We start from the raw sequence: 60948 nt of genomic DNA, 5'->3' as shown, positions 1-60948 counted from the left end.
CTGCAGAAACTCTGCAAGAGTATTTGTCTTGTTTGATCACTCACAAACACTTTGGATAAGTTGCCCCAGAAGACACCACCTTTGCAGAAAGAAGTGGTGCAAGGCAGAGTAAGGTATAGAGTAAGGGGTAGATAATGTCCTGGTTCCAGACAGGACAGAGATATAATTTTTTGCAGTAGTTGTGAGGGGGCAGAGCCTGGGGCTGTGTGTGTGTCATTGCTGGGGAGGGGGGGTAAGGGACTCTCTGGCTTCCACACATCATGCCACTGATGCTATGTGGAGTAAGGGGGTCATGCTGATCACGCAGCGAGCTCAAATAGGAAATCCCAATCACCCCGGCATCTTGGAAGTCCTCACAAACTGTCCCGAAGGTGAAAATTTCAGACTACCATCAGGGGAGGAGGAGGACAAGGTGAGATGTGCTGAGGAGTCCCCATATAACCAGCTAGGTGAAAATGAAAAGTGATATGTTCTCTTCACTGACAGTTCCTGCCATATCATAAGGATACCTCGAAAGTGCCATATGGAGTCCTATGCAGTGAATTGCAGAAGCTATTGAAGGACAAGGTGGATCAAGTCAGGTTGCAGATCTGAAAGCTGTCCAGCTGGCTTTAGATATTGCTGAACGAGAGAAATGGCCAGCACTCTACGTCTACACTGACTCGTGGATGGCAGCAAATGCTCTGTGGGAATGGACCACAGAACGTGTGGGACCACAGAATAGACCAATGGAAAAAGATCGATTGGCAGACCCATCTGGGCTGCTGGATTGTGGCAAGACATTGCTGCCCGGGTAGAGAAGTTGGCTGTAAAAGTACATTATGTAGGTGCCCACATACCCAAGAGTCGGGCCACTGAAGAACACTGCCACAACGGACAGGTGGATTGAGCTGTCAAGATTAAACTGACTCAGGTGGATATGGACTGGCAGCATAAGGGTGAATTATTTCTGGTATAGTGGGCCCATGATGCCTTGGGTCATCAGGGAAGAGATGCAACACACAGATGGTCTTGTGATCGAGGAGTGGATGGACACCATCTCCCAGGTTGTCTGTGAAACATGCACTGCAGTCAAGCAGACCAAGTGGGTGAAGCCTCTGTGGTATGGTGGACAATGGTCAAATTATAAATATGGGGAGGCCTGGCATCACACTCTTGCAAACCCACCAAGGCAAGCACTGTGTGCTTATAATGGTGGAAACAACCACCAGATGGCTGGAGACATACCTTGGAGACATTCCACCGCTGCAACACCATCTTGGGCCTTGAAAAGCAAGTCCTGTGGCAACATGGCACCCCAGAAAGAATTGAGTCAAACAATAGGACTCATTTAAAAATTAGTCTCATAGACAACCTGGGCCAGACAGCACAGTATGGAGGAGGAATATCATATGCCCTGTCATGCACCAGCCTCTGGGACAATTGAATGGACTGTTAAAAACTGCATTGAAAGCAATGGGTGGTGGGACCTACCAATGGAGTTGGCCCCACCCAATCCAAACCTCCACATACCACAGAAGGGGATAAAGTCCCTGTGGTGCATATGAGAAAAGTGTTAGGGAAGACAGTTTGGATTAGTCCTGCCTCAAGCAAAGGCAAACCCATCTGTGGGACTGTTTTTGCTGAACGACCCAGGTGCATTTGGCCGGTAATGCAGAGATAGGGAAACACGATGTGTACCTTAAGGGGATTTGATTTTTTGAGTGACAAGAGTCTGCAAGGTTGAACTGTGTAATATTCATTACTGAATGACACTGCTTCTGTATGCCATAACTACCACAGGCAATGAGTATGGACTGAAATACACCAGTTGTGAGCTCTTGATGCAGCTTGCAACCAACCCAACAGCACACCAACCTTTCTGCCCTGGGAGATATCTAGGACATATAGAACCCACAGTCACAGACTAAATGAACTCAAGAGACAACTTGGAGGAATGACCATTGACCATGGAAATGATACCTGTGCATGTGTGTGTGTGTGTATATATTTAAAAAAAAATTAAAATATATATATTTATAGTTGGAAGATGTAGGATCTGGACATGATGTAGATGTTATAGAATAAGAGGTGGATAATAACCTGGATCCAGCCAAGACAGAGTTAATTTTTTGCAGTAGCTGTGAGGTGGTGGAGCCTGGAGCTGTGTGGGCATGGCTAGGAGTTTATTCTATACCACCTTACATCATGATCTTTTCCTTTTGTGCCTCCAATTCGCCTCTCCAATCCACTGCAACGGGGAGGGGAAAAGGTGGGGGGAGCAAGCAAGCAGGATGTGGTTTTGGAGTCTCAGTGGGGGCACTAAATTAGGGAGTACCATCCTAGGCACAAGAATGGTGCAAGATTATACTGTTGTGATCCAGTTCTACTCAAGTTGTCTTCAGAGACTGTGTGACATGAGAAGGACAAATTCTGGTGAGACCCCCACCTGGAGTGCTGCATCCAGCTCTGTGGTTCACAGTACAGGAGGAACATCAGAGTGAGTCCAGAGGAGGCCACCAAGATGATCAGAGGGATGGAGCACCTCTCATATAAGGAAGGGCTAAGAGAACTGGATTTGTTCAGCCTGGAAAAGAGAAGGCTTTGGGGTGACCCAATTGCAGCTTTGTACTACTTGAAGGGAGCCTTCAAGGAAGATGGAGAGAGGCTATTTACAATGGCATGGTGTGACAGTACAAGGGGGAATGGCTTCAAACTGAAAGAAAGTAGGTTTACGTTAGAAATTAGTAGAAAATTCTTTACTGTGAGGGTAGTCAGGCACTGGCACAGGTTGCCCTGAGAAGCTGTGGCTGCCCCATCCCTGGAAGTGTTCCAAGGCCAGGTTGGATGGAGCTCTGAGCAACTTGGTCTAGAGAAAGGTCTCCTTGTTCCTGACCGGGATTGGAACCAGAGGATCTTTAAGGTCCCTTCCAACCCAGGCCATTCTATGATTCTATGAATTTCTCAAATGTCCCCACTAAGGGGCAGCATTGAAGAGCAGGTCTCGGTAAACAGCTACTTCTAGTCATACTATGGAGTAGGTGTAAGGAAGGGACTAACAAATTAGTGTTTGTTCTCGGTTGTCTGGAAGAGAAAAATTAAAAAGGGAGAGAAAGAAAAAAAGAAAGATAGAAAGAAAGAAAGAGAGAGAAAGAAAGAAAGAAAGAAAGAAAGAAAGAAAGAAAGAAAGAAAGAATGAAAGAGAAAGAAATAAAGAGAAAGAAGGAAAGAAAAAGAAAGAAATGGAAGAATGAAAGAGAAAGAAAGAGAAAGAAAAAAAGAAAGAAAGAGAAATGCAGAGAAAGAAGGAAAGAAAAAGGGAAAGAAAGAAAGAAAAGAAAGAGAGAAAGAGAAAGAAAGAAAGAAAGAAAGAAAAGAAAGAAAGAGAAAGAAAGAAAGAAGGAAAGAAAGAGAAAGGATAGAAAGAAAGAATGAAAAGAAAGAAAGAGAAAGAAAGAAAGAAAGAAAGAAAGAAAGAAGGAGTGAAGGAGAGAAAGAAAGAGAAGGAAGGAAGGAAGGAAGGAAGGAAAAGAGATCACCAGCATCGATCCAGCTGATAAGTGGTGTGAGAGCAAGTGGTGATCCAGCTGCCTCAGTCTGGGCCATGAGATGTCCAGGGTACTAGAGGCGTCACCTAGGCTTGAGGCGTTTTTTTTAGGTTTCTTACTTTCTATGTAAATTAGTTATCATGAGCTATCTGTTCTTTCAGGCCTTTCTGGAGGTGGGTCAGAGGGCCTCGGGAGTCTTTGGTGGTCTTAATCCAACCTTGTAATCCATGCCTACTTCTTGCCGCTCATTCTTGCACTTGTGCTGTACTGTATGTGGTTCTTTCTCACAGAAAAGTGCTGCCCTATTTCCACCTGCCCCCCCTTCTCCAGCCAAAACTTGTTCTTTCTCATAGCACGTTAATACCAATGGTCCTTATTACCAACAATTCTTGTCTGTTACTGCTAACAGTCCTTGGGTGGCTCTACAGCCATCCGGTTATCATTGTTTGAGATGTACACATTAATCCCTTAACTTCTGGGAGTCGAGAGCACAATGGGTCTCACTTTGGACCACTGTTTATAGGGTCCTTAAAGAGTGGGATTCAGTATGCATTAGCCCCTTATAGTTGAGAGCTCAAAGGACCTACTTTGGATTGCTGTTTATAGGGCCTTTAGTCGTATTAATTTTTCATCCTGGCTGCAATTCAGGCCAGTAACTTTCCTTGAAAGTTCAGTAACAAAAATACTGTTCCACTTAGGTTACTATTCAGGCAAGAAAAATAAGTTTCCAAGGCTGTTTGTTAAAAAACAGGCGCTCACTAGACACCACGAGTTCCTGGGAACAGACAATGTTTCTGATAATCTCAAGAGGGACTTAGCCCAGGTGCAATTTGTCAAGTCCGAGGCCTAATGAGCGTTAGGTAGGGGGGATGCACCACCACAAACCATCCCATGACTAAAGTCAGCTTCTCAGGGCCTCTGTGGTAGGTGACTTAATATGGGAATATTTTGGAGTATTGATATCACTGGCTTAGTCCTCTACATTAGAACACAAGAGGAAGAGCATGGAACTAATAATGACATGTAGTGCTTAGTCTTTCACTTGCAGTCAGCTACAGTGTCATGGGTGATCATTTAGGGAGAACAAAGTTCAAGGGGTCTTTTCCTCCTCTTTGAAAAAGCAGCACTTTACTGCCCCTACCCTACTTTGTCTTGTAGGTGTCCTAGTAGAAAATTGGCAGTCTTTTTTTTCTGGGCAGGAGTTGTCCCTGGCTAAGATAGTCTTTGAAATTGTCTTGTCTAATTTATCTGCCAGAGCAAAGTATTTGCTTTTTTTTTTCCCCCTAGTGTGCTTTTATTAAAATATAATATCTTTAGGTTTATAAAAATATAATGCCTTTCATTGGAATAAGCAATTTTGGCTGAATTTGGGTTCATGGGGGAAATTGGTGTAAGCATGCATCATTACAGACCATTTCAGAGAGGTACAAGGGTTCCAAACTGACTGTAAAGGGGGAGGCAGGTCATAAGACTGACAATTTTTGACTTTGTTTTTTTGACTTTTGATTTCTTGTTTAATGTAGTTCATTCTACAGACCAAGATAAATTCACATACACACATCCTGTCATTGCATGATAGTCACATGCCTGATACATCCAGCACACCGCTCTTCTGTAATATCTGTAATATCATAAGTTTTCTTTTCAGAGAGGGAGGGAAGATCATGAAGACATAGAATGGTTGGGGTTGGAAGGGACCTTTAAGATAGCTAGTTCCAACACCCCTCCCATGGGCAGTGACACCTTCAGCTAGACCAGGTTGCTCCAAGCCCTGTTCAATCTGGACTTGGACACTTCCAGGAATGGGGCAGCCACAGCTTCCTGGGCAACCTGAAGCGGCACCTCACCACCCTCACAGGGAAGAATTTCTTCCTAATATCCAATCTAAACATACCTTTCTCACTGTGAAACCATTCCCCCTTGTCCAATCATTCCATGCTCTTGTCCAAAATCCCTCTCCATCTCTCTTGGAGCCTCTTGAGGCACTGGAAGGGGCTCTAAGCTCTCTGCGGAGCCTTCTCTTGTCCAAGCTGAACAACCAGAGCTCTCTCAGCCTGTCTCCATAGCAGAGGTGCTCCAGCTCTTGGAGCATTTTCATGGCCTCTCCTAGACTCACTCCAGCAGGTCCAGGTCCTTCTAATGTTGGGGTTCCCAGAGCTGGACACAGGCGGGGTTTTACAAGAGCAGAGCAGGTGGGGAGAACCACCTCCATCAACCTGCTGGTCACATCCCTTTTGATGTAGCCCAGCATACAGTTGACCCATACAGTGGGCTCCAAATGCAGATATGTATCTAGAGGAGGTGAGAGGACTGGACTATTATGAGATGCATTTACTAATGAATTTTTTTTGCTAATAAATATTCTAGCACTTATTGTTTCTAAACTTCTCCTCTATGTTTGTAGCTGTCAGTATTACCTAAGGCAGTTTCAGCGCTGAATCAGTAGTGAGGTTTCAAGTATTGCCAGAATACCAGCTGCTGCTTGGGATTTTGCCACATTCTTCTGATGCTGACTTCTTCCTTAGAGCAGAAAAGCCTCATGAAAGACTCTTTTGATTTGAAAGTCTTACACATGTACCCATGAAAGCATGATGACTCAACTGTCATCCAGTGGGAATGTCTTGTAGTATCTTCTTCAGGCAAGTTCTTAAGTAAGGAAAGCTTAAGGAATGGCAAGTCCAGCTGAAGCAGAGTGATTACTGCACTTTTACATGGATATGAGAGAACTATCTTTCTTTTCTAGGACAATTGAATGTGGTGGTTTAGTGGCACAATCGGTAAGCAAAATTGATGAATGTTTTATTAAGTGATGGTGTTTCCAGTTAGCCAGTGCTAGCCAAAGCTGGCTTTGAACATTTAGCTGCTGATCTCCCAGAGAATTACTGCACACTATCCGTGTTGTCCTTCACCATTTCCCATTGACATGACCCACCATCGTTCTTCCCATAATTAGTTTATAAAGGTTATTTCCATCTCTACACTGATGTGAATGAAGTGTGTAAGTTTGCACATGTTGATTTCTGGCAATAGTGAAGTTTTTCCAGTAATATTTCCCACTTCAGCTTTCATCTTGTTTTCCATGCAGAGTTACACAAGGATCTTTGGCAGGATAATATCTCAAAGACTTCAGGTTTCTTTTTCTCAGCAGATTTAGGATTTTACAATTTCTGGATGGAGTTTGCTGTGGAAGTGATGGAATTTTGCACCTGTCAGGTTTTCAGACAATTCAAGATGTAGTTATTTCCAGATGATCATAGGGCAGGTGTAAAAATTGTCAGGTCAGCTCCTGTAAATACACATTACTTTGACTGAGCCCATTCTTTAATTTCTCTGCAGCAATCTCCTTCATTAGGCCTATATGATCCTATATAAGTGAATTCATCTATTGGATATCAATTTACTGTTAGTTTTAAAGTTAGTTATGTGCTCTTTTGTAAGTCAGTGCTCAATGTGTCTTTCATGCTGGTGTTAATGATTTAGTTTAATCTGAGAGAGTTCAGCCATTTATGGGAGTAGAGCCTGGGGGAAAGTACGTTATTTTTCCTGTGTTAAAATACTACCTAGTCAAGGAGACTGGAGGTAATACCAAAGGACAGTAATGAAATGCTCTGCTGGTTGCTCCAGTTGTCAGGGATTTTGAATTGTGAGTGATTTTGTTCTATGTGCAGTTTCAGGCAATACTTTTTTTTTTTTAATTTCTTCTTGGAACATCTTCCATATGCTAGAATATTTAAAGTGTATTTTAAAATAGTGGCTGGCAATCTGCGAAACACCATTTTAGCATGAATGAGGTCATATGCTACTAAAATACTACTTATACTAGGAAGCTGAGATGAATTGAAAGTAGCTCAGCTAAAAAAGTGAAGGCAACAGGTGTTTTATTAGATTGCAGGTACTGGCTTTTTTTAACATCTGTAGAATAACTGATACTTCATCCTAAAACTTGCTGCAAATTTGTATGTTTCCACAACTGAATATCAGTAACTCCCAGTATTCCTAATTTAGGATATGTTCCCTTAAGGTGTTTTTGGCTAATAAAACATGATATCCTCTTCTAGCACATCACCAGTTTCATAATGTGATGCAGGATTAAAAGAATTTTGCTTGGAGACCAGGCAGCTGATGACTAAGAGTGTACTGAAAAGGAAACAGGGCAGGCTGTGCTCTTGCAAAAAAAAAAAAAAACACCAAAAAAAAAAAAAAAAAAAAAAAAAAAAAAAAAAAAAAAAAAAAAAAAAAAAAAAAAAAAAAAAAAAAAAAAACACCAAACCCTGGAGATATCAGCATTCTGTAATTTTCACAGAGATGACTATAAGGTGTATGTGCAGCCTGTCAGAAAGAAGTAATTTTTTGTTGCAAGAAATGGGAGGGTAGTTTGGTGTAGATATTTTAATCACCTATTTAGTAAGTAAGAGAAGTGGGATTTATCTCTACGCAAAATTGACAATGTCTTTGACTATTATTTGAGCAAGTCAAGGAAGTGAAACAGCCTAGACTTCAATTTCCCTGTTGTTTAAAATTGAGATCTTCCCTAGTGTATAAAGTAATTTAATCAACCTTTTAAAATGTGCTGTTTAAATCCATGCTGTTGGGAGTTTTAGCACAATGACCCCAATAATAAATAGATGCTGGAGCAATTGCAGTCAAATCATTCATCCTGATGCTTCAAATTTGATGTTCTGTATGCAGAATGCTATAATATTCTCACATTTTAAAAGTATTCCACCTCCCATAAAGTAGTAGTTTCAGGTGACTAATTGTTGCATAAACCATGGAACTGATATTTAAATGCAAATCAGGGGCCTTTTTTGGTGCAGTTTTGGATTTTAGCCCATGAGTCACAGTTTTCAGAAGCAGCAAACTCCATAGAAGAGTGTAACTGTGTCAGTTCTGGGCTCCTCAGTACAAGAAAGACAAGGAGATACTGGAGAGGGTCTAGCAGAGATCACAAAGATGATGAGGGGTCTGGAGATCTCTCTTATAAGGAGATACTGTTTAGTCTAGAGAAGACTGAGAGGGGATCTCATTAATGCGTATAAATATCTCAAAGGTGGGTGCCAAGAGAATGGTGCCAGACTCTTCAATGGTTCCCAGCAACAGGACAAGGAGCAATGACCATAAACACAATAAGTTCCACCTCAACATGAGAAAGAACTTTATGTTGAGGGTGGCAGAGCACTGGAACTGGCTCCTCCGGGACATCGTGGATCCTTCCTCTTCGGAGACATTCAAAACCCACCTGGAAACATTTCTGTGTCACCTGCTCCAGGTGACACTGCCTGGGCAGGGGGGTTGGACTGGATGATTTCCAGAGATGCCTTCCAACACCAACAATTCTGTGATTCCTTGATTCTGTGAAAAATGCAGATTTAACTAGAAACAGTGAGATTTAAAAATCGTGGATACAAAACATAAAACAACGTACACAATTAACAAATGCATATGCTATTTAAACTAAGTGCAACAGAAGTCTCAGTCTGGAAACTGGAGTGGCAGAACCATCTGGAAAAAACATCCCTGGGCTATTCAGGCATCGTTTCTGTTCAAGACCCTTGCTGTCATGGCTGTTGAAAATTTTGCCTGTTTTAAGATTTTATGTAGAGAGCCTTTCTTAGGCTTTACTGTAATGGCATGTAATGAAGACACTTATACCATTCAAATACCATCTCTCCCATACAAAACAGAAGAGTATCTCATGATTTGGGGGAAACGCTGGCTCTGGGGCAGAATATTTTTAATTCCTCCACTAGCCAGGATTTTCTGTGTCTTCAAACAAATACTTTCACAGTAGTTGGATGTGGAGCTGGAGATCGATACCAATTGCTGATTGTTATTTGCAATAATGGTTGTGGTCAGAGACAAATCTGTCTTCCACCCCTTCCAAGGCAGACATATAGGGAAGAACCCTCAATCTTTTCAAAAACACATCAAGAGAAGTGAAAATGGTCAGTGTTGTCAGAGGTGCAGTCCCATTTTCCAGCAGCTCTTTGGGCCAGAGCCTGTAGTCTGCTCTGAAATCACCCTGTGGATAAAGACAGCCTCAGGAGATACCTAACTAATGGTGTAGCTATCTGATACCCTCCCTGGTCGTTGCTGGGGGAAAGGTAGTGGGGGTAGGATACTTTTGCAGTTTAGTAATTTTGAAGTATAAAAAAGGTCTTTTGAGGCCACAACGGCAACTGCTGGCTTCAAGAGTTTTGAGGCCACAACGGCAACTGCTGGCTTCAAGAGTTTTGCCCTGATGAGATCAATCCTGGACTAGGGCCAGAAGGTGAGAGGGTGAGGAAGGACTTCAGACTGTCTTTATTTGTCCTGCAACCTCTCTATGTCTCAGCTGAGCCAAGAGAATCTAGGTATGTGTCTACAGAGATTTGGGTTAGATAAACTCTTTCCATTTGGAATTTCAATATATGAAATACATTTTGAACTATAAAAGAAGGAGAACCCTCTTTTCAAGCATAGAATAATAACGATATCTGTATAATCATTCTGTAATTGTTCTCCATTTTTCTCCATTTTGTTCTAATGACAGTGGTAGCAGTCAATTGAAGTCATGTAGGCAGTACAAGTACATGACACAGTACACGTGCAAGACAGGGATTAAACCATTATTTTCTGGCAATAGGAAATAAAAGTTTAAGCTGAAGAAATTAATCTATTGTGATATTTCAGGGTTTATCCATTAATTGCTTGCCAGTGGTTTCAAAATTGAAAAAAAGCTATCCAAAATCACACTAGGATATCCTCTGAGTTCAGTCAAATCTCTGATTGAGTCAGCTTCAGTTATCACCGCCATCACCAGCTGATCTATAAATACATCTTCTTTTACAGCCCACGCATTCTGAGATTTGCCCATTGCCTCCTCAGAAGAGCAGGGCTAGCGTCTACTATTAAACAAGCCTGGCTTGGCAAAAGCCAACAAGAACCTAGCCTAAGAGGCCAAGCCCATCCGTTGTTGTCAGCTTTGACAGTCGCTGCTATCATTTGAAAGTGCACTTGCAGCCAGTCCAAGTTGGTAGTGTCAGCCCAAGCTGATTGGAGCTGCAGACATTTTTGCTGACTGGAGTCATGCTATCTTTGCCAGTTTGCTGGAATAGACACAGACACTGATTGGGTCATGCTGAAAACATTCCTGTCCTATGAAGCAAGTCTGTTTGTATTTCAGGTTTGCCAGGACTAATGAATTAAAAATCTTGGGCTCACCACAGTTTGCTGCTTAATAATGCCTGTGACAGAAGGATTTTTTCCTCCCTGGAGCGTGACAGCATCATAATCCCTTGTCACTGGCAAGGAGAGGAAGGAGAAGCATAACTGTGGAGAAAAGCGGAAAAGGGTGATCTTTTGGGACAGCAAAGCCTATGGGAAGTGCAGGTAGCAGCATGTTGCCCTAACAGCTGTCTCAGCTTCTCAGACCTTGTCAGTTCGTTGCTATGCAGCAGGTGCAGCCTTTTCTTTTATTGAAGCTTTACTCCATAAAGGCAACGACAAGCCAAGGCAGTGGCTGGCCCTGGATTATACAAGTGCAGACACTCCGCTAAGTGAGGTAAGGCAACAGGTGTGAAAAAATTTGATAGAGCTCTAACAGCATTTAATCTGAGTTCTGCTGCACATATTTTACAGAGGAACAGCAGCCAGTTCTATAGGCAATTGTTGGGAAGAAAAGAGCTGCTCGTTAAATCTCATTAAATTCCAGGTTGCCCACTCACCCTCATCTCTGTCCACAGTGATATTGTTCATCATGCATGGAGAAAGCAGGTGGGGAACTGGGGGCAGCCAATCTGACTGTTTCATGATATCACCTTGTTTGCACACAGGCTTCTTCCATCCCTCTCTGTTCTCTGTGATAGCTTTTTGTGATGAAGAGCTTGAGGATTTGGCACAAAAAGGAGTGAAGGGATAAATTCAATATTATTTAAAAAATTGATTACAGGTAATTGCTGCGTATAAAGATGAGATTTCTTTTTCAGGATTGGAATAAAATGAAAACATTCGTGTTTTGATAGAATTCACCATTTCTTACTGAAAGGATGTTGATTTTTGCTCTCACATTAAAAAGATGGTTAAAAGAGGTAATTTAAAAGCATCACACACCAGAGAGTATGGGACTGGGATAACACAACAGACTTATAGCAATATTGTTATGGCAACTTTAAAACCCCTAGCAGAATGCATCATTTTAATTTCTTAGGTTATGATGAGAAATGTTAAGTATACTCTTATGTGGAAGACCACTTGAGATAGTCAGTGTCAGGGGAAAGTGTACCAACAACACAGAAGGATGGACAGCCTTGTTTTAAGGATGTGCTTATCACTTAAAAATCTCTTAATTTTGTGGAGTTTTTTCCTTTACCTTGTATTGGGAAGTATGGAAGGGAAATATGATAAAGAATTTTGCATTAGTAATTCTGTTGCTTTTTTTAAAACAATGAGATGTACCAGATATTTTTTATGAAGTGAGGGTGGGGAGCCGGGGAAGAGATCAATAATGCTCAGAAGGTAAAAGTAATTCAGTTTGATGCAAGGCACTTCAAAATAAAGTATTTCAGTTTACTCCAAGGGTCTTTTGCTGAGTCTAAAAACATACATGGTTGCAATTATTTGACTTTTCTATGTCTCTGCTCCGTAGATATCAGTTCAGTTTTTGTATGTCTTGAATATAAGTAAGGGAGAATTAAGAACAATTCCTGGTATCCTTTGTGTATTAGCAGAAAGAGACACTCTCAGCTTCAATCAGATTCATTTGAAGTAAGGATTTTAGGTTACTTGTTATTTTAAGAAAAGATTATGTACTTCAAATAACAAGTAACCATATCACTCTGCTAGGTAAATATCAAAACAGACAAAGCAAATAAACAAGAAATGCTGAAATTAACAGACACAAGGCAAATTTGATCCTATTCCACTGATTGCATGGCAGTGATGCCAGAGAAGTGTTTGATTCACTTGTGTACCACCAAGGAAGACTGAAATATTGTTCTGTTGTATTGACATTTTGAAACTGCCAAATAATTCAGTGTAAATTAGAATGAGTTGATAGGATTTTCCTGCAATACAATAGCCACTTTACTGAAAAACTGCAAGACTATTGGCTTAGAAAACTGGTTTTTGTTTTCACTTGCTAAATGCCTTGTTGTCTGCTGATAATGAATTAGTAAATTCGTTGTATTTTTCTGATGAGTTTGGTTTCTAATTGACTAAGAAGTTTTTATGGTAATTTAAAAGCTACTCTCATAATTGTCCACTTAGTTGGTATGAATACAATGTGCACTGAATAGCAGTCCACAGTCCTAAAATAATTTCTTTATGGGCAGATCTTTTGCATGCATGAAGTCCCACTGATTCCATGTTCTCCACACATGGAGCTAATCAGAAGTTTAATATCTTTGAATTTTAGAAGCTTTGTGCTAGATAATCAAGGAGATTCCTTGTATTCAGCTATCCAACAGTTTAACCAAAACTGTTCATCCAAAAGGTTACATATACATAGTAGAGCTCCAAGTACAACTCTCTAGTGTTCGGAAATGTTCTAATGATCTAATTCTAGATCAATAGTAGCTAATTCTTTTGTTGCTCTTTAGTGTCAGGTTTGAAATGAACTAGCTGTTTTCTTAATGGCAGGGTTTCATCTCAGTAAAACCACCTTTTGTAATTGATGGTCTCAGAAGAAAGACGGAGGACGGAATAAGGTCCCGATCCGGGAGCCAAACCCATGCAGACAGACCCCTAACCTGCACAGACTTCCACTGAGAAATCACCACCAAGGTTTGGAGACCCCATAACTTTCTGGCCATTAAGTGTGCAACTATCAGGCCCAGCTGGACTGGGGGAGTAATGGTTGGAAGGCAGGAGGATGGGTGCCTCCTCATTGACACCATGTGGAGTGGTGTGCACATTTCCAATCACAAGGCAGGCTTGGGGTCATGTTACTCTCAACTCCCCACCCCTTCTTCCTTCTTCACCTTCAGAGGCAGGCAGCATTGCCACAAGTCAAGGCTTGCTGAAGGGGCAATGGCAGGGAGGAAGCAGGTGAGGAGAGGGGTAGCTTCCTTTGCCATCATTCTTTCTAATCTATAAATATCAAAAATAAAGGCAGTCTCTGCACTGAATTTCATTTAATTCCTTTTTAAATGGAAAAGTGAAATGGCGCTCCCTTGACTTTGATTCTAAACATTGCTTGGCTAGAATGGGAAAGGTAGCTGTGAGTGCATGAAAAGCATTAAAACTCATTTATTGAATGATGTCACATGCTCTGTAATAAATATATTGTTTGTATTATTGCAGCTGGAACAAACAAGTAAAAGCATTGACTCAAGTGCCCACATGATCACTACCGCCAGGGTACCTGCTGATAAGCAAGTACGAATTGCCTTCAGCCTGAATGAATCCCCAGGTACAGTTTAATTTATGGAGTAAACCACAATGAAATAATTGGTTTTAAATTTTACATGTACTTACCAGTGTTTACAATATCAAACCTAGTCCAGTATAATGGGTGGATTTTTTTTCCTGAGTGGCAGCTGTGATCAGTTTTCCTGTCTGATAACTTTTAATGTTTCCATTAACAATTTCATTAAGAGTAAATCCACTAGATTGACAATTTAGATCTTAGCTTTCTTTCAGTGGTTTGTGGGGTTTACTTAGGACTGTAATTAACTAATCAATTTACCTGCACTTGCAGTATATCTGGTTTTATGGAACTTTAAACTGAGAAAAGTAAAAGGACAAATTTGGATGAGCCTAGAGCAGGAAGGGACTTTTTTTTTTATCAGGAAGGTTGAAAAGTGCCACACATGCCCAGCTTGGTGAAAGGTTTCAGGAAATGCATACCCCACATGGCATCTCTGAGAAAGCAGCAGAAATTTCATTGATGTTAATACTGTCAACTAGTGCTGATGGAGTGTTAATTTCCTCAAACATATCCTGTACAGACATGGACCTTTTGGCCTTTGGAATAGATGAATATTATTAGTTTGCACCTTCAATATTATTAAGGTCCAGAGAGCTGTTGCCAAACAATGAAAGTCAGAATGAAATAAAGCAAAAAGGAAGCTGAAAAGCATCCCAAAAACGTTGGCTGTTGCTTTTACTAAAAGTGGCTGGAGTCAGGGCTAAGATGTGTTTATGGATCTCTGATAAGGATAACTAAAACCCACTGCTGTTGCATGTTTTATGGGACTGTATGCATTGTGGGATAATGTGTGAGGTTGCTTCCGGAGCTTTTTGTGAACAGAATCTCAGCTTGAATGCACTTTTCTCATGTAAAAAGTATTTTAGAATATGCATTAACTTTCCTAGCTGATTTTTGTGTAATAGTAATCTTCAGCTACAATACTGAAATACAATCTCATTCCCTAAGCAAGGGAATTAAAAACCAAACATCTTCATATGTTATTGAACCCAACTTTCAGTTCATAAAGATGAGTGACACAGAAAGACTGGGACAAGGAATGTAAAGAAATACATGTGATTATATATGTACCCTTTTTATAAATTAAAATAATGCGGTAATTACATTTTTATTACAGAAGGCAGTAAAGAATCATTCTCATCTCTCAAGATACAGTCATGTGGTAAATCTCATACAGGAATTATGGCAAAGATGGGTCTTGAAGAGAGATGTAACTTATGGAAAAAGGATGCTTATGTGAGACACTGAAGTCAGGGAAGGCTGAAACCATGGGAAAATCAGACAGCAGACTGGTTTGTGACAAGAGATGACAACAGGAAATTACAAGGTTCTGAATAGCTTGGAAGAAGGAGATATGAAAGGCAGGAAGCCTAACTTCCTTAACATTGCTTCATGTTTTATTTTTTCCTTTTTTTATCCTGCTAATAACCCCAGCCTCTCTTGTAATGTTTGGGAAAACAAACCCAGTTAGAGAAAGGTAATCTTTTCCTGCTACATATTGTTAAACTGTTTCATAATTTTGAATCCTTTATTGTATGTATGCAAGTGTTCCTGCAGTATGCAATCCAGAATCTTCATGAGTGCTGATAAAAGAAAATAGCAACCCGTAGAGTGAATGCTGTGTTCCCCTCTACATCACATGCCTGTGAGGGCTACCAGGAGGACTAAATCAACATATTGTTTTACCATGTGACAAGTTTCAAGAGTTATTATGTTTGATATATTTAAAGAAGGCAAAGGAAATAAGCTTTTAACAGGTACGAAAATTTCTAGCAAAGTCTAGCTGAATCAAGAGAGTAAAAACAAGTATTTAAAACTTTTTTTTAAGAATGGACAGCAAAAGCCTTCAACAGATAGACCTTTAGGTATTCCATAGCAGGCAGAGACTTTTTTCTTACTTTTTTATATTTCTTTAATAATTTTTTTTCCTTGACAAGGACATTTGTTTTCAGTTTAAACAGGAGTTACCTGCTGAAAGTGTGGTAGTAAAGCATCAGCTGAGGCTCATGCACTGCTAGCCATGAACAGTAAGTTCTTCACCAGGGCTAAGTGGTCAGGAAATTGGTCTGACTTGAGCTTTCCCTTAAGTTCTACCTCACTTGAAAGGCACAATGACACATTTCACCAAAAAAGGGTGCATTCTCCTTCCGGGGCTGTACAATTGCTTACTAGGAGGAACTAGCAGCATAACTGGATATAAAAAGGGGAAATGGAATGTTTCTTCTGGGTGGCAATTATCTCACTGGCTAGGATTGTAACCAAGCACTGGGTGTGAGAAGCAGTGAAAGGAGAAACTGCTCTCAACTCATGAGAAGAAATTACTTTGTGTTAACTGACCTACAAGACTGGAGCTGGCTTATCCCGAGTGTACAAGAAATAATTTAATTGCATTATATTATTTGTCAGTCAACACCTGATGACTGAAATCCTGGCCAGCCTTGTGCTGTATTTTTAGTGTGAAAGTAGGGTAACCAGTTCCTTAAAAGTCTCAGGAGCAGCCCATTAGTGGGCTATATACGACTGTTTTATTGTGTATGTCTTATTCCTGTATATATAGATCTCTATGTTTGGCTCTTTCAGTCAAGTTCACTAACATAGATTTCCCACAATATTGCACCAGCTTTGACTTAAGGTACCATTTTAAATTAATTAATTGGAAACATATTATTCCAGCCCATCTTACATCACTTGGAAACTAATGCAATTTGAACTAAAAATGGTGTTCCAAGATTTAAAGAAATATTCCAAAGTTGAAAATATGTTGTGGTTTATCAATATCAACTTCATTTAACCAGTGAAGTTCAATATGTCCTAGTCTTTATCACTCTTACTTACAAATATATTAAGACACAATGATTATAAGAGGAACTTCATGGAATTTAGACAAGTGGCTTTGTTTTGTGCAATACTTCAAAGATAAGGTTTATAGGTAAATATCTCTTCACCTTGCCTCCTACAATAACAGATTGAGTCTAGCTGAAAAGTTCTGCTCGTGACACATGGTGATAAATGACTGGTTTTGAAATTGTTAGTGAGTTCTTTTATTTGAAATTAGTTTACCTCTGATAAACCATTCCAGAAAAATCATTGACAAAAAAGGTAAAACGTAAATTTTCTAATGAACCCAACAGATAGTGACATAGTGAAATATTTTTGCAAGTATAGCAAAATTACTTATTTTACTCCTCTTTATGCTCATTATCCCCATGACCACAAAGAACATTTCGTTTTTCTAATTAATCATGCAAGACTGTTTTGCAGTGGTTGCTTCTTCAAAAGCAACCTTTAAATCCCTACTCCATCCTTATTTTAGTTGTAATGGCAACAGAGGCTTTCCAGCACATTGATTGAAAACCAGTAAAGGTTGCTAAAACATATGGCTAAAATTCACAAAGCTAGTTTCCTAAAACTACACCCAACCTACAAGGAAGTGGCTTGGTCTTTGAGGAATTAGATAGGAACTCATGTGAGATACCTTCAAAAAGATATTTATCTGAGGATGCTTATGCTTCAGTGAAGGTATATGGAGTAGGAGGATTTTGCTGTTATCTCTTCTGTTATGTACTGTTTCTATTTTTGGGAGGCCCATAACTCTTATTATTGAGCAAGACTTCACATCCTATTCCTGGGTGAGGCAGTGACCATTCCCCACTATTTTATGAGTGAGGTAACTGCGAGGTTTTGTAAGGTCGTGTCAGGCAGGGCTGTGAATATAAGCCCTGGAGCTTCACACAGCAGTGCCAAGTTGCAGTCACTTAGCCATACAGCCTCCCAGAATGAATTTGATGAGTTGTCTGTCAGCATACAGGGCCAGAGCTGCTGGATTTCACTGTCCTCCCAGGGTCAAGAATGGACCCTGACACACAGTTTGCTGGTGTTGTCCCAGTGCAACTTGTGGTGCTTGCAGTTGGGTTTGAGTACTTTTCCTGTATTAGGGCTGATCCACTTACAGGATGACAACCTACTTATGTTACCAATTTAATTCTTTAATTTAGGAGCAAGAAATCTGAATACGTGTAGGAGAAAAAAAATAGTACCTGACTGTATAATTAAATACTGGATCATAACTCAGTTACTCAAGGAAACAGAGCTGTGATTGGCATTTCCTAAGTTTTGAGTGCTTGATTTAGCAGCCTTAATGTGCTTTCAACGCAGTTAAACTTTTCTATTCTATTTCTGTCTATCTTTATGAAGATCATAGAGAAACTAATTTGCAACTTTACAGTGCAAGTAAATCAGATGTTGTTCTTAAAGGATTTATTGCCTGTAGCCCACGGTTTAGCTAAATGGAGCAGCCATATAGGAAGAGACTTGGATATTATACTTCATTGTACCAGACATTGTGTCAGTTAGGCAGTGACATGTGAAGGATTTTTCATATTTGTCTACATGATGGAGGTCTGGGATATCAGAATCTCCAGGAGGCCAGAACATCATCAAATCAGTGAAGCTTTCCAGAAAGCAAGATTCATTTTCAAATGTGCAACATTAGCATATATCAGAGGAATTCCTCAGGACATAAGTAGATAAGTAGTAAGCCTTTTGTATAAAGACAATCTGTCCTAATAGAGTTCAGATGCTCTCTGTTATGATGGCAGTTTTCAGCAACAAGCAAAGCAAGCATGTGAACCATGAAACAAACAGGAAAATCGAACTCTTTTGTGCACATGAACCAAGTCTTTGATTCAAAGTGTTCACCGTGTAATCAGGGTACAGGTCTTTAGGGCACTTTCAAATATAGAACTTCAAAATTAGATTTGAGATTATGAGAAATCAGGAAGTGCTACTCATTTAGAAATCATGTCATAGATACATTAACTTAGGTGGCTGTAATGAAGTCCCTGATATGATTCTTTTACATCACCAATCAGTGCTGTTGAGTTTGCTGGGATGGCCATGGCATCCATATGCATGTTATTCTTACTTTCTTGTTTCCTTTTGACCAGGATCTTAACTCATTTTCAGGTGTAGCAAGTTCCTGTCTTTGATTTTTCTAATATTTTTATTTTTAAACAAAATAGGGTTTCAACATCCAGCTTGAATTATAAATCGATTTTCTTTGTGGGTTTTTTTATAGTGACCACAGGGGTGAGATGCTGTTTGTAGCTGTTGAAGAATCAGCCTAGATATTTTCAAGGGTTTTCGATACAGAAAAGCCACTAACTTTATTGTAAAGGGGGTCACTGATTATATCAGTGATTCCTAATCTAAGCACTCATTAAAAATTGATAATGAATTGAGAAAAGGAGAAAAAGAGGTATTTCTGAAATTTGTTGTCTAGTTAAGGAGATGTCGAGCAGAAAATAACAGATACAGACAGATAAGGAGATAGTTCTAAGAGTGATTTGATCTTCAGAATACTTTCACTGACATTTCAGACATTTCTTGTTTCTGATTTTCAGAGTCAATAGATTCTGAAGGTTGGAAGTCAATGTAATTTTGCCTGGTCTTTTACATAACACTCAGTATTTCAGCTTGTAGGGGCAATAGTGATTCTTTCAGAAAAAAATGTAAGAGTTTATATCTTTGCTCTTGACTTTCTGAAAACATCCTCAAAGAAGTTTTAGGAGCTGAATGACTGCTTTCACTTGCTTTCCCCTTGTGTGAAATTTAATCGTGTTTAGTTTTTACCAAGCGATTTTTGTTGTTATTGTTGTGGTTGTTACTTTGACAACAGTGAAATACAAACTGACCTGAGGTAGTAATTTATTTCACTGAAAGCTGTGGGGAAAGTCATTTGTTGTTCTTTTTGTAGAAAACAAGATTGCAGTTAGTTATGAGGATTTCTATTAATTTTTCTAAACTAAATACTTGATCGAAAAATCTCAAAAGAGCCCGGGAGAATCAGGAACCCAGGAAAATTTCAAGCCACTAAAGTCTCCAACATTTCTTGATGATGTTCTGCACACTGGATGATGATTTAAACAAGTCTTAAACTAGTATCACTAAAAAAAACCCCTAGCAGCTGTTCAATAGATGCTAGGGCAGGCCCATTATAAAATGTACTATGGTATGCCATAATGGTTAGGATACCAGTACGTTCTATTTATGGTACCATTGACTCAGTCACTTGAGTTCAAAAAATAAGCAGGGAACATCTGTTTATTGAAAGGATTTCCTCTATATTAATTTCTCTCTCTATTCCATCCTTTATGAAGTACTTCCAAAGTTTTTTAATTAGTTCTTTTAAGAGGATATTCCAATTTATTTTCTAATATTCTGACACTGCATTAGTTCTATTTTCTTATTAATAGCTGACGCAGTGAAAAAGTAATTACTAGCTGATGTTGCTTCAGATTTGGTTTTTTTTAGGACTTTGAAGGGTTGCTTCGGCTATGTTTTTCTTAATTTTAAAAATGTTCAATATCCCTCCTTAAAGCTGCTGTACCAAGGATTGTACTGCTGGAATTGTCAAAACAAATAGCAGCTTAACTGCCATCCATGACTCTGGTCCAATATCTCTGTCAGAATATTTAACAGCTATTCAGCCAAATACTTGTAGAGCAGCTGTACCCCTAGTCAGACTGAGTTTTATTCTGTCCTTCCTTTTAGCCTTGCCATATGATTCATCTTTCTTCTTTTAGAAAATTAGTCTATTTATAAATATTGTACAAGAAAGCAACAGCAAATTAAAGGTAAACACTCGCATATCTGCATGATACAATCCTCTACTATTAAAGCAATATGAGTATTTTCCAGAATGGACACTTTTGGGAAATGGTGTGAAAAACGAAGGGGGACACACGTATGACATGGGTATGACTTGGTAATGCTAGCAAAACTCCTACCACATGAAAATATAGGAACTTCACTTTGTTTTCTGAGGAAGTTCAAAAGTTTTCCTTTTGTATCACTGTGTTTTATTTTTTTCTTCTCTGGGCATCCTTTCCTAGGCTCTGACCATGTGTTAGCCTGTATGCTTATTTTTCATAGGATAAGGTGACTTATTTTACTTTTCCCCCCTAATTTCCTTTGCTACATGACCACGGAGAGGAGGAGAAAAAGATATCAAATATTTGACAAATAATTTAGATCCTAGTCTGTACTCTTTCAGAATATCCAGAATCCTGCTTTGATATGCAGTCCTCTTAATCTCATTGGGGTTTTGTTGCCCTGTACAAGTCTGCCAGCATACAACGTGTTGCAGGATCTGAACTGTGTCGGCAATTTTCTCTTATGAGAGCCATCCTTGTTTAATTTTGATACGTTACAAATAACTGACTATAAGCTAATAGTAACATTCTCTTCACCCCCCATAACCTGTAGCAAGATGCCTAAGTGGTCATCCCAATCCAATGCAAAAGTTATAGTGTGAAAGTCACTGAGAAAGAAATACTGTGATACTAGCTGGGATGCTACCAAGTGTGATTCCTGTGTTCCATCTCAGTCCAGCTACTACTGGGCAGGTGTCCACATCACAACACTGACGTAACTGGCACAGTCTGTCCCACTTTTGCTGGAGGCCTGTACTAAAAACAAACAAACAAATAAATAAAAACATGGTTTGGCTTGTTGTCATGATTAAACTAACTCTAGCCCATAAGGATTGTAATGGACAGGTTAAAGTCCTGTCTCTGTAGCACGGAGAAATTTGTAGCACCTTCCCTGTTCTAATCATGTCTGTGCAGGTAACAGTCTTCATAGAATCACAGAACCACAGAACCATAGAATGGTTTGGATTAGAAGCAACCTTAAAGGTCATCTAGTTCCAAACCCCCAGCTCTGGTCAGGGACACTTTCCATTAGACCAGATTGCTCAGAGCTCTATCCAACCTGGCCTTAAACACTTTCAGGGATGTGGCAGCCACAGCTTCTCTGGGCAACCTGTCCCAGTGCCTGACCACCCCCACAGGGAAGACTTTCTTCTTAATATCTAATTAAACCTACTCTCTTTCCATTTGAAGCCGTTCCCCCTTGTCCCTTACACTGTATGTAAATTGTAGATAGTTTCTCTCCATCTTTCTTGTAGGCTCTCTTCATATACTGTAAGGCCACAATTAGGTCACCCCAAAGCCTTCTTTTTGTGTTTCAGGGTTGCCAGGCTAGTTTGTGTGTTCTTGTGATTGTTTTGGCCTTCATTCAATTAATGAACTCTTTGGTAGTAACGATGCTGTCTTCAGAGGGTTCTTTGCAGTGTGATGGAAAGAACCTAGGAAGAAAGACAGTTTGGGTTTATTAAATTTATTAAATTATTGCATGTTCTCCTGGACTAATTGGCTTTGTTTTGTTTCTTAATCACTGCAATACAAAATAGATTTTCTGTCTTTCCACCAAATAAATATTTTCTTATTAACAACCCGCTAGTATTTTCAAGGAGTCTATTAAGACATCTCAACTGTAAAAGATAAGATGCGGAGGTGTTTTCAGGATCCCGATATTATTGTCAATATATGCAATATAGAACATCATCAGATAGATTATTTGAAATGCCCTTTTTGGTAGACATTGACTTTTAACATCATGTTTACCTTTTAGATGATGCTTCCCCTGAAAACTTGTCTTTGGCATTTCCAGAACTAGATCAGCAGCTGCAGGTAAACGGGTTTTTTTTGTTATGACAACTTATTTTACAGTCACTATATTTGTTATGATATAAAGCCTCTGGTTGTTATACTAAGGTGGAAGTTTTCAATGGTGCTTTTCTAACCTATTGATATTTAATAAGGCTGTATATATCCACAGAAGAAAACACTGTCTTTTCAAGATCTGCAGAAAATTGGTTTGACATTTTTAATCCAATTGCAGGGAAATTACTATTGCAACAATCTCACCTGCTTTTAAGATTTTTTTATACAATTCCTGTGTAAAATGCAGGGCATGCTGTTGCACTCAATGAAGAGAGTTCTTGTGTGTTTGACAGGGGAAGGAATGAGCCAGGTATTATATTCTCATGCCTGCAGGCTGTGCTATGACTGATGTCATTAGCTTTCTCTGAAGCTTTCCAAGAGAAGATGTATTTTGTAGTGATGTTTTACCTTTAATTCTAGATAAATAAAGCTAGTCATCAGGATTGATGAGAGCCTCATCAAAGTAACTGCAGTTCATGCTACATAGTCAGGAACCCTAATGATTGCCCTGGCAGGTGTCTGCAGACAGCCTGGGATAAAAGTGATGAGTCCTTTTGTGATCAGACTGATTTGTCAGCACAGGATGATGGAGCCCAGATACACTGGACAATGAGCAGTTGATGACAGCTCCGTGGTTCACCAGGCACAGAGCCAGTTCCACATCCAGGAATTATTTCACTTTTCTTTGTGGAAATTCTGAAGTGTTTGTTGGCTGTTTTAAAGTACTTCAGATCATCTGTTTTCCCAGGAGCATTTAGACTTCCTCTGATATTTCACTATGAAGGCAGTTGCTTCCTGGGTGTAAATTGAGAAAGGCATTAGCAGACCATGCTTGTCCAATAATGTCATCTTTCCTGTATCCATCAACTAGTGAGACAACACGGGAGGGCTCCTGACTTCAACTATTCTCTCCTACTGTTCTAATCAAAAGAATGACTGCAAAAGGAATGACAGAGACTCCTCTTGCTCTATTGCTCTCACCCTGAGAATATGGGCAGGTTCCTTAGGCATAACTAGGAATGATTAAAGGAATGAATAACAGCTTAAGATTTGGGGTGAAAGGAACAGGATAGGATACTGACCTCTTTATTCTGCTGACCTTCCAGTGCAACAAAGATGATTGGCTTTTTTTTCCCCTCAGAAGAGTTCAGAGAGCAATAATGTTTCATAGCTGAAGCACTGAACTGAAAGTAAAGAACCTGAAATGCTTGAATTTGCAAGAATGCTGGTACATGTTTTTGTAATAAAAATATGGCATCTAAAGCCACAAGATTTTCATCACCATGCCATACATACAGCTAAAAGCATTTATATTTTATTTAAAGAAGCAAAGTATAAATGCAGGTTAGGTGGCATTATAATAATAGACAATATAAAAAAAATAGTAATTTTCCAGGTTTCAAACATACAAAGGAAAATTTTGAAACCTGTTTTAAAAACAAACAAACAAAATAAAAGCCCAAATTAGCTGATCTTCAGGCTGGATTTTGAAAGCAGCTTGAGAGCTATGTAGGTTCACTGAGTCACTTGGAATTCTATGCATGTAGGCAGCAACCACAGCCTGAGTACCCAGCAATTTGCACCTCTGGTTTAGGTTTCAAGCCCTTGTCCTCCTATGTTGGGCCCTGGCAGACAGCTTGGCTATTTGAGCAGAATTACCTAGTGTTCCCACTTTTCCTGGCACAATTCTACCATACCTGGGCACCACTATCTGAGGTGGGCAGGGCAAAGTTCAGTGCAGCCTCCTCATGGGAGGGTAACAAACCCTGCTGTCCAAGTACCAGCACTGGCTCTACAGAGGTAGAGGTAGGACTGGCTGGAGAGAAGGTCTTTCTAGGAAACTTAGCAAATAATTCTCTATAAGGACTCTTACTAAAGGACAGTCCTAGTTACAGCTTCTTTCTGAAGAATAAAAACGATCAGTCTGTGTCTTCTGATGTACTAGGCAGGTTCAGACTAAAAATGTTTTATTTTCAAATTACCTCTTTGAATGTTACATTTTTCTACTGCACTGAGAGGAACACATTCCAAGAAGCAATCTGTAAGAAAATAACTCAACTACTATCTCTCTTTTTTTTTTTTAACCTAAATCAAAATTGCTTTATGGTCAACTAGACACAAAAGCCCTACATATGAGAACGGAGCAGTTTAAGCTCTTAAGCTCTTAAGCAGTATGTCTCTTTTGCAGCTTTATTATTTAAAAAAAAAATATAAAGAAATTCCTGTTAAGTTATCAGAGAAATGAAACACATATTAATAAACTTCTTGCTTTTGTTTGCAGTACTGGAAATTATTCTCTTCCCACTGACCAGCAATACTTTGAATGAGGATAAAACATGCTTATTTGGGCTTCTGTTATTTCCCCCACCTGTGTGTGTCGTGTGGTGGGTAGTGCAGTGAGGGTAGGCTGGCTACACTTGTCACTTTGTCATTGGGAAACTTTAACCATTTCCTTGTGTAAAAGCTGGACTGGTCCTTGGAAGGCACTTCCTTGATTATCCACAGCGTGGGTGGTGGCCCCTCTGATAGACACTCCACTGTGGGTTGTCAGCTATATTTAGGCACCTACATCAGCATCTAAGGCCTTGTTGTTCATGTCACTGAATGCAGAGGAAAGTATCTAGAGTTAAGTACCTGCATTGCTATGTCCTGTGTGTTGCCTGTCCAGTTCCAGCACTTCCTGTGACTTGCTCAGTTCATCTCCCTATTCTCCATCAAAGTCTTTATTCCAGATGGGAGTTTGATCCTGAAGAGGGAAGAATACAAGTCACATATGGATGGACAGGGGGTTCTGTAATTCTTTATCATTCAAGGCCTGGTTGGATGGGGCTCTGAGAAATCTGACCTAGGGGAGGGTGTCCCTGCCCATGGCAGGGGGGTTGGAACAAGATGATCTTTAAGGTCCCTTCCAACCCAAAACAATTCTATGATTCTATTATTCTATGATTCTGTGATCTCTTCTCATGAAATTGTGAGCTTGAGAGGCATTTATGTCATATTTTGTATTTTTGTACAAATCTGTGGAGATTAACGTAGTTAAATAAACTTGCTGCAACAGAGAAAAAGCTCCAACCACTTATAATATCAGTTTTCTAAGCCACAGGATAGTTTTTCATGCTTTAGTGGCAAATGCTTATATGAAAGAAGCAGTGAAAATGTTATGAAAGTTTGTTTTGCATGATATAAGCATTTAGCAGAAACCTTGTTTACTCTGGAACTTGAATTGATTCTACTGAATGCCAAGATTCTTGTTAGACACACAAAATTATTTTAGAAAGCTTAAAAGTATACTGCATTTTTAAAGAGGATGATGTATTTTTTAAAGATTTACTAATATTTTTAATATTAATTTCCATAAGTATTCCTAGAGTACTGTGGTACTCTGTAATTAGATATGAACTTGAAAAGTTTCCTGTAATGCTGCTGTAATAACTATGGTCTTAGGTTATGTAAGACATGGATGTTCACAAATTCAGAACATCATCCCCAAGTTAGAAAAGAATGGAAAATGTCTCAGCAAAGGAGAGCAAAACTCTCTGTTGCTCTTATCCAGTTGACCTGAATTGTTCAGAAGAAAGAGAGCTGCTTATGTTCATAGTAAAACTAGACTAGACAAGATATATCCAGACAGGTATCTGAAACTGGTTGAAGAGTTCCACTTGCACAACAAAAAGTAGCTGCAATGTGCTAGTTTTTGCTGGGAGTAATGTGGGGTTTTCCATCATGGAAGAGTACACAAGGCTGCATAATGAACATAGTCCACCATGCAAAATATTGGCACTGAACTTTCCAGTTTTGCACAAGAGTTTAGATGAAGGTTATCAAATTTACAAAAAGCGAGATACCACTCTTTAATTGGACTTAATTAGACTTTAATTAGTGGTAAAGACTGCTTTCTAGACAAGTTCACATGAGCTGGTAAAACTGCCTGATACAATTTTTTCTTGAAACTCCAACATTTTCAGGAGAAAATTTTAATTTTATTTTTCACAGTTGAGTCAAAAAGTAAACGCAAACAAACTATGGTGAATTAAAAAACAATCTGCTTCAAAGTTTTTGAACATTTGATTGACATTGTCAACTACACAGCCTTTGTGGATATGGAATGCTGATATTCACATGGCAGGGCAAAACATACCTTGTTATGTGAGTGAAGAGAAAAAAACCCTAAACCTGAAAACTGTCATTCTGTGTCCCCCAGCAAAGATTTTATTTAGAACAGCTCCTTCAACCTGCCTTAAGAAGCCTGCAGAACTACTCTTTCTATTTCTTCATGAACAGCATTTGCATGTCATCTTCCAATATCCTTCATATCTGGATTCCAAACAAAAGTCTAAATGAACAGTTTATATGTCTTGTAAAGATGTACATATATATGTGCAGTTATAGAATAGTCTCTAAAAGATCTCTTAATGTCTACTTGCTGGATCCTGTAGACCATTTCTCAGTGTTACAGCAAGTTATTCAACAAAGGAAAAATCAGACCTTTTTGACAATCAGGCATAATAGGATAGATCACTAGTATAACTTAAAGCTGCAGCTTTTGTGCTAACTTTGTGAACAAAATCAGAGATTCTGCATGTGCATATCTTGCCAGCATAGAAAAATGAGGGTGGATGACACTGAAGCCTGAAATAAACAGGATTAAAAGTAGCAACTGTTGCCATTAAATGTAACCTTCTTTGGCAGGGATGTTTTTTGACTTCTCTAGCAGGTATGCTTTTAAGTGTATTAGTTTATGGACAGGCAAGATACTTCATGAAGTATCAAGCTTGGCCTGTCCTAAGAAGAAATTAAAGTATGGCTGTTTGCTTCTGGGTGAAAAAAAGTACATACTGCAAACTGCACTTTATTAAGGCCTGTTGAAATTAGTTACCTGGATAAAGTAGCAAACTCTCACCAAAAAAATAGTATACAAACTTCGGGGAATACCATCAGAGTAGCATCTGCAACACTCTCCATGGTCTGGCCTCATGCATTCAAAAAAGTCATTCTAGGTGGATGGAGACTCGTATCTCTCCATTTCATGTGATTGCAATAGAGGTGTTTGTTAAATAATGAATGCATTAGCCAGTTTAATATCCTACTAGCCAGAAATTACTCATGGGCATCTATCACCAAATACTATCACCAAATCCTTTCGTAGAAATTTTCAAATTGCAAGTTGTCCAGTCCTGGCTGCCCCATCCCTGGAAGTGTTCAGTTACAAGTTGGATGGCACTGGAGGCAACCTGGTCTAGTGGAAGGTGTCCCTGCCCATGGCAGGGGATTGGAACTGGATGATCTTTAAGGTTCCTTCCAACTCAAACCATTCTATTATATGATTCAATTATATGATTCTACCTAGTCATATGAAAACATAATCAAATCTATGTTTTAAAGAAAAATACACTAAAAAAGTTCTTTATATAGTTCTTAATACCATCAGAAAAGAATTGTATGAACAGAACATTAGTAAACTGATTGTATTATTTGTTGTAAGTTTATTTTAAGTGCTAAAATATCATTGTAAGAAAAAATGTCACTTAAGAGGACAATGGTAGGAAGGGGGTTGTAAATCAGCAACTGGTTCTAAGTGAAACTTAGATACTAAGTTTCAGCATGACTGGATAATTTTTAGCTCTCTATATATATCTTTTGAGTGGGAAGCTGGAATATAGAAACTGAACACTGTTTTAATTTTTAAACTGTTTAAACCAGCTAGATTAGCAGAAACTAAGTTGGAAGCAAATCCAATGTGATTTTTTGTTGGTTTGGTTTGGTTGGATTTTCTTTTGAAGTATCACTGTTTGGGGACTTTCCTTTTGGTACCGTCCAAAATTTTTTTATTGTGATGCATTTGTTGATGGCTGATCTCTGGCAGATACCAGAGATGCTACTTTGGCTCATCCTTGCATTCTTGGATTAGAGCACTGAGACTTCTATATTCTGTCTTGTTAAATTTATGCTTATTATTTGGGTGGCTGTATGAATGGTGCTATTGCTCATCCACATTGAAATGCAATTAAAAGCCCTTTCCTAGGGATTAGATTCATCAAGTGATGGGCTGCCCTTTCCCTGGGTTCCAGAAATCTCCAAGATCAGAGAGAATGTCCTGTGAAACAATTCTTCTGCAGCATTTTTGCATTTAGAAAATGGGAAATGAGTGTTAAAATTTCAGTGAGGAATCACATACTGTCTAAAAGTACTCACAAGATCCTTACATTACCTACATCTGTGCATTGGGTTACATCTGAACCAACTTACCCTGTCTCCTGGATAAAAGTGTTTTCAATCTTTGAAAAAATTCCCAGTTTAGATTAAGAAGAAGGATTAGAAGATCATAAATAGGAAAAGTCTGATAACTTGTGCTTTTCTTTTCCTAATAAAATGTCATTAAAGAAATATTATGCTACAGCAAAGAGTCAAAGTAGGACAGCAAGAAATGTAAAATAATCTACTAATATTGTGAAAGGCAATTGGATGCTCTTTAACTGGGCAGTAAAGGAACTATTTTAAGTGTTTCCTTTTGCTTCAAACAGGTGGCTCAAGGATGCTATTTGGAGTTCATTTACAGTCAACAGATTCATGGCTAATAACTTAGAAGTACTTCCTGAAAGCGTTATAGCCAAAATGTGATAAGCCTGAATTAAGCAGTTTTCTTTTTAAGGAACAAAAAGTACCTACATTTAACCAAAAATGTATTTTCAAGGTCTCAACTGAAATTCACATGAGGAGTTCTAACCCTGAGTGGGTTTACTTGCCATATTTATTACATTCAGTGTGCATTAGAAAAAAGTTAAAATTTTGTGACAATGGTGCCAGTACTTAGGATAGGAGGTATAATGCTTTTGTCTTCAATGTGTCTCTTTCTTAATCTGATTTTTCTTTTTTTGATTGCCATCATCCTTCTATGATCAATCTCACCTGTGCTTTACATGAAAATGTAAAACACTTTGCAAATAAGCTGACTTAACTCTCATAATCATTCTACTAAGTAAACATATGCCCTTCTTCTACAGGAAATAGAGATGCAGAGAAATGGTATTATCTTGAGCAAGCTGTTTACAGCTTGAGATATTGCTGGGATAGAACCCATCATAAAATCTTGGCTGCACTGGAGTCAGCAGATTAACTTCTGTTGAGTCCAGCAGAATCAACCCCAGTGTCCCAATTCACAGCCCTGTCCTATTTAGGAATAAACTGGAATAAGCATTGCATTTAGGAATAAAAAGACCGTTTAGTCTACGTCTTTTCATGTGTTTTGTTCTCATCTTGCACAACTGGAGAATAGGAGCTTGTTTGCACTCAAAATCTCCTTCTGCTCAGAGCTGTAGTTTCTGCAGTGAAAAGACGCTCCTGTGTGTTATGGGTCTGACCAATGCATCAGCTTTAGCATCCATGTATCACTGTAGCTGAAAAAGAGGGATGTAAGGGAGAAATCTTTCTTTGATCAATCTTTAGGAATACTTTGCAAAACTGACAAGGAGAGTTCTGAAAATTGTTACAAGGTTTGAAGGTTTACATGCATATTCTTATGCAGGGAAGTGGGATCGTTTTTGGTTTTTTTCCTTCCATGAAAGGTCGTCACTAGGAATAGTTGGCAATATCCTGCAGTTAGGGGAAAAAATTCTCACAGGAATTAAGATAAATATTTTATCTTTAAAATATGTATTTTTAAACTAATATTTCATTCTAAAACAGTGCATTTTTCTTCTTCTTTTTCTTAAAGCCTCTGCCTCCTTGTCACGAGTCTAAGGAATCTATGCAGGTGTATAAACAGCACTGCAAAATAGCAGAAGAGTACCATGAAGTCAAGAAAGAAATTGCTCTGCTGGAAGAAAGAAAGTGAGTAAATTTCCCAAAGGATTTACTGTTGTATAATCTCTTTGTAAAATCCTGTTTTAAGCATGAGGTTTTCACATAATATTTTCTGACCTTAAACTCATATACATATATACTCACATATGTATATACTTATATACACACACACCTTTTAATTGCAGCCTTCCAGTACCTGAAGGGAGTTTATAAGAGAGATGGAGATAGACTATTTACAAGAGATAGGAAAAGGGAGAATGGCTTTAAACTGACAGAGGTCAAGGTTAGGGTATTAGGTGCATGGGATATTAGGAAAAAGTTCTTCCCTGTGAGGGTGATGAGGCACTGCCACAGGTTGCTCCATCCCTGGAAGTGTTCAAGATCAGGTTGGATGGGGCTCTGAACAAGCTGGTTTAGTAGAAGGTGTCCCTCCCATGGCAGGGGGATTGTAACTGGATGATCTTTGGGGTCCCTTCCAGCCCAAACCATTCTATCATTCTTTTGACTCTATGATTCTGTTCCATACCTCTACCTGACAGTCACAGTACAAGTAGGCCATTGCTCCATAGGATCAACTGGACCCACTAAGAGCTGTCATAGTTCTGGACCCTAACCTATGTGTGCGTCCCTTCAAACCTTCACTGACAGATTCCAGGTCACATAACAGTCCAGTTCAACTGGTGCAAGTCTCCTTTTTGATGTTAGGGAATTTTTTTTTAATTTAACATTAGACATTTTAACAACAAATGTAACAGATCCTCAGTTAGGCTTGGAGTGCTTGACAGTATTGGTAGATGTGTTTCTGTGAGTTGCCCTGTTTCTGTACACATTGGCTCAATGCACATTGGCATTTTAGGTGTTTGTATGCAAAGTGCATAAGTTGGAGACGTTTTTTCTTGTCTGTGGCCTGTACTCACAGCCCTGTCATCTTTTGCATGACTATTAAATGGCAAAGTGCACTCTGTGGGTCTCGGTCCCTTTCCACAAGAAACCTAAAAAAAAAAAATTCAGAGAGACGAAAGAAGGTGAGTAGTGAAATCCCTACCCAGCTGACCTTGAAGTTCAGCCAAGTTTGCATCCATGGGAATCTTAGAATCAAGCTGATGGGAGGGAAACTGTTGAAATCCTGTATTCTTACAAGATAGCCAAAGAACTCCCTGAATCCAAACTATTCAGGGTAAGAAAGTGAGATGTCTTTATCAGGGTTGATGGCTACAGACACAATATAGTTACATTTGGCTTAACGTGTCAGAGCTACTTGAGGTTTCCCACTACAAATGCCCTTCCACTGTAGGATCTGTGTGGCACTCAGATTCTGACAAACTGACACAAAAGTTAAAAGAGAAGAAAAAATAGCCAGAAGAGATTAACACTGCACTGTCCCTGCATGGAAAAATGCATGAAAATGCAGTGTTGGCATTTGATTCATCATTCATTGAACATGACCCATCAAATGTAATTGGTGTGTTTGGAAAGATGAGGAAAAGATAATTAGTTCAAATAATTTTGCAATGATTTGTCAAATTTGGTTGTCTAATATAAGCTGCTTACATACGTATTTAGTAATCAAGCGAATTCGGTGGAAACCCATGTGTCTTTTTCTATTCTGAAAATCCAAATAGAATATAAAATATTAAATGGTCATTTAAGTACTTGACTTTAGATGTATAAACCCAAAAGGTAGCCTTAGATCATTTGGATCATTTGGATTTTGGAGTCTACTGATATAAATCCATTATTATTACTGACACATCCTCAAATCAGTTATGCCTATTTATGAAGTATGCTTGGAGCCTCTAAAAACTAGACATTTATATTATTATTATAATAACCATAGACATTTATGTTATTATTTTTGCACTTTCTTAAGTGAAAAAAATATCCTGTTTGAATGCAATCTTTTAATCTATGGAGTCTGTGGTACTAGCTGAATTAGAAATAATTTGCTTCCTGAGAAGGGCATGCACAAAATTGTTTACCAGAACTCACAACTGTCCTAATCAACTTCTGAGCCCAGATGTCAGCCTCTCTGCAGTGGTTACCCTGGATGAATTAATGGGCTTCAGGCTGGCATTTTATTTCATTTCACCAGTGGATGTCAACAGTGGAACAATGTCAGGATGCTTCCACCACTGCTACCTTTGCCGAACCTGTTCTGTGGATTCCGTGCCCCAGTAGACATATGTTGAGTGGCTGAATAAGGCAACAAATGGAATTCTATTACTGTGATTCTTATGTGCCTTCCAATTACATATTTGTGGACTTGTGTTCACATGCTGTATAGCTGTGAAATGCCTAAACATCACAAATGTCAGTGCAGCACCTCTCACCACTGCCCATGTTAAGAAGTGGTCCTAGAGCGCTGGGATCAAAGATGTTTAATTTCCTACAGGTTGGTGCACTGGTTGCTTGATTTTGAGGTTTAACAAGCTGCAAGTGCCAACTGAAGATTTTTTTTTCTCCAAATGTGAACTGTTTATAGCTTCTCCCTCCAGGTAGATTGTCCATTTTGTAGTATTTTGGAGAAGGTCTCATGAGACTGCCTTTCCCCACTGAAGTAACAATTCTTTCTGTAGCAGTCTGTTTTTATTAAACCTTCCAGAAACTAACTGGGACCTCTTAACTGCACGAAGTTTGGTTAAAACTGGAAGGGGGATTAGAGAGTTATTAGGACACATATACTTTTACACACAGGTAAGCTTACAAACCTGAGCACAGTTGTTGTAATTGCAGCATTTCAGTACCTGAAGGGAGCCTACAAGAAAGATGGAGAGAGACTATTTAAAAGGATATGTAGAGATAGGACAAGGGAGAATGGCTTTAAACTGACAGAGGATAGGTTTAGATTAGATAGTAGGAAGAAATTTTTCCCTTGTGAGGGTGTTGAGGCACTGGCACAAATTGCCCAGAAAAGCTCTGGTTGCCCCACCACTGGAAGAGTTGAGTATTCCATTCTTAGAATGGATGCTTTGACTTTTCTAAAAAGTCTGATGAGATGGACAAGCTTGGAGCTTCAAAAGCAGTTCTAATCAATTCAATCAAATCTAATTCAAACGGAAAAGATGGCATTTGCAGCTTTTTTGAAATTTGCCCCTTTTGTGGGTGTCTTTATCTTCTTCTACGTTTGAATTTGAATGTATGGAAATAAAGATCCACAGGTGCCTAATGCACCTGTTATCTATTGTCTATTTCTCTTAAATACTATTTTGATAAAATGATCGAGTTTCATCCCTTTTAATGGGAACAAACAACTTTATAGTGTTGTTCACTGTACATTTTTGCCAAATGCAACCACAAGTTCTGTTGGATGATACCCCTGCCAGTGCTCCCAACTTCTCTCCACAGGTAACTCACCTGTGTCATCACAATGGCAAATCCCATCTGGCAGTGTCTGCATCTGTGGTGCCTACTGACAGAACACTGCACACGGAATACTGAAGGCTATGACTGACAGGAAAAAAACCAGACAATGGATTGAGCAAATATTTTCTATTTGTTGGCTAGGAGGAAGAAATAATGTTAAGCTAACCTGGTATAAATATCCATAGTAGTATTAGAGCTTTTTAGTAAAAAGAAATGTAATTAAGTTAATTCTACTTTAAACAATTTTTGTTCCAGCCTCCAAACTTCAGTGTCACCTTTATACATGGAATAATATATGCAGGTATATTTCTAAAGGAGGTGTCTTTAAGAAATAGAAAATTGGAAAACATTGATTTAAAAGAGTCGAAACCATTTATACTTTTACAACTTTTCAAAGGCTTAGCTTGACTTTTCTCTCACTGAATTGTGAGCATCAAGTATGGCCAAAGTATAAAAAGTCATTGATGTGAGGAGGGTTGCTTTTCATCAAGGCAAGAACAGAATTTATTTGCCCCTTGTCTTGTATGCAATGTAGATGGTGAAAGAATGTACTAGGCTGGGAGTGGGACAGAAGATGACAACTATTTCACAGGAAGAGGGGAAATGTGAGAGAGAAAGAGAGGCTGCAGTTTCAAAAAAGGGAAAATAAAAGTAAAAAAGCAAATAAGAAGGGTAAAATAAGTTACAAAAGAAGAAGACCAAAAAAGGAAGGAAGAAATTGAAAGAATTTAGAAGAAGACTGAGTAGATTTTTTTGCTAATATAATCATAGCTTTGGTTGCTCTCTTCACTCAAACTCTTCCCATTTATGCCAGCAATATGTAGTACAAGGGAAAAAATCACTGTGGAATGGGAGACATGATTGAAAATAAAGAAAAGGGTGTGGAAGCGAGAGCACACCACATTTAGGGCACAGAATGTAATTTAATTTATGTTCCAGAAACACACATGTATTTCCATAACAGATGTTTTGGGGTATCTAAGTTTGGGTGAAAGGGGTGGGATGGTTGGTTATTTTGAGCACTTGTTATATTGCTATTACTAGATAATGACCCTGGATTATGTAGTTAAATATTAGAGTTGCCATGGTTGCTAGCTGTATCTTATATTCTTAGCACTGGCTGGTTATCGCTTTTTCCTCCCCCAGACAATTCTAATATAACTCTTCAGAAAATATCATTTGATCACCACCTGGTTTAGGTTCACTCCTTCTCTTTGCCATGAATATGATTTCTTTTCTTCTTTTGCACATGTCACAGTAGACATAGAATCATAGAATCATTAAGGTTGGAAAAGACCTTTAGTATCATCAAGTCCAACCATCAATCCAGCACCACCACCATGTTTGCCATTAAACTGTGTCCTCAAGTGCCACATCTACGTGTTTTTTTAACACCTCCAGGGATGGTGACTCCACCAGTTCCCTGAACAGCCCATTCCAGTGCTTGACAACCCTCTCCAGAAAAAGTTTTTCCTAAATCTAATCTTAACTTCCCCTGGCACAATTTGAGGCCGTTTCCTCTCATCCTTGTTACCTGGCAGAAGAGTCTGACCTCCCCCTGGCTACAATCTCATTTCAGGTAGTTGTAGAAAGCATGAAGATATCCTCTGAGCCTCTTTTTCTTCAGATTAAACACCCCCAGCTCCCTCAGCTGCTCCAGTTACAAGACTTGTGCTCCAGACCCTTCCCCAGCTCCATTGCCCTTCTCCGGACACCTCCAGCACTACAATGTCATTCTAGCAGTGAGTGGCCCAGAACTGAACGAATGCAGGATTTGAGGGTTGGCCTCACCAGTGCCAGGTACAGGGGGACAGTCACTGCCCTGGTCCTGCTGGCCACGCTATTGCTGATACAGGCCAGGATGCCATTGGCCTTCTTGGCAAATGACATGCAGTGGAGATGTCTGCTTAATTTTGTGGAAGCCTTTCATATACTTTAGCATGCTCTCATGACCATAAGACTGTTTTAAGGTTTCCAGCCCAGATAGTTTCTCCAGGTACACTATTTCCAGACTGTCTTTCCAACATTGCTAAGACAAGCAGTCTTCAGACTTCCAGGTACTGCAGAAAAAAATTAGCATAAACCTTAAAGGCAACCTTTTAGCTCAATAATTTTCCCATTCTAGACCTGATTTTTCATCATCATGTGTATGCAAAATATATGTTACTTGCCAAATAGTGGAAATTAAATTACAGCTTTCCTAACACAAAGAGAGACTTCCAGGTCTAGTGGAAAGTGTCACTGCCCATGGCAGGGGTGTTGGAATTGAATGATATTTAAGGTGCCTTCCAAACCAAACCATTCTCTGATTCTATGACCTTTTATGTGTTGTCATCTGGATATATTTTCATTTAAATTAAAACAGGCTGTCTCGTTGTTTTAAAAATCGATTAGTAGGCTTTAAACACACAAGGGCAGTCTTCTCAGACAGCGATTACCTTACAGGGTCTCATGATTCCTCCTAATGTGAAAGCCATGTCAAATGTGAGAAATGAAAATGATCTTATGACCACCAGAACACAGGCACATGTTAGCTGTGAAGAAATGTGTGGTGCCACAGATGCATGATCCTGAACACATTGTTCACAACTGGGGAAAGACAAATCTGACTCTTTGTACTCTGGAAGCTGTTTTCCTTGTGTCCAGTCCATCTTTAAATACACTCATCTCCAGACAGATTTATCTGCTTAGTCTGTCACTTTTCTTGGTATTTATTCATTGTGAATATTAGTGTTAAGGAGCTCTGTTGTCTGCATGGTCAGTCATTAAGGCCAAGAGAAATAATTTCCCTGAGACCATGCTCTGTTTTTCTCCTGCTCTGGCAGGCTCCCTTCCCTCACAAATCCCTCCCCAAAAAAGAACACTTAGAGTGTACATTACAGATTGTCTCAAAGCTTTGAGTACCTCAGCACTAGTTTAGAAAATACCTTATCAATGCTGTTAATATTTAAACTTGGGATAGCCATTAACAGAAAACACAGATTACACAGTGCTAGACCTATTTATTAAGCATCCATAACAAAGGCTACATGGTGCAAGAGCTTAGTATGGTGTTCTTTAACCTCTGGAAGCTAAGTTCAAATCCCAGATTAGATCAGAAGAAAATGTTACTGTCCTCATCCTTTTGTGAGCTTCGTAAGCTAGACCATTCATAACATTTAGCAATTCCCCAGTACTCTAATTTTAGTTCTGTGGCAGGCTGACAGTATTTGCCTGAAACTTCACCCTACCCTGTAAACAGGTGTTGATCCTGATGGGAAGGGAATAAGTAGGTTCTGCTGACTCAGAAGTGGGCAATTTTACCACAGAATCACAGAATAGGCTGAGTTGGAAGGGACCCATGAGGATCATCGAGTCCAACTCCTGGCCCTGCGCAGGACCATCCCCAAGAGTCACACCATGTGTCTGAGAGTATCGTCCAAGCGTTTCTTGAACTCTGTCAGGCTTGGTGCTGTGACCGCTTTCCTGGGGAGCCTCTTCCAGCACTCAGCCACCCTCTGGGTGAGGAACCTTTTTCTAATATCCAGCCTGTAGCATCTATCAGACTTCCAGCACAATCTCATGAGTAGTCAATCAATAACACATATGTACAGCCATACACACAGGGAGCCACACAAGTAGCTACTTGGCAATTTACTGGAAATTAGTTATTTGGACAGCTGTTTGCCTCCAACGTACTGGGAGACAACTGGAGACACTGTCCCAAACAGGAAACACAGGAAAGATGGCTGAATTGCCCTTTTCTGCCCACATAGTACTACCGGATCACAGAATCAGTGCAAGGAAACTGCTTTCTATGAGGGAGGTCCTAGAGTATGGACTACAGCAATGAGTATATTTTTATTTTAGCACATTTATAATTTGTTTAACAGCAAAGGTAAGTCCCAGAGGGGAAAAAGTTATCTGTGTTGCTTGAATATTACTGAAAAGCAGCATGAATGCCATGCCTGCACAAAGTCTCATCTTATCAAATCAGGACTGACATTCATTAACAGGGTTGTCCTAGTTCGCACGTTGTCTGTCTGTGCCACTCCTGGCTCCAGTTCAAACAGAGTAGTTAGTACCATTCTTTTTCAAGTACTAGAAGTCCCCGCAGAAAAGATTTGTCTGCTTTGAAGATGCTGATTACTTATTAGTGTGTTCACTGCATCTCCCTTTAAGAAGCTCATAAGTGTACGAAAAGTAAGGAAGAATGATTCTGAGTTCATTTCTTTGGACACTTCTGTTTTAACAGTCTGTAATTTGAAAGAGCTTAATTTAATCCTTCAGTCCAGCACTGCACCAGAGAATAATTGCAAAGAAATATTGCTGACACTCCCTCTTGGTCTCCAGAAACAAAAGTCTTCCAGAGAAGGCCCTTGAGAGATTGAAGTGATTAAAGACTTGTAAAACCTCATTGTCCCTAAATGCATTTTTCACTCTCTAAAATACTCCTCCATGATCTCTGTCTCATTAATAGGAGCTGTCTAGCAGAATCATCTTGGCCCCTTTGAAAATTTGTTGATCTATCATGGCCCAACCAAAGAGAAATAAACCTGTTAATGGCTTGCGGCTTCTAAAAATTTTACGACTATTTTGTGACAAATATAAACAGAATTTTACTGAGCTAAAATAGGCTCTTGATGTTTTCCCTCAAAGGCTTGATTGAACACACCTTTCACCTGGTGAAAGGAAAGAGAAAGAAGCTTTTCTGCAGCATAGCTGCTCTGCATTACCTCAGCGGTATAAAACAAAGCCAACATATTTAGCTGTAGGAAGATGCCTATATACTGCCTCTCTAGGATGATTTAAACTTCCTGTAACGGCTGCTAACTCTTTTTTTTTTCAACGGGAAGCACATTTGAGAGAAATGGCTGTGTCAAGAATCTCTTCTGACTTTGTGACTCCTTGAACTTACGTAATTGTGACTGTAAACCGTGGGCAAACTCTGCTATCACTGAAAGCTGCAGTAAAGACAGAGGAAGGTCAAACTGACCCTAAAAGAAGCCCAGACAGAAGTGTTTTTCAAAACCCGTGTGCTTACACTTTTGCTGCTGTAAGTGGTAGCTTTGCAGCTACAAGCAACGTAAGTGATCAGCAAATACAGAAATGTTATCTTTTCATGAATACTCTGACCTGTGGGAATGGAATTCCAGATCTGTAGGAATTTCCTGTCTGAAAGTACAGGTCTAGCCTGACAAGAAGGCTCCTTTAAGGACCACAGCAAAAGCTACCCACTTTGAAGGTACTAACATCTTCCCACTGGTGATCTACAAGCATTGTTTTGATATGACTGAGAAATAAAGTCACAGGGCCATGAACCGTTAAAGATTAACTAATCTCTGAGATAGAATGATCAAAAGAACTAAGAACCCTTTAGAAGAGACTTCCTGTAGCAGGGGTGAATTTTTGACTTAAAGGGAAAAAACCCCAGAGGCCAGGCTAGCCTGCTGGATGACTTAAGTGGAGAACAATTAGTAATTCACTAACCCTGTGAGTTACTCATGCCTTCAGTGTGTTTTAAGACCTCTTTTATCTTCACTTGTGCTGAGGTAATTTCAGTTGACACTATACAGGAGACTCCAGCTCCTGGCCAGCTCTGGGAATACAGGGCACTGTGTTACTCCATCCAGAAGAAGCCACAGCTCTTAAGAGGACCAAGAGGCGTCAGGTTTGCAGGTCTATCACTCTGCCTCAGTAGTAGGGCTAAGGTTGGAGCCTAAACATATTATAGAAGCAATATATGTAGTTCAGATTCATGTGCCTAGTATCTACTAGAATCATCTGTAGTAGAGAAAGGAAACCAGGTGCACTTCACAGAATTTACTAATAAATCTAACTAACTGAACAAAAAATTTTGCACTCTTTCAATTATATTTGATATTGAGAGAAAAATATATTGTTATTCTTGTGGTAAAGTATTAGCAAGCAATCTCCAGGAACTTCATTCACCACCATGAATTACATGTTCAACATTTACTGAAGTCAGAGATCACAGAATTATACAATTATAGGATGGTTTGGATTGTGATGGACCTTAAAGATCATCTAGTTCCAAACCACTGCCATGGGCAGGGACACTTTCCACTAGACCAGGTTGCTTCAAGCCTCATTCAACCCAGCTTTGGACAATTCCAGGGATGTCACAGCCACAGCTTCTCTGGTCAACCTGTGCAGTGTCTCACCATCCTCACACGGAAGAATTTCTTCCCAATATCCAATCTAACCCTGCCCTCTTTCAGTTTAAAGCCATTCTCTTGTCCTGTCACCCTTGTGAAGAGTCCCTCTCCAGCTCTTTTGGAGCCCCTTTTGGTACTGGTAGGGCCTCTAAGGTCTCCCTGAAACCTTCTATTCTCCAGGTTGAATAGCCCTAAATACAAATACTTGAAACCAGCATTTTGCAGATTTGGTCACTGAACAGCAAACCTATCAGCGATTTTGGAAGCTTCATCTTTTAATGGAAAAAAGAGGACTCTAACAAATTAATTTTCTAGGCCCTTGTTTCACACGAGCTGAGGTAATACCATGTTAACAGCCTACAGTCCAGCTTTGACCTAACACATGATGACAAATTTTTGCATGCTGCCATTTTTAATATTTGGGGTTTTTTTCATAATCATTAGAAAGGAGCTGATTGCCAGGCTGGAACAAGTGGAAAAAGAAAGCATGGATGCTGCTCAGCTGGCTAAGGAATATGCAGAACTGACAGAGGAGAACCGAACACTGAAGCTGGCCCAGACGCAGTGCGTGGAGCAACTGGAAAAGCTCAGAATACAGTATCAAAAAAGACAGGGTTCCTCATAACTCCCAACTAGCTTGTGTGAGGCAGTTCATAAATGATTGGTCCTGTGTTGGAAAGAGATTTTAAAATAAGGATCTGTTTAATATGTTATAATACTTTACTACAGATACGGAGTATGTAGAAGTCTATATTTGATTTAATGCTTGCCAGCCAGTAACTTAATATAATGGATATTTTATCCATTATATAATGGATATTTTATTTCAAGTAACATAATTGAAGTTAATCTATCCCCATTATATGTTCTAGTAGATCAGATTTCTTTTCTAAACATATTTCTTCCAATTTAAGAAGATATGGACACACTAGAAAATGGTATAAATAGTTCCTGTGTTGGAAATTTGGATCATACTAAGGCATACAGCAGGGACAATGTTAGTATATGGAATACATGTATGTTAAATTTAGTTTGGTGAAGATTTTTTTTGAATTATTTTCCTCATGCCTGAAGTGTTTGGAAGTTATCTTAAAACAGATCTCCTCACTGGTAAAAACTGTACTTCATTATCCCATGTCAACTTTACATTGTTATATAAAATCTGAGAAATTGCACATTAAAAATTGAAGTAATATATTTTTTTTTTCAAATGAGTGCACTGCCAGTAATAATTAGCAAGTTATGAAAATAAAAGAAAACAGTTGAGATCAAAATTTCCTTCCTTAAGTGTAAAGATTTGAGAGTCTTTTGGCTCTTGTACTTTTTGGCATGCAAGAAATGAAAAATTAATATAAGAATCATAGTTTCATCATAGTTTCAACTGAGAATATGTCAGTAAAAGTGCTGAGAGGATATTTTGTTCTTATTTTCTGGTCTGTTTTGAAACATAAGTGGCTCTAAGTAGGGACAGGATGTACAAATAACTGAGAATATACAAATAATGGGGATATACAAATAACCAGGAAGTAAAATGTCAGTTTTACTTGCTCTATTTATCCCTGTATTTTCCTAGTTCAACTGGAAATTCTTTGTTATATTTCTATTTCTATTCATTATTCATTTTTTCATTAAAAGTGGATATAGAAAAGTTCTCAATATTCTCAATTGTTGTACACATCAGAACTTTAGCTTTGTTTATTATTATTAATCTATCATAAAAATGGTATTTTATGTTAATCAGAACAATTCCTGGGAACAAAGAGGACAAAAAAAGTACGCAAGTTGCCCTTTATTTTCCATGCTCACTGCCTACACAGTTCCTGCAGCACACGTGTGAAAACAGGCTCTGCATTGCTCCAAGCACCTGGGACTGCAGTAGGAGAGCATGAAGAGGTTGCAGGAGAGGACAACCTTGTTTCCATTTCTCCTCCTGAGCCATCAGGGCAGTGCTAGTGCCCATCATTGCTTGCTGCTGTACCCTGGCCAGAGTGGAGACACGATGGGAAATCAGTCCTGAGGCACGCGCTTCTTGCTGGGATGCTCCACAGGCAGTGCAGCGCTGTGTTTATTCCTCTTTTCTTGTTATCTGAGGATCAAATTTTCACTATATCTTGTGAAAGTTGAAGAGGAAAAAAAAAAAAAACATAGTTAATAAAACCCACTTGGAATATCAGGCAGGGAATGCTGGAAAAGCCTTATTTGAGTTTTGCACTGATGGGAAACAAAACCTGAACGGACATCAAGGCTTTGCTTTGAGCACAGAACACTGCAGAGTCTAAGAGGTACTTTTTTTTTGTCTGTATTTATGTGTATTAACAAAAGCGTTCTCATTTTCAAATTAATTTGTCATTTTAGTAATTTTTCCATCTAGCTTTGAAAGTATCATCCAGTCTGGTGATTTCAGTGAATTCATTGAAAACTGTAAAAAGTACATAAAATTACTTCATCAGCAGACTGGCTTCGGATGCGAATGAATTAGATGGCAGACCTTTACTTACAAATAATTGTGTTTACCTTGAAATTTTCTATTTAAGTGCAGCCATTTTGCTTTAGATATCAGAATAATAACAGATTATATGCTGGGATTAAAACCTTCTCCACAGTGAGGTGGAGAAGGAAAGCTGGGCCCCATTTGTGACATATCACACCTTGAGAGCAGCCAAAGAGTATCTTTTACCTGTAGATACTGAACAGTATGGAAGTCTTCAGGAAACATTTTTATACGTGTACAGACACCAAATTTGTGGTGTGGTCCAGCTACCAGCCTGGATAAATATGAAATTCTTAAACCATCCCAAACTACCTGAAGTCAGAGATTTGTATTTAATCTTGACTATGGCTATTTGCAATCAGATTTTCCTCCTACTTTTAGTTATGGTGAAAGTAAAAAATAACAGCCTTGTATCAATATATTTGCCTGCCAGCACAGATGCTTGAGTGTCTGAGAGCACTGACTTGGAGAAATTGTATCACAATTCAAATGAGTAAAACTGATATAGAAGTACCAAGGAAGAAAAATTAAAGTATCTCATGAAAACTATTTTTAAAAGAAAAAATAGTATGAGAAATGGGATTCAAAGACAGGACAGTAAACAAATGGAATTTTCCAAAAATATTCATAGGTAAGTCAAATTAAAATGTAGCAAAGTCAACATCAATCAGGTGTTGCAAAGCATAAACATGGCTAGAACAGCCTTCTGAAAGGTAACTGCTATATGTATCATCCACCTCTTCATTTTCTTATCAAGTTCATAATAATGAGAAACATTTTCGTATTCAATAAATCTCCAATTTTGACATGCTGAGTTTTTTCTCTAGATACTCTGGAAATCTGCTGAATAAATAGCTGAAATTAAGCTTTTTAATAAAACACTCTTCATGTTGATCTTGTATTTTCCAAGTAAACTGTATGATTTGTGTCCTGGTAATTAAGGAGAGATCTTAAATTGGTCTGCAAGTTAGGTCCATTGGAAGTATCACACTGTAAAAACAAGTTTTATACAATTATTTCAAAGATGGTTTTACACTGTATTTCACCCAAGAACTTAGAAACCTCTTTCAGCTTTTGAGATCAACTGCCAATGAAATGTTCAATTTTATAATTTCTGACTACAGCCTGTGGGAGCCACGGTTGTATTCAGCAAAACAAGGGTGCAATCTGAGGCTCTTGCTGTCAATTCACCAGTGGTCAGGAGGCAAGGAAAGGCATGTGAAAGGCTCAGATGGCAAAAGAAGCTGCTAAATGCAAACACCTCCACAGACTGTAACAGTCAGTTACATAAAGTGTTTTTGTTGCTATTATCCAGGTTATCCAGGTTAGCAAAAGTAACCATGCCACTGTGATGGCAAACGGGTTTACTTCAAACCAGTTAAGAAAGAGTGAAGTAAATGGGTTTAAAATAAAAACAAGACCTGTGATTTCCATTTCATATCATTACTAACTAAATTCCTTCCATCCTAATGGGTGCTGAACAAACTCAATTTAAGTCTTCCAGTTAGCAAGGATATGACTCATGCAGTCTTGAAACAACCAGAGGCTAGGGCAATTTGACACTTGAAAGGTCTGGAAGATAAGGACATGCATAAGGTTTGGGTTCAGCAGCTTTTTTTTTAATGTTTCACTTTTCAGGATTATATTTGTTCTGGCTGGTTTTGTGAATCTTTCGAAGTGTGTCACCTCCCTCCAGAGGCTTTACTGCCATCTAGGCCTTTGTGAGCATTACACATTGTTAACAGTGTGTACAAGTAGCCAAGGGTGGGACAGAGAGGTGTTCTCAGCCTTCCTTTGGGCTGGTTGGGGAGCTCTGGCTCTGTCACTTTGCTGTCTTACCTCCATGTATCCATCTCACAAACCACCTCTCAGAAATGAGCTAGTCACAGTCTTAGCCATGGAACCACTTGGTGTTTTTTCCTACATAAAATTCCTTGTTTGCTAAATGCACAAAGTAGAAGTGTCTAAAGGAACGCGGCAGATTTGTCTGGAGGAGTCTTGCCTCTCTTCTCGTGAGGGGTACAAGATGTGCAGTGTTGGAAGAAGAGGGCTGCAGGGAAAGGAACTTTGATCCAGGCAGTGATGTAGCAGGAGGAGTCCTGGCCCTGTCCAGCAGGATTGTGAGGAGAGCTGACAAAACCTGGGTGCTGGCATGACTTTTCTCTTCTATTCACATATTTCCACAGTCATACATGTGCACCCACAGCACTGAGGATCTTCTCCCTCCTCGTGGAGTGTCGTGGCATGCATGTGCATGGATAATACAGTGATGCACGTCCTTGGAAAAACCATGATGAAACTATCAATGGTCTTCATGACAGGCCTGGAAGGTGTGCAGCAATGAAGGACTATGACTATTACTGAATAAGTACCAAAAAGCTGGGCCCTGTTTTCCATCCTAATAGACTTCTCTAGGACAGGACAGGCACTGACTGCATGACTGCACCACAATGCACATTAAGTAGAGAGGGAAGGTAGCAAACAAAGTTGGAGGGGCAGTCTCAACCTTACCATTTCCTTCACTGAGTGCCTTGGTTTTGTAATCTTAAACTGGGAGTTATCAAGATGGTCCTTCAGGTGTGCACCAAAACTGCATGGCTGATGCTTTAAATTCAAAGTAGATTGTAAGAATGAAAAAAATCTACCTTGCTTTGGACAGTGCCAGTCACCTCTAGGTTCTAGTGCTCCTTACAGGGAATGTCATGTGTTGCTCATACCACATCAATGAAAGATGACAACCATTCACAAATCACTGTTACACTTGACCCAGGCTTCCTAAATGGCACAGTTCAGTGGCTTACACTGTAGAAAGCACAAGATTTGGCATATGAGTCATTCTGCTTTCCTGCATATCAATCATCAGTTCCCCCTTCTAAACCTCAGTTCCTTCAATCCTCCCTGACCACAGCCCATGCATCTGTACTCCCCACTGAGTAAGCAGCATCAGCCTAGAACTCAGATCCAGTTGACTGGTGATCTCATGGTCTGATGATCTCCATGGGCTTGAGATGGTTTCCAAATGTTACAGTCATATGATGTTTTGCAATTGGGTGCTGGTTTGTGGCAGCAAAGTATTCCACCAGCCTGCAGGTGCCAGTTGTGAGAGATGCTTGGTTTCTTTGAAATGGTTAGAAAATATGAGAGCAGGTGGTCTGTGAATTTAGTTATTTGTCTGAATCTTATACTAAATTTTAATACAGAAATTAGGGAAATGAAATGAGGATGTGTGTGCTGATGTAACAAATGTGCAGTCAGATGCCAAACTGTGCTCTGGGTGCTCAGAATGAGTAAACTGATGAGAACTGTAAGTGATGGAAAGGAAGTAGGTACAGCTAGGAAGAGGAACTGGCGAGTGAGCTGTTGCCTTATCTGCCTGCTTTCTTGCTGTTTATGGCTTGCACCAGTGGAATGTATAGGCTGTTGTCCTTAGCTCAACATTAAGAAGCTTTTGTTTAGGTATACATGAATATTTACTTCATTAAGGTTATGTTTTTGTTGACTATGTCTAGTATCAACAGAGCTATAATGTGATACAGACACTCACAGTGTTGCAGATGGTTCTTCTACAGAAAGAGGAATAACCAGTATCAGGATATGAGTGTATTCTGCTAATCATAGAATCATAGAATATTTGAATTTGGGAGGGTCCCATATGGACCATTGAGCCCAATTCTATGCCAACTGCTGTATTTACGTTAAAGATAAATAAAGCCTTGATAAATAGCCTACGCAGAGTAAAAACTACACTGAAGGGAGTTTGGATTGACAAGAGGGACCTGGGAGTTTGGATTGACAGGAAGCTGAACATGAGCCAGCAGTGTGCCTAGGTGGCCAAGAAGGCCAATGGCATCCTGGCCTGGATCAGGAACAGCATGGCCAGCAGGAGCAGGGAAGTGATTCTTCCCCTGTACTCAGCACTGGTGTGGCCACACCTGGAGTGCTGTGTCCAGTTCTGGGCCCCTCAGTTCAGGAAGGATATTGAGGTGCTGGAGCAGGTCCAGAGGAGGGTAAGTAGGCTGGCGAAGGGACTGGAGCACAAGTCCTATAAGAAGAGGCTGAGGGAGCTGGGGCTGTTCAGCCTGGAGAAGAGGAGGCTCGGGGGAGACCTCATCACTCTCTACAACTCCCTGAAAGGAGGTCATAGCCAGGTGGGGGTTGGTCTCTTCTCCCAGGCAACTATCAGCAAGACAAGAGGGCATGGTCTCAAGTTGTGCCAGGGGAGGTTTAGGTTAGATATTAGAAAGAATTTCTTTACAGAGAGGGTGGTCAGACATTGGAATGGGCTGCCCAGGGAAGTGGTGGATTCTCCGTCTCTGGAGATTTTTAAAAAGAGACTGGATGCAGCACTTAGTGCCATGGTCTAGTAACCACAGCAGTAGTGGATCAAGGGTTGGACTTGATGATCTCGGAGGTCCCTTCCAACCCAGCTGATTCTATGATTCTATGATTCTATGAAGCCAGAGCACTTCAGTACTGAAATAACTGCATCCCCCATTAATGGGCTTTTGCTGCTTTCATCGCACAAGTGGAGTTTGGAACTTTTATTAACCAGATCCCCAGTTTCCCACATGAGGGGATAATGATGTGATGTTATGTGATCAAAAAACTTTCACCTCTATCTTGTGACTGTCTTACAAGTGTATGACACATCTCAGTGCACAGCCCAGATTGCCTTGTGGCCACAGACCTTCCCCACAGCCATTTCATCACAGTGCTCTCCCCAGATCGTTCCTTTAACTGTCTCATTACTTTGCTGTCCATGGAGAGCTGAAATATGTTAATGACTCTGAATTTTTTAAGAGTAGTCAGAAGTAAGTTCATCATTTAATGACATTACCTGCTAAGAACCTTGACTGTCTTGTGGTCAGACTGTTTTGTATTCATGTTCTGCAAATATGTCAATATATATGTTTACTGTTTAGATGTCAGTACAAAAAAATACAAGTCTTAATATTCATGCAAGACAGTCAAACATATTCCTATTAATGCTGTTTTAATATTAGGCTTATTCAGGATGTTCCTTCCCTTGGCTGTGAAAAAAAAAAGCCAGCTACTCACACATGAAGTAGTACCTCCTGATGAAGTTATCTGTGCCAAGAATGCGAACACTTCTTTTTGAAATAATTTCAAAACAGGCGTATTCTTTCAAGGAAAAAAAACCCTACACATGTTACAGTTCCCAGCTAATATAAATTACATCTAACCATGCACTAACTGCTAAAAATGTGCTTAAATCTATTTATAACCCTTTACATAGCTCTCATCAATTTACATTGGAAAAAGACACCACTACATTTGACTGTCTGAGCTCCCTCTTGTGGGTAATGGGACATTATTATTATGAAGCAGAGATACCTCAGACAATGTTTTGAGTGTACAATTATGTTTGTCCGAGTGAAGTTTTGTTTATGTAAGTGTTTATTGCTAATAATTCTTTATATATCTAGCTTCAGGTCACTACACTAATTTATCACCATCTGATCACATCTGAAACTACCAAAAGAGTGATATCCAATATTTTAAAAATACTAGAGGTACTTGCACGGAGGCGTAGTTTTCAACAACATCTTGAACAGCAGCTAACATAAGCACCCGAGTTAAATGAGTTCCAGCATTACACAGAAGCTGAGAGAATTCATAACTGCAAATTATTATTCAAACTGAGAGTAGAGAGTAAGTTTAGGTTAGACATTAGGAAGAAATTCTTCCCTATGAGGGTGGTGAGTACCTGGCACAGGTTGCCCAGAGAAGCTGTGGCTGCCCCATCCCTGGAAGTGTTCAAGGCCAGGCTGGATGTTCAAGGTCTAGGTCAGGCCAACCTGACCTAGTGGAAGTTGTCCCTGCCACGGCAGGGGTTTGGAACTTGCTGATCTTTAAGGTACCTACCAACTCAAACCATTCTGTGATTATATGATTCTGTGAGCTATATCATAATTTCTCTGTTTGTCCAAACTACTTCTGTTGAGTTCAGATGGATTTATGTGCCTGGAAGTCTGGCCTGTATGGCTTCACTTTTTCAGTACTAGAAACTAGTACTGTCACTAGACAGTACTGACCAACTGCAGGGACTTTGCAGTGCTTATGTAATGGTACAAAAACTAAGAGTCAAACATCCTTTAAATAATGCAGTACAGAACGGCTGAAGAGTGTGCTTCTTTTTTGCTGGCAAATTTTAAAATGCCTTAAATCTCATACAGCCTGGTATTCATGAGTGACACATTTCTGACAGAAAACACAAGTGTTATCTTCCTATCTTTCTCTTTGTATTTAGGTTAAGTAATCTGAATACAGGAAGTGTCAAGCTTCGGAGGAGTGCCCAAATGCATGGGCAATGTTCCAGCCACAGTTCGAGTTTCAATGAACTGAAGTGGTTGTGCTGGAATATTAGGATTGTTTTACCAGTAATGAATTTAGTGGCTCTTGCACATCCCACAGTCTATTTGAACAACCACGTTTTTGGAAAATTCGGTTTCCTAGAACATTCTGCAAAGAAAAAGAGTAGAAAAAGCATGCTATTAAGTATGTTTTTCTGCTTTAGCTGCTTCAGAATTCTCGTTTAATTAATAAAAAGAGGTTTATATTTTGTCATTTGGCTGAAACATGGCAAGAGACAAAATTCTAGTTACACTGTATTTAAAGGTGAGATATGAAGACAAAAGAAAGCATAAGCAGGATTTTACCTAAGTGGATGTCATTTTTACCGGCGGATACCTTTGTATCTCCTGAATATGACTGAGTACATGCAATGGTTTCAGATGTTTATGGTACTATACTAATCCTGTAATTTCTGCCCAAGGGACTTTTAATTAACTGTTTGACTGCCAGAGTAAATCTACCACTGTGTTACTGTCCGAAAGGGAACTGTCCCTGAATGCTTATCATGAGAAAGTGGCATTTAAAAGTGCTTAATATTCCTTTTAAAATGAGGGTGTGCACATCTAAATGAACAGGGCTACCTGGTAAGAAATCATCAACACCAAAAATGCACCACATGGTAAACTACATTTAGGCTCTGGTTCAACACAGCACTTACAATGGGGCACTGTGCCACATCAAACAAATCTCTCGAACATATACGTAACTTGAAGTAATCAGTAGTTCCCACTGATTTGCCAGTAGGTCTATCCAAAGTAGTTTTATTCATGCACTGAAGTGTTTTGCTGGATTGAGGCCAAAGACACCAGTGCCTCAGCTTGAAACTTGACTGTTACAGGTTCACTGGAATTTAATTACGTACTTGGAGTGTTCAAACAGTGTGCTGCAGCAGGACCCTTCCACGGAGCTCTCTATCAGTGAGCTAAAGAGCTCCTCGGAGTATCTGGTAGCAGGGAGGACCTTCATGCTGTGAGGAGCATACAGAACCCAGGCATCATGCTGCAGCACTTTGAGCTGGGTCTAGGTCCAGTTGCAGCTGCCAAACAAGCCAGGTGCTTTGTAATGCAGAAGTAATGAAGAAAACATTCTCTTTTGTCGCTCCTGGTAAGCACATTTGTTCCCACTCACACATGCCAACCTGCATGAAGTATCTCCACAGGGTCATTATATGACACTATGTGAGTTTTTAAAGAAAAGCAAGCAAACAGAAGAAATGTCAAATATTTACAAAACACTATAAAATACAATTAGAAATGGCTCTTAACTAGAAGAATAACAGCATAAAACTATTTTTAAAATTCAGAAATACTACTCTTGCTTTTCTTTTCTTCGTAAAAATGTAGCAGAAATACTGGACTAGGACAAAAATGCCATGGGTTCCTGTCAGATAGGTCCTGTTCCTCCTTTCTTCTCCCTTCACATACCCCTCCCCGTTCTTCCAGCAAGAGGAGATCTCAGCTTCTTCAAAGATGAGACAGAGAAATAAAATATTTCCCAGGGTTCTGGTTGTGGCATCCTTTTCTTGGAGAAAGTCCCCTCCACTTTTGATAGGAAATGGAGAGAGGAGGAGTACTTGGGTTAAAGGTGGGTTCTCTGCCCTCCATATGAATTTCTGCTCAAATTTGGATGTGTAATAAGCAAATGAAATTTTCAGTTTGCATGTGGTAAGTAGAGACGTAGAGCTAAAGTATTTCCTAGCTGAACCTACTCTGTAACCCGAGAGCTTCGATGCATTGGTGACAGTTCAGCACATGGATCTCTCTCCTCCACAAATGCACACTTCAAACAGGCATATGTGACCACACACAATTTTGCTTGTGATTTCACCTCACAATTCAATCCTCCCATCCTGTCAACGCCATTCCTTTGGTCTTTCTAAATTGTGAAGGAGGAAGATGTCAAGTTCAAATACAAAATAATCAAACATCTGGACCCAGGAAAGAAGAAGACTCTGCCTTTAAATTTGGCTAGAACCCATTGCTACTTTTCCGATTTATCATCGCTAATTCACTACTAATCAAAACCAAAACTTTCCCTTCCCTCCCCTCCTCTCCCCTCCCCTTCTTTCCCCTACTCTCCCCTCCCCTCTCCTTCTCCTCCCCCACTCCCTTTCCCTTTCATATTATCTTTATTTTTTTTCCTTTTCTTCTTTCTCTTTAGTCAGGAGTATTAAAATATATACCTACAAAAGATAAGGAACTTTGAGATGTCAGATAGTGAGCCCAGACCTATCATGACATGTACAACTGAACAAAGAAAATTACTATTTCAGCATGATTTTAAGCATTTTGAGGTTTTTGTCTGATGATGCACTTTTCTGTTTCAAGAGTAGGATTTATTTAATATGTCTCTGAAGCAAGCAGAGGATTTAAGAAGCACATCATCTTCAGCGAGTCTCAGCCTTACTGGTGCATCTTTGAGGACTTTTACTTAAAAACAAATAAAGAAATACTTCCAGCTCCATTTAATTATTTATTAAACACATTTCTAAATACTGTTTTAGTTACAAGAGTCAATGCCAGCCAAAGGATGAAGTTAGAAGAAGAGGAATAGTCCACAGTGGGCTTAGATTGGTCACTGTAAAGCCTAAGTTGAGTTTTCAAAACTAAGCAGTGTTTGTGTAAGCAGCATGCCAAGTCTTTTGGAACTTCATTTTCAGGGATTGAGTAATAGGTCTTTTTGAACACCTTATTTTTTTGAAATAAATTAAAATTCACATATCACATCAAGCCATACTTCACCTTTGAAAATGAAGACTGTTTGAAGATCTCCTCTGACATCTGACAAGGACCTGGACAACACAGAAAACACCCCAGTGAGACGTGAGCAATTCAGATCACATGTTACCTGCAGCAGATGCTGCCCTGGGAAGGGGGCCAAGAGCAGGGAGTAGATATCTGTTCAAATTGTAAGTGCCTGCTATAGAGATCTTTTACTTCAATGACCGTTTAGGGACTTTGGGGTCTAGGCACCCACCAGCTGGGTCTCCAGTTCTAAGATTCTATGATTCACTTAAAACTTGGCTCTCTGCACTCAAATATGGGAATGCTGTTTAGGCTGAGATTCTTGGTATTCTGAGTCATGTTATGCGGACATAAAAGTACCCGAAACTCACATTCTGGGTAGCATCAGGCATATTGTTCTGCCTTCCCTTGAAAAACCCCTCCCAGAAACCAACTACTTATCAACAAACTATTCTGCCAACCACACACGGCATGGGCACAAACTGAGCACACATGACAGGGAACTTGAAATCCTTACAGTATGTGTGTGAAGCTGCAGTCACTGCTCTCTTGAAGTTAGGGGTCTGATGTGCCACACACAGCTTAGCAGGTTTGTGTGACTTCTCTTTCTTATTGAGTCACCTCCAACATTTGCAGGCAAAAGCAGAGCAAAAGGAACTGCTCCACATCTTGCCTGGCTGACTCTGCCTGCTGCTCTTCATGGAACTGGCAAAAGGCAGCGAGGTCTTCCAAGAACAGAAAATGTGGCCCTTTGTCACCAGGGCTCCACAGGCACCGTCAGGCGGCAAAAAAGCCTTAAAGACTTCAAACCTGCAGGGCAAATGCTCCTGCAGCTCCACAGAACTCCACAGAGCATTCAACATTAAAAGGAGATCCAATGGAAAATGAGAGGGAAAATACAATGGAAACATTCCTGTTTAAAACCTCCCAGTTTTTAAAAATATTACGGTGGTGCTTTTAATGAAGATGTCTGAGATACAAATTGACAGTTGTCTGGACTATATGGACAACTATATTCAAGAAGAACTTGAGCTTTTTTAGGGTTCAACCTGAAGCTTCTTCCAATAAATGGAAATCCTGAAGAAAGACAGCTGATCAGTGGCAAGACACCACTTTTATGACATGCTGAAAAATGTTATTGCTTGGTGGCCTGAGCTAAGAAATTCAGGAAATATACCCTAACAACAAGTTTGCTTGTCTGCACTGTTTGACCTTCAGAGGGTTTTGATGATGCCTCAGCTTAAGAACAAACTTTTTATTCTATTTTAGCAGAGTAATAAAGACCTGGAAAGAAGATAGATGTGCACTGTAAACTTCGTGACAGCGTATGTGGGTCTTTTGGGACTTCCTAGGAAAACTGTTTGAGACCATTTCATTCACATGCAGAGAACAGAAGAAGAAAAGCATGCAGTGATTTCTTACCAACCCTCCTCCCTAGAGCCAGTCTGTAGGACCAAAAACCCCAGGACACATCTGCTGACTCACCTGGGGACTCCAAGGAGGAGCAGACCCTCAAAGGAGGGAGGAAGGCAGGGCAGCAGGCAGGCAGGCGTAGAGCCTAGGCTCCTTGGCATCCTTTGCTGTGCCCTCTTTGCCCACTGTTGCCTACTTTGTCTATTCAGTCTGAACAGCTAACAAGCTGATGTGGTTTGCTATTTTTTTCAGTTGCAATTCCAGGTGATTCCTTCCTGGACCTTGTTATTCATTTTCTTTAAAGCTGGGCTATGTACTCTGTGAAGTAAGCTCCAGTTTCATCCAGCTGCCTAATTATTTCTGGAAAATCTACGTGCAGTGTAACCATGCATCATTGGTCTGAGCCAACAGTCCTTTTTAACAAAGCAGAAATGTTTCATTTAACGCTGTTTATTAACACTCTGAGAGATGAACTTTTCTGTTACCTATTCTTTCTGCTAGAACTTTTCTTTCTCATTTCCTGTTGTGAATTGAACCATTTCACTGTGTTTCGCATTAGAACTCCTTCAACATTCTGTCAGATGGCTCTTTCTATAGGAAAATTAATTTAATACCCACACCAAATTAATTCAATACCCACACTAAAGCTTTATTGAAAGGAAAAAATGAATTTATTGGTAGCGACATAACTGTCTTAATTTATTAACAGTCAGTTAACTTTCTTGATGGGCAGCTTTTCCCTGATTGTAAGAGTCTGTAGCAACAAACTACTTGTTTTAAAATTATTCTGGGTCCCAGTCTCCTACTGACCAGTTGATTTATTTTTTTCTCAATGCTAGTGTGAACTCCTTCCTTTTTTTTCTTTTTTTCTTTTTTTTTTTTTTAACCACCAGTGACAACTTCTCTCCCCAGCAGCAACAATTTTTCTCCCTAGTATAATCTTATATCTCTGTCACTGCCTGTAGGGTAGGGAGAGGACTCTGTCTCTAGTGTGTCTCCTTTGATACTGTTAGTCTGGAGGCACCTTTTCTGTCTGGAACTCATTTTCCTAGAAGTTTGTTTTCTGCTTTTATCTGATAATACAAACATATTTTGTACTTCAACAGCTTCTCTAAGCAGTATGACTTTAAATTCAACAGAATTTAACAGAAGCATTTCTCATTTGTTTTCCAGAGAAGTTTTCTGGTTAACTAATTCTACTTCAGTCCATCAGGGGTTAAACTTTGTTTTCACTGTAAGGATTTTCCAGGGCATTATCTACCTAAATACCATTTTTTCCCTTTGGATGAAGCTTCATTATTAATATATATATATCCCATAATACTTGCTCTGCTATGATGGCCACGTAGACAATGAATTAAGTAACCCTTGGACCTGGAAGTTAGCTAACATTGTTGACAATGTGTTGTATTTTACTGTTTAAAACTCTGACAGTATCTGAACAAGCTCAGTTTAATCCAAGCTAATTGTCACATTTTTAATGGCCTGCTGCCTGTTCTTATAACCCATCAATTTGAAGTTTAAAATAATGCACAGGGATCGAAATAAAATCCAGGTGATGAGTTCAGAAGAGCAGCTGTTTGATCAACTGAAACAGTCTAGAGAACTAGTGATCAGAAGGAGATGAGAAGAACTAAGGAAAACTGGTGATGGCAGTTGTTATTCATGACTTTTTAGTAATTTCTACCAAAATAATTCAAAGAAGGCTCAGAGGAAAGAAATGGAAAGCCTTGTCATCTTTGAAGACAGCATCCCCACCACCAAAAAATAGGCTAAAGAGGTTAAAACACACATGCGGATCCTCTCATGTTGCAAATGGGTCTGTTTGCAGCAACTTTGCAAAATCTGTGAGCTGTGGGAGAGCAAACAAGAAACAGGGTCCTAATGTTTGGATAGTGGGGCTCCCCACCCAAATTTTATACTTATTTTTTTTTATATAATTCACAACCCTGAGGTAAGGGGCCAAGTCTTTTCTCTTTCCCGTGAGGTGCCCTAGTCAGAAGGCAAAGAGCTGCATTTCATCAGAGGCCAGGATTCACCTGTGCTTACAGACTGGGGACACTGGAAATGCTACCTGGGACTCCCTCACCCCAAAACTCAAGCCCATCAACCAACAGGGGATGAGGCATCAACTTTCTCGGGCTTTAGCTGGCCTGTGCATGTCGAGAAGCACAACCAGACACACTGAGATGCTCAGATCAAACAGGGAAGTATGGAGTAAATTGAACCATGTTTGGGAGAAGAAACAAGGAACATACTCATCACTTTTACATTTTGGATATAAGTGGAGCTCAGTTTTACAAGACCAGGTATATTTGCATACCTAGATATACCTAGGCATATTTCCAAGCTCCTCCCACAGTCCAGTATTTGCAGTTGTGCTGCTCTGTCACAGGCTCACAACTGCTGTTTGAACTGCTATATCAAATGCAGTATGTTTCAAACACACTAGGTATTGGATTTGTGAAGCTGCCACCCTCCCCCTTCAGTGTGGTTAATATTTTACTTCTTCTAGCTCCCCAGTAGAACCACTGAAGAGCAATGCTTGAAAATAAAATGTTTGCCCTTTCATTTTTCAACACAATCTTTTGCTACTTATTCAGGCATAAACTAAAGGCCCTACCTAACCTTACTGTAGAAGTGACCCTTCTATGGACAGACACTGAGCACAGCCAATTCCAGTTAGGCTGAGCTGTGCAAAGCCCTGGAAAGTTCCTTGGGTGTGGGTGTGCTCTGCTCTGCCTGGGGGCACTTGCTTTCAGATTAGGATTAAGGGCCTGGAGGAGCAGACCCACCAGGGAAGAACCAAGCCTGCCCGAGAGAAGTTTCTACCAATTTTTAACTGGTTATCTAAACTATTTCTCACTTTATGCAACAGCAAGTATTGATACCAATGACAACCAGAAATAGAAACATGCAGCTTATTCATCATGACCTTACAAATACAACTGCCAGCAACATAAAAGCAGTTATAAGTTTCTTGTTGGTAGAAGAACAGCCACTAATCCGAATAAACATACCTGTGATGACACATGACCTCTCTCAGTCAAAAGGACAAGATTTGCACAGTGAGAGACAAAACGGATAGAACCTCAAACTGTGTTTTATTCGTATAACAGTTTACGTTAAAGCTATTCTGAATGAACTTTGACAGACAGGTTTATAAGCTTTATATAGGGAACAGTTGTGGAAAAAAAGTAAGTTTCCAAAGACAGTGAAGGTGGTTATTAATTATTATTACACAAGAGTATTTTCTCAAAACTGGTTTTACACATAATATCTGTTATTTCTTGTTTTTTAAGATCAGTGTTTGGAAGTTTCCATCTCATTCTGCTATAACATTTCAGTTTTTGAATCACATTGTGCCACCAATGAAACTGCCAAGAGCTATTAAAATAGCACAGATCAGAATGAGGGAGAAGAATATCTCTGATATTTCTTGATATGTAGCAGGACAGGGTACGTTTCAAATAGATTATTAAAGGCTCCTTCATTCAGATTTTGGTAGGACTACTCTTCTGCTTACTGACATGTGCTCAGTTAAATGTCTTAGCAGATGAGGGATTCAGCCTATACTAATATTCCATTTTACTCTCTCTTGGAGTATTTAATGCACAATCCTAGAGTTGTGTTATTTTACATAAATATTACTTACACAGGCTACAAGTGCCAATTCCAAAGCCTACATTCCCAACTGCAGTGGTAGTTCATTTCCATTCCTGAATGCTTCTGTTTCATTTATTATTTTACTTTGGCAACACTGTTAAAAATGCCCCTGTATTGTTCACCCTCATCTACACCTCACGATCTATTAATAAGGCAGAAGTCACTCCTGTGCATCGACGTGCGATTTCTGCGTGCATTTCTTAAGTTCATAGAGAGAAATATCTAATCTATATTCTACTCTCTGCGTGTGAATAATTGCACATTTTTGTTCCTTAAACTATGATTTTAAGATTTCTTCTCCTACCACTGTGACAGCTGTGCTGTTTCTGCTACGTTTCTCTGCTTGAAAAGTATGTGAGTATAATATATCTTCTGGTACATAATAACCGCTGTGCAACACAGTCCCTTACTGTCTCAGTTTAGTACATTCCCCCAATTTCTGAGACCGTTATGTGAGACATTAAAGGTGGGGGCATTTTTTACAATGCTTAATTCATAAGCACTAAACTAGAACACTGGTATTTTTGTTCTTTCTTAGAGGGAATTCATTTGAGATAATTAGCACAATTTCAGATTTACAGCATTTGTCAAAAAGCACAAGGCAAAAGAAAATGCACGTTCTTGCTTTCACACAATGGGAAGACATGCAAGTGAGTACTTAGGGCTGAAGGCTTTTATCTTATCAGGTCCAGACCCGGCTGTGTTCTGCCAAGGCTGCAAGTAGAGATGTAAAACATATTTACCACGACTTGCAAAACTCCACCTGAACTCCAAAATACAAAGTTTTCCAAGTCATTCTGAGGTGGAGCGACACGAGAAGTAGGTAGTTATGCACAGGTACAACACACAATGCAGAACATTGCTCCTGTGAGCAACTCAGAAATCCTAAACTGACCCTGGGCACTCTGAGAGGTTAGTCAGCAGCAGACTGCTCTGCCAGGTGCTCCCACTTAAAGCTCCAATAGTAGCAGTGTGCTACTACATAAGCAGGTAGAGAATATATGGCTCTGCAGATCCTATAGATCCTCTTAGAAAGGCTGTAAGGGTTTTGACCTCTTGTGGAGCACACCCACCCATAGACAACAGTCTTACACAAAGCCTTGGTACAATCAGCAACATACTGGGAATGCATTTGAGTCAATACAGGCAGAATTTGCTAGATAGATAAAAAGATGAGGATTTTGTACAGGAGAAAAGAATCATAGTGGTATATGAATTAATACAAGAACATTAATTTCCTAGGCAAAACAACAGTTGGAAAACACCCTACAGGAAATTCAAGCTTGCAGGTTTCCTTATCAGGAAATAAGTCTGTGTGCGAAGAAGGACCCAGAAGAATTTGATTACCTCCCAGCCTTCTGATAGTGTGGCAGTCCTTTACTCCTTCTGCCTTCCCTCCTTTTCCTAAACCTTCCAAATACTTGTTGAGAAGTAAAGCAGCCAACATGTAACCCAACCCAGGTAACCTCTTCTGGAGACCCTATGTGAGCTCTGCAACCAAGAGGGGCTAATTTCAGAAAAGTTACAAAATATCCAGAGAAACTATCACCATCATACTCATAGGATGCTTTTCACAACTGCATTCAAGCCTAAAACAGGTTTGTCCAGTTAGGATATTGAACCAGGCATGAGGCATAATCTAGCAGTAGGCTGCTGCACAATCCAGGAGGTATAAAAAAGTCTTCACTGAGTTTTTCAGCTGGGTTTTTTTAGACTGTTTTGAAAAGGTCCCGGGCTACATAAGCTCTGGCTGGAACAGCACCCAGGCTCCAACAAACACCCAAGACCTGCACTCTCATTAAAGCACAACATTTACATGTTTCTCTGAAAAATGAAAGTCTCAAAAAGCATTGTAATCGTGTGACAGTAGCAGGAACAGCACCAGAGGGTTTTGCTAAGTAGATCTGTCCTTGACTAGAACAAATCTTGGCCTATTTCTTTAGTAGTTCTTTAGTAGTTTCTTTAGCCTCCCTTTAGTAGTTCATCCATGTTAAGGGAAGGCTGAGGGAGAACCTTAATGGGTACAAATATCAGAGGGGGAGTATACAGATGATGGACATAGGCTCTTTTCAATGGCATTCAGTGACAGGCAATTGGCACGAACTGGAACACAGGAGACTCCATCTGAACATCAGGGAATCCCTTTTCACTGTGAGTGTGACCAAGCACTGGCACAGGTTTCCCAGAGAGGCCGTGGAGTCTCCATCCCTTGAGATATTCAGAGTTGTCTGGATATGGTCCTGGGCTCTGTGAGGTCCTGCTTGAGCAGGGGGGTTGGACCAGATGTCCTCCAGAGGTGTCTTACACAGCCATGTTGTGATTTTGTGAAGGGAAAGGGGAAGAGAAACTGTGTTCCTGAGATAAGCTTTGGTAGTGGTTTCAAGAAGCTCATACCTTGCACTGTGAAAAACCCAACACCAAAAGGTTTCTATAAAAGGCTGTGAGTCTCCTCCAATGCTGTTAGAACCAGACTCCACACGTGCGGATCATGAGCTGTACAAAGAAGGGAGAGGAAAAGCACTGTAGGAAACTCACTGGTTTGTGTGTTAGGCTATACCTCACAAGACAAAAAATTAAAGAACCAAGTTATCAGGAAATTACACTGTATAATCAATTCTACCAGTTCTATAACAAGTTTCAGATTTGCAAGTGCACTTTCCAATCTGCTGTTTTCATCAACTTTCATCCTCGGACAAGCACCAACCACTAGTTTGTGCATCATCTAATGCTCTGTTTTTGAGAACCCATCAGAACCAGTACAGGGAACTGCACGTTCATTTCTCTCTCTTTTTGCATGTTGATGGCAGTATCTCATTCTGTATCTTGTTTGCATTTTGCTCTGTGTAGCAGTTTTGGTGACTTTCACAGAACTAACCTGGAGATAAAATCAGAAGTAGAGCTAAAATTGGCCTCGTTTTCCCTTCAGTATGAGTTGTGCACTTAAACCATGACTCATCATGGCTTGCAGTCACACCCAGGTGCTCGATGGGCTGACTGGCCAGTCACTTGAGAACAGAAAGATCCAGATAGATACAGCAGGTGGGTGAAGGTTGGCTCCTTCCCTCCTCTTACTGGATCACTGCAGTGACAAACAAACCACCAAGCACCCTGGTTTCTCAGTTGAGGCTCCAACTTGCTAGTGAGTCCCAGAAACTGAATGACTTCTTGTTGTGGGGCACTTTAATGTGCAGCTCTAGACAGAAGCCAGCACTGAATCAATTTTTCCTCTGTTATGACAAATAGGGAAATGTACAACCTCCGAAAAATAAATTCCCTTTTCCGAAAGCTGCAACTGGAGAGTGACTAGGTCAAAAAGTCAAACTATTTTCCCGGCAGGTCACTGTGTGATCAGTACAGAAATAGCAGGTTACAATAAGAACCTTGTGCTGTGAAATTAAAACTTAGACTGGAAAGCATACCAAAATTAGGAAAGAATACCATGCATTCAAGTACTTGGCTAAGTCAGGTCTTCAAATGAATCATTCAGTTTTGCAATCATCCTGTGTAACAAAAGCAAGGTGAGGGATCATAAAGAATTCATTTAAGGGAAGAAGTATCTTAATAAGGTACTTAAATTATGTTATACCATGCTGCAAAAATTCGTATGTCACTTTATGCCGCTGTCAGACACCTCCAAAAGCAAATGCAATTTCATTGTTCTCCATTCCGGTCCTGATATACTTACAGTAGCTTTCAGACAGCCAAAGTGTGAGTCCTTCAGAAGCTTTCTACCATTAAATGTTGAAACTGATCTTTCTTCAGGCATTAGACTCAAAAAGAAAATAAGCTTCATTTCCATAATTTCTTTCAGAGCACTTGAACTACTTCAGTCCCATGCCGGAAAACCTGACCTTTTGAGTCATTTAACCAGTGTTTTTGTTGTTCATCTGTCTGTCTTGGTTGCGTCTGACCTCTGGGATGATTGCAATAGAAAAAACATTCGGCTTTTCTTTCCTTTCTTCACTATGACTCAACCTCCTTCTTCTCTCAGGGGTGTGACTACAGTTCTTAGGGAATAGGTCCAAAGTTTCAACATTTCAAGTGTCTCACCCACAAATACTCTTGTCATTTAGGAAAACTCGGGGTACCTGAGTTCAGATACACTGAACACTCCCTTGGTTTATAATCTGGGGTGGTTAGGTTTAGCATTTTACTAGAGGGGCAATAAACCATATAGCCCTGATAATGAAGCTCTAAGTAGCAGACTTCTAGGTTAGAGCAGTTAGAGTGAAAGCAAGAGCCAGACACATGTGGGAATATTGCATTACCAGCTCTTCGTTCTCCTAAACTAAGGGTATGCAGAGGGATCATCCCAATTTGTTAATTCAGGAGACTGTCAATAGACTATATCATAAATTAAAGAAAGCAGATGGGCTCTTCTTTCCCTCATAGGTTTTTTTTGTGAAGAGGTGACAGCATCACCCCTTCATAGGGGA

General features: G+C 39.6%; 1 protein-coding gene across 2 annotated transcripts; it reads left to right on the top strand.

The window, feature by feature from the left end:
- The first annotated feature begins 10632 nt into the window (after positions 1 to 10632).
- On the top strand, positions 10633 to 41340 carry MAP3K7CL (MAP3K7 C-terminal like). 2 transcript variants are annotated; one of them, XM_008927339.2, is made up of 6 exons: positions 10633 to 11070; positions 13146 to 13289; positions 13809 to 13917; positions 22411 to 22469; positions 30214 to 30329; positions 40268 to 41339. In XM_008927339.2, the coding sequence occupies exons 3-6, from the start codon at positions 13848 to 13850 to the stop codon at positions 40446 to 40448; spliced, it is 426 nt and encodes a 141-aa protein (XP_008925587.1). In that variant the 5' UTR covers positions 10633 to 11070; positions 13146 to 13289; positions 13809 to 13847; the 3' UTR covers positions 40449 to 41339. The 2 variants fall into 2 exon arrangements, with proteins under 2 accessions (XP_008925587.1, XP_017932414.1); XM_018076925.1 differs by lacking the exons at positions 10633 to 11070; positions 13146 to 13289 and adding an exon at positions 13490 to 13553 and having other exon boundaries at positions 40268 to 41340.
- Positions 41341 to 60948: the final 19608 nt, after the last annotated feature.

Source organism: Manacus vitellinus, unplaced genomic scaffold (genome assembly GCF_001715985.3).
Source record: "Manacus vitellinus isolate BGI_N305 unplaced genomic scaffold, ASM171598v3 scaffold_34_pilon, whole genome shotgun sequence".
Classification (NCBI taxonomy): Eukaryota; Metazoa; Chordata; class Aves; order Passeriformes; family Pipridae; genus Manacus; species Manacus vitellinus.
Note: the sequence above shows the minus strand (reverse complement) of the source record. Positions and strands in the feature narration are given on the sequence as shown.

Bases quoted from the DNA above. Each gene is read 5' to 3' on its own strand.
- MAP3K7CL (XM_018076925.1), top strand. The intron at 13,918-22,410 runs GTACAGTTTAAT...TTTACCTTTTAG, and splicing joins CAGCCTGAATGAATCCCCAG to ATGATGCTTCCCCTGAAAAC. The intron at 30,330-40,267 runs GTGAGTAAATTT...CATAATCATTAG, and splicing joins GCTCTGCTGGAAGAAAGAAA to AAAGGAGCTGATTGCCAGGC.